The 58881-nt window shown below is 40.8% G+C and overlaps 1 protein-coding gene and 2 pseudogenes across 3 annotated transcripts; 2 read left to right on the top strand and 1 right to left on the bottom strand.

Annotated features, from left to right (window-relative positions):
• The first annotated feature begins 21261 nt into the window (after window positions 1–21261).
• On the top strand, window positions 21262–21551 carry LOC141512060 (ragulator complex protein LAMTOR5 pseudogene; annotated as a pseudogene).
• An 8585-nt stretch (window positions 21552–30136) lies between these two features.
• LOC141511364 (creatine kinase B-type pseudogene) lies at window positions 30137–39816 on the bottom strand (annotated as a pseudogene).
• A 4097-nt stretch (window positions 39817–43913) lies between these two features.
• Window positions 43914–55699, top strand: COPZ2 (COPI coat complex subunit zeta 2). 3 transcript variants are annotated; one of them, XM_074224161.1, is made up of 10 exons: window positions 43915–44033; window positions 45029–45103; window positions 47195–47276; window positions 48341–48432; window positions 48908–48963; window positions 49445–49522; window positions 51812–51863; window positions 53025–53063; window positions 53646–53782; window positions 54983–55699. In XM_074224161.1, the coding sequence occupies exons 1-9, from the start codon at window positions 43941–43943 to the stop codon at window positions 53676–53678; spliced, it is 600 nt and encodes a 199-aa protein (XP_074080262.1). In that variant the 5' UTR covers window positions 43915–43940; the 3' UTR covers window positions 53679–53782; window positions 54983–55699. The 3 variants fall into 3 exon arrangements, with proteins under 3 accessions (XP_074080263.1, XP_074080262.1, XP_074080261.1); XM_074224160.1 differs by lacking the exon at window positions 53646–53782 and having other exon boundaries at window positions 43916–44033; XM_074224162.1 differs by lacking the exons at window positions 53025–53063; window positions 53646–53782 and having other exon boundaries at window positions 43914–44033.
• The last annotated feature ends 3182 nt before the right edge of the window (window positions 55700–58881 follow it).

Below are 58881 nucleotides of genomic sequence, written 5' to 3'. Positions count from 1 at the left end.
TAAAAATCAGTATCGGTATCCAAACAAGTCAAGTTTCCAACCAAGCTGTCAAAAGAGTTGCAAATTCCTCATTCCTTCCACATTCTGAGCTCAGCTTTGTCGGCTTCATTAACCTACAATCCAGGGCATCCTGGCATTGATCTGCTTTAGCTTATAGGGTTAACTGCTAGCAGGTGGGGACTGATAGATTCTTTTCTCTCTCTTAATAAATTGGATGTAACTTTTTTCTTTTTCTTTTTTTTAGCAAGGTAATGGGGTTAAGTGGCTTGCCCAAGGCCACACGGCTAGGTAATTATTAAATGTCTGAGGTAGGATTTGAACTCAGGTACTCCCGACTCCAGGGCTGGTGCTCTATCCACTGTGCCACCTAGCCGCCCCTGGATGTAACTTTGAACAGAATGTATGCTAAGCATGGGGGACAAACCTTTTCTCATAATTTTTGACTCCTTAAATAACATCCCCATCAAGTGCTTTAAAATTTAGGGGCTCCACGTCCAGGGGTCTCCCCAAATGAAAGTTCAATTTAAATCAAGTAAGGGATGGATATTTATTTCAAAATGTAATTTTCTCTTATAGCTACTGTTAGAATCTCTAGGAAGGCTGATATTTAGAACCTTGGCAAAACAAAAAAGTTCATAGACACACTGAATAGATGTTCTGCACTTCACCTTGACTGTCTACTGTCCAAACAATTGCCAGGTTGTGTCTTTTGGAATTGGTCATTTGCTTCAAAGAAGGCCCACTTCTTGCTACCAGTCAGCCGTACTAGATAGACTTAGGGTCTCTTGAACTCCTAAGGCCACCTTTTGCTTTGGCCTTATGTTCAACATTCCAATGATGTTCAGTTATGTACTCCACTGTAATCCCAGAATCAAAACCCATTGGTAGGGGTTATATAGCAAATTAAGCAGAAATAGGAAAATGTAACCATGGACCCAGGCACATATTCACCTAATCCAGTCTAAACCCTTCAATGGAAAATGTGATAGAACTATTTGTCAAAAAGGAGAATTTAAGGAAACAGATGAAGCCAGAAACTTTCTCTCCTTTATAACTGATTTGGTACCCTGTCCTACTGCCCTATAACCACATGGGAAGAGGACCAAAGGATGACCTTGCTGCATCATATTATAAGGTAATGTCTGTTTTAAAGTTGCCTTTTCACTTGGAACAAATCTATTGCAATGCCAAGTCTGCTCAGAACTCTTTAGAGTTACAGTTATTTGACTCAGTTTTGGGACAAATAGTAGATCTTGTAAGTGTTGCTCTTTAGAATGTGAGAAGCAGTATACCAATCAGATATTTGATGGCTAAGAGAAAAATAATTTTTCAGATTAGAGCCAGAATATGAGATTCTTTTACTAACCACAAGGAATTTTAAAAATTAAATTGACTTAGTTTCAGTTCCAAATTCTCTCTTCTTCCATGTATTGGGAAGACAAGAAAAATACAAATATTACAAATATTTATAAACATAATAAATTTCTGTCTTGATCATGTTTCGAAGGAAGGAAGGAGATAAGGGGGAAAGGAAGGAAGGAAAAAAGATGGGGAGCAAAAACAAAAGAAACAAGAAAATGTTTTGATCTGCTCTCTGACTTCACTTATTTCGCTTTCTGGAGGTGAATAACTTGTCTCAAGTTCTTTGGAATTATGGTTAATGTTGATCAGAACTATTATGCCCTTCAAAGTTGATTATCTTTACAATTTACAATTATCTTTACAATTATAAATCACTCTCTTGGTTCTACTCACTTCACTTTGAATTAATTTATACAAGATTTCTCAGGTTTTATTGAAACTGTCCTCTTCTTCATTTCTTATAAGCATAATAGCATTCTATAACATTTCATCTACCATAATTTATTCAACCATTCCTCAATTTATGGGTCTCTTTCAACTTCTAATTCTTTGCTTCTATAAAAAGAGTTGCTAAAATATTTTTGCACATATGGGCCCTTTTCTTCTTTATCTCTTTGGAATATAGACCTAGTAACAGAATTACTGGGTCAAAGATCAAGTACATTTTAATAGGGTTTTTTTCGGGAATAGTTCCAAATTGCTTTCCAAAATGACTGGACTAGTTCATAACTCCAAACAGTGGGATTTTTTTTGCACAAAAGGACTAGAGTCTGAATAAAGAAAGGCAAGAGAGAAAGGTAAAGGATAGATTTCAGAACTCAGCAAGTCTAAAGCTAATAGTGATAGCTATTACTGTTGCTGTTAAGCAATACATTTAGTGTGTAGTGGAATAGCTTGGAAGTAGAGATAAATCACAAAGCAATTTGACTTGAACTGAGATGTTATGCCTTATAAGGTATCAGTCAAACATAATGTAGATCAGTTCAGTTAAGTAATAGAAACATTTGGGCAACATGGAAGCCATGTTCATCAATGAAATGTCATGGACAGTTCCTTAACCGGAAAGAGGACAACAAAATTTATATAGTTCCAGGGATATTACTGTCCTATGCACACAGATTTTCCACATTCTTGTGTTTGCTTGACAGATTTCTGTAAGTATGCTCCCAATTCCCCCCATAAATACTAAGTGTATTTATTGATGAGTAGATGTGTCTAAGGTATGTGTGTATATATATATATATACATATATATATATATGTATATATATATACATTAAAATATCTTTAACTCACATATTTGATTTTTGCTTTATTAATAATGATAATAAAAACACATTGATAATGTGATAGCCATCAGAGCAAAACAGAATTAGGTTAACATACACATTTATTAATATTTCTCTAAGCTTGCTTATTAAACAGACCTGCATGGGGAGGAAGGGATCTGACTAGAGAACCAATCCTCAAAAGTACAGTTTTGAAAAGGATTTTTTTTTATTATCTATTTCACAGTCAGAAAGCAAGATCTGAAAAGCTACTTCTGGCTTGTCCATCAAAAGATGGGAATGATCTTCAGCTTAGAATAGGATTGGATATCAGACACATGTACTAAAAGGTATGTCCTGAATGACAGGCCAGGATTGATGGCTCCTCCCAAAGTAATGACTTCTCCCAAACCCAGGATCTTTGTGCCTTATCTGTTATGCCAAGTCCTTGACAAATGTGAATCTTCCTCTTCAGGGAGTTGGCATACCCAATGACCTTTATGGTGGTCAAAACTAAGTAAAAAGTTATAGTTATGATTTTAAAATGTCATCATTATAAGTGACTAGTTTGTATAAATGAAAATTCATCAGTGGGGCCCAGGGGATAAAGTAGTTACTTGAGGGAGTTATCTCCCCACAAATTCCAAGAGAATTTGAACCATGTAGTAGAGATCTTTTACTGGCAACATAGACATGTCAGTGTGAAAGTAGATTGGAGTGAACCTAAAAATTGAGTAGGTTTTCATATACTCATGTGAGAGGCTACTCATTTGGGGTAGCCACTTCAGTCACCTAGGATATACTAAATTGCCAAGTATTTTCAGCATATATCAATCACATAAACAAAAGCAACCAAAGTGTTCACCACATCATGTAATCAAGAGATTACACATGTGATCAGAAAGCACAAAAGGAAATTGTGCAGGCCTAATTAAACCAAGGTGTGCCAGGTACTTTGTTGGGTTCTGGGACTCTCCTCTCAAAGAGTTTACATTTTTTGTGGGGGGGGGGGGAAACAATGTGTACAATGGAAATTTCAGAGGAGTGCTAACAAGTTCAAAGGGGCCCTGTGTGGGAGGTAGAAATGACAAGATAAAGAGATCATTCCAGGCAAGGAGTTCAGTATATATATAAAGGAACAGATGTGAACAGAGTATGGAGATAGCAAATAGACTGCACTGGAATGGGGAGAGGGTGAGAGGGAAGATAAAATGTCAGCCTCTCCTCTGTTCTTAGATAATAGTGATAGCAATGAAAAGTAGGAGTCAAACATTGTGCTGGAAGAAAGGGGAAGGAGAGAGAAGATAGAAGCTCTTTATTTATCATTCAATGATTATTTGTTAGGTAAGTAGGTAGTAGAACACCAGCCCTGGAGTCAGGAGGACATGAGTTCAAATACAGCCTCAGACACTTGAAACTTACTAGCTGTGTGACTTTAGTCAAGACACTTAATACTGATTGCCTTACATCTGAGGCCACCCTTAATGTTCCAAATTTATATCTGGCCACTGTACCCAGATGGCTCTAGAGGAGAAAGTGAAGTTAAAGTTGGTGATTTAGCACAAACCCCCCTCACTCAAATCCAATTCACTTGCTTGTCCTGGCATCATCTTCCTGATATGGTCTTTGAGAACAAAGGACAAGTATCATTAAGAGCCTACAATGTACAGAACACTAGATGCTGGAAGCATAAAGAACAAACAGGAGTACCTGGGTTCAAATGCAGTCTCAGACACTTAATAATTACCTAGCTGTGTGGCCTTGGGCAAGCCACTTAACCCCATTTGCCTTGCAAAAACCTAAAAAAAAAAAAAAAGAACAAACAGAATAAACTATCCCAGTTCTATACACTTTCAGGAAGACCTCAACCATAGAGGAGAATGGAACATTGATGTCCAACTCAAATTGAAGGATACTTCTGACATCCCAAATTCCCCACCAGCCTTTTCCTACCATGTTGACTTAGAAAACCACAAAATTTGAAAGGTATTACAAAGGTTAAATCCATGGGTCTTGGCAACAAATTAAATATGGAAGATGTGAAATAGTGAGGAGACCAGGATGGTTGCTAACCCAAGGAACTAAGAAGATGGGTGATGTCCTCTACAGTAATAGGAAAGATAGGGGAGTAAGAAGGATTGGGGATTGGATAATGAATTATATTTTGGACAGATTGATTTTAAGATGTCTCTTGTGCATGCAAATCCAGGTGACTAAAAATAAAAAATTGGAGGTCAACAGAGAGATTGGAGCAAGAGAGGTAGATCTGAGAGTCATCAAGTATAGAGATGGTAATTAAATCCATGGGTATTGTGTACTGGCTGGCTAATCTATTACTTGCAACTATTGTAACCTATTGCTTGCGTCAGTCCAGTTGAAGTCAAGTTCTCAGATGAATGTTGAATGAGGCGGGAGTCAAAAGTAGCAAGTTCTCCATTTATTTAGCAGCAAGCAAGAGTTTAAATATATTTTTTAGTTCCTGGTTTCCTCCCATACACATGACATTCTCCAAACAGCCAATCAAATAATACTTCTGTGCTCATGGACAGTAAATGACCAGTGAACTCAGAAAGTATACTTTCTCAGCCTTAGTGCTCTCACACAATGTTCTAGGAGTTGTCAAACAGGAGGAACAGATAAGAAGATGCAGAGAGCCAACCCAGAAAATTAAGTCAAGGGTATACCTGGGCAAGAGGACTGTTAGACCATTCCCAGTCATGCAATGACCTCTCTGTAACTCTCATCAATCCCTTACAATTCCCCCTTTTTGTTTTTGAGGCAAATTTCCTGTATGCCACCCACAAGAGGGTGGATACTGTATGAGAGGCACTATGATATTATTAACGTTATTCTCACTGAGACACCACACACAAGAAGGTTCTAAGTGGTTGTGGGACTTAGGAGTTTATCAAACCAGTCAATAATATCTTGCTCAGCATGATCAGGAAGGAGATCTTGTTTTGTTTAATAACACACAGCAATCAAATTATTTCAGATCTGAACTACACACACACACACACACACACACACAGAGGTCCAAGCACAAAGAAACAACTCTTTTGTGTAAAAATTACCAAGCTGAGATTGATACCCTGGCTGAAACCAGATCTCAGAGTATAGAAACATTTTTGCCACCTCTCCAGGCCAGTAGAGAGATGTAAAATTGTCCCGTTGATATTTAATTACACATATACACATATCTTTTATATTTTGAATGAACCAATTAAGACTGGTCAAGAAAAAACAACTTTTTAAAGACTGACAAATTGCTTTCTGTGGGGGGTGGGGTGGGGAGAGGGAAGTAAGATGGGGGAAAAATTGTAAAACTCAAAATCTTTAATAAAAGAAAAAAAGAAAAGAAAAAAGAAAAAATAACTTATAATCAATCAGAATTTCTTGAGGAATCTCATATAAATTCATTAATATTTTGAAATAGCCAATTAATAATCAAAATTGAATGCATTCTTAAGTAACTATAAAATTCAATTTTAGCTACTCTAATACAGAGATATAGTTATAAGCACAGGCTTCATTAAAAGATGAAATCTAGGGGCGGCTAGGTGGCATAGTGGATAAAGCACTGGCCCTGGAATCAGGAGTACCTGGGTTCAAATCTGGTCTCAGACACTTAATAATTACCTAGCTGTGTGGCCTTGGGCAAGCCACTTAACCCTGTTTGCCTTGCAAAAAACCTAAAAAAGCAAAAAAAGATGAAATCTAATTTTTCTAGTCCCAGAAAAAGTCTTTCCTCTAAGTTGCTACCCTGACCCAAGGGGGATACACAAAATAAGTCTAATATTGAGTCCCATTAGTCCTATTCATCTCTTATCCATAAACAGCTGACAAAAAATTTAGCAATAAAAGCATCAGTTGATCACTTCTAAAAGTCTTTTTATGTCTCCTTCTCCAGTCTCTTCGATGCTGTGGCTTTCTTCCTTCTCATGTTGGTTCCCTCTTTCAATGATAATGCAGACATTCCTTTCAGGAACCCAGATTTTCCCATTTTCTATAGAGATACAAACATACCCTGGCCCTCGGATTATCACCCTGTCAGGTCCTTTCCACTTCCCTTCCCTATCTTTCCACTTAATTTTTTCCTTCATAGGGTATTTATACTGACTCTCTTGAACTACCTGCTTATTTCTATTGTACCATTCAATTCCCCAAAATTTCAGAGCTGGAGTAAGCCAATTGAAATCAAATTTTAAAAAATTTATAGTGTAAATTGCATAATTCAATCTATTAGGGGGCATGTCATATATTCCCCCTTTTTTGTTTTTGAAGCACCATCTTTAGCGTCTGGTTCATTCTTTCAATCACCCCTTGCCCTTGAGGATTGTAAGGAATTCCAGTAATATATGTAATAGCAAATTCCACACAAAAGTTTTTAAATGATTGAGCCAGATAAGCTAGGCCATTATCAGTGTTTAGAGTTCCTGAAAGCCCACTAAGAGAAAAACAGCACAATAAATGAGACCTTCCATGCTTAAAGGCTTCTCTTGTTAGTGGAGTCACCCAGACAAAACCTGAATAGGTATCAACACAGACATGAACATACTTCAGTCTGCCAAACTCAGGTACATGAGTAACATCCATCTGGCAAAGAGAATTCAGACCTATCCCCTTAGGATTCATGGAATCTTTTGATGTTTTGGGGAGAAAAGGTACACAATGAGTTCAATGTAGCATGATCTTTCTAGCCTGTTTTTGGTAATCTCATATAAATCTCTTAATGATTGCACTGATAAATGTAATTTATCGTGAGTCTTAGTAGCTTCAAAAATAGGAAAGGTTAATATAGTATCAGCAATAGCATTTCATTCAACTATAGGGCCTGTAGCATCAGTATGAGACCTAACATGTAAGAAATATAGAGGATAAGTGCACTGTCTCAGTAAGAGTTGTAATTCTCTGAATAATTGAATAATACTCTGGTTATTGGTGTCCTTGATTCGAGAAGTTTCTATATGTTGTAAAACACCCCAAACATATTTACTATCTGTGATGATATTGATGGGTTCCTCAAGTGTCACAGCTTGTATTACTGCATAAATTTCATTTTGTTGTGTGAATTGAAATGGAGTAATAAATAGATCCCTTCTATTTCTATCTGGAATGTAAAGGGAAGCTCTGTTATTCTTTGTTGCATATAAAAACATTTCTGCCATCTACAGGTTCCTTTTTCACTGTCCATTCCACAATCCATAGCCATGAAGAGAAAAATGTACTAATCACCAATGGTGATTTAGATGTTATTGGCATATTCACCAAAGTTTGCCATTCTTCCAGGTGTTTGATACTTTTGTCTATAACCTCCATCCTTAAGGGAACATAAATCTTTGAAGGTTCTTTTCCAAATATCCCTATTACTCTATTTCTAGCCTTTTTTTTTTAGGTTTTTGTAAGGCAAATGGGGTTAAGTGGCTTGCCCAAGGCCACACAGCTACGTAATTATTAAGTGTCTGAGACCGGATTTGAACCCAGGTACTCCTGACTCCAGGGCTGGTGCTTTATCCACTACGCCACCTAGCTGCCCCAATTTCTAGCCTTTTTGATTAAAACTGCAAGCATTTGTAAGGATGTAATGAACAAATTCTTTCCCTGCACATTTAAATATACCCATTTCACAATGCCTTGTCCTTGCTATATAATTCCAGTAGGACACTCTACAGTGTCCACAATAGTTATCTCAAGGCCTTGTACATGTTGTACTTTTATACTGTGTTTGTCATGTATCAATTTCATAAGTCTGAATACTAGACTTGGCCTCTGCAGTCCATTCTCTCTCTCTCTCTCTCTCTCTCTCTCTCTCTCTCTCTCTCTCTCTCCCTCCCTCCCTCCCTCCCTCCCTCTCTCTCTTTCTCTTTAGTTTTCACAAGGCAAATGGAGTTAAGTGGCTTGCCCAAGGTCACACAGCTAGGTAATTATTAAGCATCTGAGGCCGGATTTGAACTCAGGTACTCCTGACTCCAGGGCAGGTATTCTATCCACTGCACCACCTAGCCACCCCTCATTCTCTTTTGATAATAAATTTTTGTCCCTTTTGTAGCATTTTATATGGGGTTTCATAAGATCATTAGAAATCCTGACCCAAGGTCTTATCCACTGTATATCACCTATCAATTTCTGATCATTTTATGTTTGTACCTTTTTTATGTTCAATGCAGGAGGATTGATTTTTATGGTGGTGGAATCTACCTGAAAACCTAAATATTGAAAAGGAGGGTGCTTTTATATTTTGTCTAGAGCTATAACTAATCCATATCCCTCTAGATCAGCTATGGTATCTTGTAGCATTTTTTCCAATACTTTACTTGTTTCATGAGATGCCAAGATGTCATCCATATAGCATAAAAAAAATGCATCTTTATATTTATTCCTAACCCCTTTTAATGCTCCATGAACAAAATACTGACATATAGTCAGACTATTTTTCATTCCCTGTGGTAGCACCTTCCAATGATACCTATCATAAGAACCTCCAAAGTTCATGGTAGGAATGGAAAAAGCAAATTTTTCATAGTCTTGTGGGTGAATGGGAATAGAACAAAAACAATCTTTAATGTCAATTATCCACAATGGTTGCTCTCTGGGAATTATGTTGGGAGAAGTTAATCCTAGTTGTAAAGCACCTATATCTTTGATAGCCTCATTGATCTTTCACAAATCTGTTAGCATTCTCCATGTTCCTGATTTCTTTTTTATTGCCAACACAGGGGAGTTCCATGGGCTGTGACTCTTTTCAACATGCCCTTGTTCTAATTGTTCCTTAACTATATCCTTTAAAGCCAAAATCTTTTCTTCTGTAAGGGCCACTGTTCCATCCATATAGGTTGTGAATTCTTCCATTCTAATTTAACAATTGGTATATTAATCATTTCCAACTCTACAACAGCCCCAATCAAAAATCCATGTTAATTTTTGCCCCTAATTGACACAATATATCTCTTCCCCATAACACTGTAGGGAGTCCTTCAACTGTGAAAGGTGTGACAGTCCCTGCCTTATCTTCTTTCCTCCATTTCAAGAGTTGACAAGAAATTTATGTTTCCTGTTGACCCCCAATGCTTATTAGGCTAGTATAAGCAGCTTGTTTAGGCCAAACTTGTGGCCAGCTCTGTATAGGGAACACAGTCGAATCTGCCCCAGTGTTAATCAAACCCAAAAAAGCAATTCCTTCTATTTGAATAGCACAAAGGGGTTTCTCTGCAGAAATCACAGTAGTAAACGTAATACGTAGTTTCTGCTTTGTTCCTCATTTTTGGTTTTTTTTTTTTTTATCAGTTCCATTTCTTTCTGAGTTACACATCCTGAGAAAATAAGCAACTGAGCTATACATTAGTTCTCATTTATGTAACTATCATCAACATTAGCATTTACTATTGCAATAGAAAAAAATTTCCCCCTCACATGCCTTACTAAAGGTATGATGTGAGTATATTCTAGATTTGGTGGAACCAAGATGATTGCAAACTCCTTATCCATTAATCGTAAAATGTGAATAGGCACCTCAGTATAAGCATATATCCTAAATTTCCCATCACTTTTGACCCTCAATATTTTTGTATGGGTTGGCTTGCTGCCAAAGCTGCATACTGATTTTTTAAAAATTTATTTATTTATTCTCATTTTTGTACAAATAATGTTTTTATACATTAATAAAATATTTTTGTTTAAGAGTAAACAAGACACCCTCCCCCCCCAAAATATAGGCTCATTTGATCGCTAAAGTAAAGGGGAGAGAAAAAAATTAAAATTAAAATTAAAAAAAAAATAATAGTAATAATTGTAGGTATGGTCAGGTGGTGCAGTGGACAAAGCACCAGCCCTTGAGCCAGGAGCACTTGGGTTCAAATCTGGCCTCAGACACCCAATGATCACCCAGCTATGTGGCCCCAGGCAGGCCACCCAGCCACATCTTCCCTACACCCCCCAAAATAATAATAATACCACCCCTTAGGCCCAGCATCCACCTGGCCCTATGGTCCCAGACAGGCCATCCAATCCCAGCCCCTTGCAAGAAGTAAAAAAAGAAAATGTGTTTTAGCTGACCACTCTCCCCCCATGGTCCATCCTCTCCTCCCTACCCCTTCCCCCTTTCCCCCCCCCCTTTCTTACTCCACATGTCTATACCCCATTGAGTATATATGCTGTTTCCTCTCCTAGTCACCTCTGATGAGAGTGAAGATTCCCTCATTCCCCCTTGCCTTCCCCCCCTTCCATATCATTGCAATAGCTCATTGTAATAAGGAAAAATCTTATATGAAATATCTTGGCCTATTCCCCCCTCTCCTTTTTCTTTCTCCCATCACATTTCCCTTTTTTCTATTGACTCCATTTTTACACCACATTTTATCTTCAAATTCAGCTTTCTCCTGTGCTTCATCTATAAAAGCTAATTCTACCTGCTCTATTAAATGAGAAGGTTCATATGAGTATTATCAGTGTTGATCCTTAGTTGCATTCTAAGCTCTTTTGCCTTCTGGTATATTATATTCCAAGCCCTACGAGCTTTTAATGTAGTTGCTGCTAAGTCCTGTGTGATCCTGACTGCAGCTCCACAATATTTGAATTGTGTCCTTCTGGTTGCTTGTAATATTTTCTCTTTGACTTGGGAGTTCTGGAACTTGACTATAATATTCCTGGGGGTTGTTTTGGGGGGATCTCTTTCTTGGGGAGATCATTGGATTCTCTTTATTTCTATTTTGCCCTCTGCTTCTAGAATATCAGGGCAATTTTCCTGCAGTAATTCTTTGAAAATGATGTAAAGGCTCTTTTCCTGATCATGACTTTCAGGTATTCCAATAATTTTTAAATTATCTTTCCTAAATCTGTTTTCCATATCAGTTGTCTTTTCAATGAGATGTTTCACATTTTCTTCTAATTTTTCATTCTTTTGCTTTTGAAGTATTGAGTCCTGATTTCTTGTAAAATCAGCAATCTCTCTGAGTTCTATTCTTTGTCTGAAGGATTTGTTTTCCTCAGAAAGTTTTCTTATCTCTTTTTCCATCTGGCCAGTTCTGCTTTTTAAAGCATTCTTCTCCTCAATAACTTTTTGAACTGTTTTATCCATTTGACCTATGCTGATTTTTTAAAATTTTTTTTAAGGTTTTTTTTTTGCAAGGCAAATGGGGTTAAGTGGCTTGCCCAAGGCCACACAGCTAGGTAATTATTAAGTGTCTGAGACCTGATTTGAACCCAGGTACTCCTGACTCCAGGGCCGGTGCTTTATCCACTGCGCCACCTAGCTTCCCTGACCTATGCTGATTTTTAACTTGTTATTTTCTTCAGCATTTTTTTGGATCTCCTTGACTAACCTGCTGGCTTCATTTTCATGTTTTTCCTGCATCTTTCTCATTTCTTTTCCCAATTTTTCCTCTGTCTCCCTCACTTGATTTTCAAAGTCTTTTTTGAGCTCTGTCATGGCCTGAGCCCAATTTCTGTTTTTCTTGGAGTTAGATGCAGGAGCTTGTACCTCTTCATCTTCAGACTGAGTATTTTTATCCTTCTTGGGGTCACAGGCAAAGTATTTCTCAATGGTGTTCTTTTTTCTCTGCTTACTCATTTTTCCAGCCTGAGCCTGGTTTTGGGGTGCTTCCTGAGCTTTTGGGACACCCCCACAAAGATCTCAGTGTGTGAAGCTCTGTCCTCCCTCCTGGTCTGTGAATGACCATAAGCACCCCACTCTGTCATGGGGCTGAGGTGGGGGAGCCCTGCTGTTCTGGGGGGGCACACCTAGACTGCGATCAGGATCTGAATGTGGTCAGAGCCCCAGAGTCCTGTTCCAGGGGCAGAGAAAACAGCTCTGCAGTCTCTCTCTTTTCACTCCCCTCCTGAGCTCAATGGGCTCATGCCCTAGGGGCTCCTGCTTACTGCCTCAGCCTGCTTCTGTTTCCTGGATCTGGGCTGCTGAGGCCACTCTACTGGCTGTATGCCCTGAGGGCTGGGTTTCATGTGCTCTCTCTTGCAGAGGTCCCCCCAGCTGTTCCCCCAAGTTGTGCCTGCTGCTCCTCAGCGTGTAGTTCAGGAAACTCCCCCACTGCTGTGAGCCCAGCTCCCAGTGCCCTGGGGCTACCTCCGGAAGGCTGAAGTTCCTTCACTCTGGCGGGCCACCACCCCTCCAACCCCAGGGAGTGGAGCCTTTCTGTTCTTTTCCAGGTTACCTTGAGTTGGAGAACTGCTTCACTGGGTCCCTCTGTGGGTTCTGTCTCTCAAAAATTTAGTTAGAGTCCTTAGCTTACAAGTTTTAAGAGAGAGCACCTAAGAGATGATCCTCTCTTGTCTCCATCTTGGCTCCACCCCCGCTGCATGCTGATTTTTCCAGGCCATCCCCTACTGCTCCTGAACTATCACACCCCAGGATTGTTTTTGAGGGGCCCCTGGGATAGGACCCCTTTCCCTGTTTAAATTTCCCTGTTTATGCTCTGATGCCCAGTGTCCTATCCTTTTACACTTTGGGCATGGAGTTTTTGGACAATGTGCTCTGACCATTTTGACACTGACAATCTTTCTCTAAATGTCCAGGTTTTCTACAAGCAAAGCAAATCCATTTCTCTTTATCCCTCACTTGCATATTAGCAAATATCTCTGCCATCAATTCTGCATGACACACCTGAGACCCTACTCTGTCACATCTTTGAATCATTTCTTCAATGGTGGCATCTCTTCTTAAGCCAATCATTGCTTTCTGACAATCAGCATTCACATTAGCCCATGCTAATTGTTTTATTAATACATCTATTCCTGCTACATCTCCTAAAGTTCTTCCTACTGCCTCCTGAAATCAGGCAAAGAAATCTACAAAAGCCTCATCATTTCTTTGTCTGATAAGTGCAAATAGTTCTTTCTTTCTTTTCATTTTGTATTGGAATACATCCCCAAGCATTCTTCACACAGGTAGCAATTCTTTCATATGTTTGAAATCCATAATTTAATTGATCTGTATTGTTGGGAAATTGATCTGTGCCACTTAATTGTTCATAATATGTGGTGGCATTGAGACCTTGTGTGTGTCTCAAAGCCATCTTTCTGCACTGTTCTACAAACTCCATCATCCAAAAGACAGATTGTATGGGTGACAAACGCTCCAATATACTTCCAATCATGGGGTGTTAATATTGGAGTATGTAAGATTATCCAGTTGTAACTGGACAAAAGGTGACTTCATTCCATATTCCCCCACAGCCTTCTTCAAGTCTCTGATTGCCTTTATGCTTACTGGCTCAGGTTTTCACCTAAGGTTTCCTGGATTAACAGGATCCAGTTCCTCAATGACTGAAACTCAGCTTCTGGGTCCCCTAAATTTTTTCACTGTCTCCTGGCCTTTTCAATGGCCTTCTGTAAGGCTGAAATTTCTCTACTACATTGTGCTGTAGGACTGAACCTAAGCCTTTCTTGATAATACTTATTTGTTTCTTTTTCCTCTGTTCATGTAGGAGGAGGATACACCCTCCTTTTACTTTCTGTTCTTCCACACTTCTTTGTTCTAACTTCCTTAGATTAGGATAAATACTCAGTATTTGATACATCCTTGGTGCTGCCCAGACTTCTATCTTTTTTCCTCCCTCTCCAGAGATTCTTTCCTTTTGGGAGTAGTCTGTATTTCTACAGCAAATGCTTTATTTTCCTTTAAAATAAAGGAGTGCTCAAGCCCATTTTTATAAGATTCTACACAGTAAAAACTGTTAGATGAACTTCTTCAGTTTTGTTTCCTTGATATTCTGAAAGTTGTTCCCCCCAAATTTTCCATCAGTCTGGATCCAGACTCCCCTCTTCATGTAACCAAGGGGATACTTTTTCTGCTACTTCTAGGAATTCTCTAATCTGTTTAAGGGTTACTGAGCACCCTTGTCCTTTTATCATTTTATGTATGATTCTGACATAACTATCCCTTTCATATACTCCTAGTTTCTGCCTCATGATAACAGTTACCCTGTTACCTCTCTGAAGTCTTTGCTCCAGGCTGTCACCTGGAAGCTTTGTCCCCTAGCTTGTATGATGGCCCAAAGTCTCGGTCCTTTGGTGTGGGGTTCTGCTTGGTCCAGCCTTCAAGCCCCACGCTTGAGCGCCATTTGTTGTGTGCTGGCTGGCTAATCTCTATTACTTGCAACTATTGTAACCTATTGTTTGACTCAGTCCAACTGAAGTCAAGTTCTCAAATGAACACTGAATGAGGCAGGAGTTGAAAGTAGCAAGTTCTCTGTTTATTTAGCAGCAAGCAAGAGTTTAAATACATTTTTTAGTTCCTGGTTTCCTCCAACATGCATGACATTCTCCAAAAAGCAAATCAAACAATGCTTCCATGCTCATGGACAGTAAATGATCAGTGAACTCAGAAAGTATACTTTCTTAGGCTTAGTGCTCTCACACAATGTTCCAGGAGTTGCCAAACAGGAGGAACAGATAAGAGCCAACCCAAAAAATTAGGCCAAGGGCAAGAGGACCATTAAGCCATTCCCAGTCACACAATGACCTCTCTGTGATCCTCAACAATCCCTTACACATGGGAACATCAGATCAAGAGAATTAGAATAGAGAAGGAATGCTATTGTTTGTCTTTCATTCTTGTTTTGTTTTTTGTTTTTTTAGGTTTTTGCAAGGCAAATGGGGTTAAGTGGCTTGCCCAAGGCCACACAGCTAGGTAATTATTAAGTGTCTGAGGCCGGATTTGAACTCAGGTACTCCTGACTCTCTGGCACTGGTGTTCTATCCACTTCACCACCTAGCCGCCTCCTGTCCTTCATTCTTGAAGATCATGATAGCAGGAAGGTGATGAGACAGAACAGTACAGTATCCTGAGGTGCACCTACTGTTTAAGATTAGGATCTAAAAGAAAAATCAATAAAGGAGAGAAAAGAAACAAGTCAGATTGTCAAATAGGGATAATATTTTATTTCTTTGTTTGTTTGTTTTTCCAACTATGTGTAATGGTAGTTTTCAACAATCATTTTTTTACTTTTTTCTCCTCCCTTCCCTCCTCCCCCTGACAGAAAGCAATATAATATAGGCTCTACATCTATAAACATGCTAAACATAGATTCATCTTAATCATGTTGTAAAAAAAAATCACATCCAAATGGAAGAAAAAAATAAAGAGAAAAAAATAACAATTCATAAGACAACTTTTTTTTTAAATTTGGTCTGCATTTAAACTCCACAGTTTCTTCTCTAGATATGAATGGTATTCTCCATCACAAATCTTTTAGTATTGTCTTTGATTATTGTACCGCTGAAATGATCAAGTCCATCAGAGTTGGCATCACTCTATGTTGGCAATCACATAATGTTTTTTTGCTTCTGCTCACTTCACTCAGTATCAGTTCCTGCAAGCCTTTTCATGCTATTCTAAAGTAGGGAATAATAATAATATTACCACCACCACCACCACCTCCTCAAGTTTCAAATTTGAGACCATGAGTTATGTCTATGCTATGTTTTTTTTTTCTCCAGGATTTAAACATTGCATATAAATGTGTACAGTAGACATTTGTTATATGGGGAAGGAGGGTATCAGAAATTATGCTATTGGCTTGAAAAATATGTGGAGTTAGTAGGGGAAAGTCCCTGGTAATCAGCCCTTGAGAGTTAGGGAGAGACAAAAAAAAAAAGACAGACAGATCTGAGATAGAGAGTAGGAATTAATTTCTATCAAACTGGGAGAGCCAAGAAGAAATGCAAACCTCTTAAAAACAGAAAATTCCAAGCATCCAGGGCATACAACTAGACTGGGCAGGGTATTTATCCCTGGTTTCTGGGTTATTTGATACAGTCCCACTACATAGTGAGGGAATGGATGAACTCAGCTTAGCTTTAAACTTCACTTCTGAAAGACATTGCTCTTGTCTAGGTTTTTCAGATCTAGTCTAAGCAGGTGCAAACCTTTGTTCTTAGAATCCACAGAAAAACCTTATAAAATCTAGGGTATGAGTTTCAGGAGGAGAAAATGACATAAACTCTTTCTCTTGCTCACCCCATACGTCCAATAGCTCTAATCAGGGAACTGAAACAAGAAGCACAAACAGGTCCCAAGACAACAATCACATATTTATGTGTCACCAGTCTAAGCAACTCTACGAAAGTGAGCCAAGAAAATAATTGAGGGTTTTTAAAAAGACAAAATGATCACGGTAACTGCCCCCAGGTGAGAAAAAAATGTAGGTACAGACTTTGTTGGGGTTTTTTTTTGGTAAGGGAAATGGGGTTAAGTGGCTTGCCCAAGGCCACACAGCTAGGTAATTATTAAGTGTCTGAGACTGGATTTGAACCCAGGTGCTCTGGGTACAGACTTTGAAAAGGGGGTTCTATTTCCTTTATTGACCTGAAGTCATGACCCTCTTTTGTGAGGGATGTTCATCTAAAAGGGAAAAAGGAAAGACAGAAGAGATTTAGGGGTTTAGGACAAATGCAAAGTAATTTGAGTTTAATGAAGGAAGACAAAATGTACCATAACATAGCAGAAAGAGGACTGACCTTAAAGTCTAGAGGATCTGGGTTGAGTCTTTACCTTTGTAAATTCTGTCTGAAAGATCATGGAAAAGACACTTAATCTCTCATGTCATAGAGGATTTTCTAATACTGTTGCAAATTTGAGTAGAAAATGAATCAGTGGGGGCAGCTAGGTGGCTCAGTGGATAAAGCACCGGCCCTGGAGTCAGGAGTACCTGGGTTCAAATCCAGTCTCAGACACTTAATAATTACCTAGCTGTGTGGCCTTGGGCAAGCCACTTAACCCCACTGCCTAGCAAAAACTAAACAAAAAAAAAAAAAGAAAGTGAATCAGTGGAGAAAGTCTCCATACTGAGATTTGCATAGAGAAAACTATGAAAGATGTTTTAAAAATCATAAATATCCTTCCATTCCTCTGTATGGGATTTTTTTATCACTGACAAAAAAGAAAGGCCCCGCATGTACAAAAAAGTTTGTAACAGCACTTTTCATGTTAGTAGAAATTTTGAAACTAGATATCTTGAGTTTTGACTTAGGTAAAGAATAAAACTACATATGTTAACCTTCAGAGTTTGCTCTTTTAAGAAACAAACAGTATCAGGTCTCAGAGTTAGATCTTAAGGAAGAGGAATAGAGATTTGATCACCATATATGTTTAATAGTTTTCATAAGCTCTGTGACCCAAACTGAATATGCCTAGGGAGAGGCTTTGGAATTGGGTCCCCAGAGTGAGATTTTAGGACACCTATATTTATAGGAATTAGACAAAGGACCAAAGGATGGATTAGTAGCAGCCAGTGAAATTACAGCAGATATTATAGTTCCCTTCCCTGATTTAGGATGCCTATCTTATGTCACATTTGTCTAAGGTCCCCTACAGGGGCAAGGAATGTCATGTAGTCAAAGGAATGTTTTATCTTAATTCAGGATATCTGAGCCTTAGACTGCACAGATTTTTAATAAGCATGAGATTCTTCTCTCCAGGATGTCTATGCCATCTTGTCACAATAGGGTATTTAAAGCCACTATCAGAAAGATTATTCAGGCAAGTTTCCTGCTTTCCAAGGATGAAGGATTTTGACATTTTTTACACTCAGAATTGAGGGAGAAAATCAGACTTTGGCAAGAAATATGTTTAAAGCTTATTTACTTTTGACAGAACTGATAAAAAATGAAGTAGACAGTCACAGAAACAATATACATAGAGATTACAATAAAGCAAATGCAAAGACCAATCACCACCAGCAAATCAAAATTGAATGCTATGGAATTATACAAAAAAGTTTGTTCCCAAAGAAAGATAGGAGAAGAAACCTATTTTACTACTCTACAGAGATTTTATATATATAATTATATCAATATAGAAATATTTATAATGTCAGACTTTTTCAAATATATTTTATAAGATTCCTTCTCTTATTCCTCTAAAAAATAAAATTTAAAAAATAACTCTTTCTCCAGAAGTAAAAAGGGAAAAATTTTAGGAGAAATATGAGTAATGTTAAACAAATGTGTCAATAATAATTTTTTCTAAGAAAAGGAATTCACAAATATGCTCTCCCCAAAGGTTTCCCTGGTCTTTCAGATTGTTAGGAAAAGGTAAGACTGAGACTTTTCAATTAAACTAGGAAGATGATAGCTTAGGGAAGATGTTCTAGAAGGATCAAAGGATCATAGATTTCGAGCCAGGAAGAACTATAGGTCATGTATGGGCCATCCTTTTATAGAGGAGGAAGCTGAAAACCCTAAGGCTTATATGATTTGATAAATATTACCCAAATAGTAAAAGCAGCAGAGCTGGGATTCAAACCCAGGGCTGTGACTTCAAGTTCAGACTTTCAAGTTGTGTGGGATAAAGTTTTGAGATTTCTTCAGTAAAATATTATAGATTGAATTTGGTTAACTATGTGCCCCTCCTCCCTTGACAAAGCAAACTTCTGGGATATTGCTGAAGAGCCAACTGACCTCACTTTATCTGTTGATGTCTGGAGAATCATTCAATTCCTGGGACTAAAGAGATAATCTGGTTTCAGTTTGAATTTTATGCTCTTTTCCCTAGATTAGTTTGCTTTCTTTGAATTCTATGCCCCTTTCCCTAGGGTAGTTTTCATGTTTAGATTGTAAGACCACATTTCTCCATTAACAAGGGTGGGTCAGTTGGGGGGGGGCGGGGAATCTAGTTAGGATAAATGTGTTTCTCCAGCCTTTTTCTTTTGCCTCAATCTCTCTAATTGATTGTGGCCTGTTTCTTGAGAAACGAATAAAGCCTTCTCTTCATATCTTGAGAGATCTCCGAAATTTATTTAAGTGTCATTTGTCTCACACAAAGTCTAAGCTAAATCATATCTTTTCTTTCTTATATTCTCAGACTTCCAAGACCTTGCTTCAATTTGGGCTTATCTCAAAAACTTTCTTATTCTCAGATATAGCTAGTGGTCACTTTCGGTGTTTTCTTTTTAGTTTCATTAATTTATTCAAAATATGTGACTCATGAACAAAACACTGCATTTCCATCCTTCAGGTCCTCTTTGTTACTACCTAAAGAGACCATTAGTCTGTCTCTGAACTTGAGACATCATCTTTTTAATCCAAGTGTAAAGATACAGACTGAAACTACCCTGGAGCTCTTAGGTTGTTGATTGGTACCTAGCCAGGAGCATTAGATGTTTAGAATGGTCCCTTCTCAGAGGTCTATTTTAAACTTTTAAACTATTTTAAAGTTCTTGAAACTTTGAGTTCTTCATTTGCATATGAAATGTGGTGGGACAAGAGAAAAGAATTTGAAAGGGCCAGGAGCACATTCATGCCTATTCATCTAGGTGGAGTAGTCCAGGAGTGGGTGAGTGGATGGTCCATTGTCCTATGGTGTAGGTAGAGGTTCCTACTGGTAATGTATAGCTTGTACATTTAACCATTATTATTAGCTGAATCCAAAGCTGGAGCCAGTGGAGGCAATGGACAAGCAATGAGGACATGGACTCAATAGCCCAGGAGCAGACCTAGGGAATCCAGTGGAATGAATTATCCCCCAGAAATGCTGCACTCTGCCCCACAAGGAGCAATGCTGGCATAGTAGAACAGTTATTGGACACGGAGTCAGAAAAAACCTGCATTCAAATCCTGCCACAGACATCTACCAAATGTATGGCAAATCATCTCATCTCTATATGCCTCAGTTTGCTTATCTGTAAAATTAGGTGCTTTTACTCAGGAATCTCTAAAATCCTTCCAGTTTCCTTTTTAGGATCTTGTGATCCTTCAATGGCAGGACTATAAATTGCCTTAGGTAGATATGGTCTGCTACACTTGTGAACTCTACAAATGACCTTTCTTCTCAATGACCCTGTGTGTTTTAGTGAGAGACTTGCTCTAGGGGAAATGTTGTATTCTTACTTTGACATTTCAGAAAAAGCTGATTGACTGAGTAATTGTTCCTTCTATTTGATTATGAAAATTAAATACATCATTGGAGACTTGTAAGCTTGGAAATTTGTAGAAGTTTTAGGAATATGGACCAAACATCATCTAGAGCCCCAGGGAAACAAACCTTTTGAAAACTATTAAAATGAGGCCCTACTATACATGCAATCAGACAGGGGATCACTATTTTTCAGAAACCTTCCCTTCCTTGAAAATTTAACTCAGTGCCTTTCTTCTTTGATAACCTTCTCTAATCTCTCCATCCCAACCATTAGCTGAAGATGTTCCCCATTTCCCCACATATTTCTGGACAATTTGTTGTGAGCTATGTGACCTTGGGTAAGTCACTTAAATTCTGTCTGTTTCAGTTGGAAATAACAGCGATAATTCCCGAGTTGTTGTAAGGATCAATGAGACACTTTGAAAACTTTAAAGTACCATATAAATGGCAGCTATTATTATTATTATTATTATTAACTGCAATACATTAACTAAGCAGCATCAAAAGATATACAGTAGAAAATATAGATTGGATTTACCTACTTTGTTTCAAAATATTATCCTTCCCTACTCTGCCACCTTTACCTACCCTGTAATTATATAGCAAGAAAATGCCTTATTGCTCATTCATGCTTTTATTATATAATCATAATTGTCAAATATAGGATGGGTGATGGACTGTATATATATGCCATCTGAGGCTCAACCTAATTACATCCTGGTTGACCATAGGATAATGGATGTTTAGGCAGAGAGGTGATGATAACATGGCTCAAGTCCCTGAGACCCTGAAGCAGCACCTTGAGGACATAATGAAAAGCTTATCAATTGTCAGTTTCCAATGCAAGGATTCACAGCGACTGAACCTGAGCTGCCATGGAACCCTGTCAGATGAACATGCCAGGTAATCTCTGTCCTAGCCCAACAAGCAACTAAACAAACTTCTGGCACAACAGACTTTCCTGTGTTCTCTCTAGAGTCAGACAATAGGAATAAAATGATCCAGAAACAGGAAGACATGTTTCCAACTCTGGCAGTGCCTAAAATGGCATCTTGACATCTCAGACTTAGTTTCCAAAAAAAACTGTAGAACTCAAACCAGTCTTTCCATCTCATTTTTTTAACTTTCTCAATTTTTAAGTTCCAGCACTTAAGCCTACCTTACTTCTTTCCTTAACAAATAAAAATTAAATTTAGGTCACAGAAGTTCTCCAAAATCATCTACTAAAATGCAAGGGAGTTATACTCTATATCAGTGGGAGGTCATTCACACTATCAAAACCCAGGATCCTTGAAGCATTGTAGAATTTTCTAATTACAGACTTGGAAGGTACTTTAATGGTCATTTAATCCAGTGCAAAATGCTGTTTTTTTTTTCTGTACATGCCTGTTATCTGCATAAGTGATTTTGTGTGTGTGTGTGTGTGTGTCACAAGGAATAAATTCATTAAGGTCAGAATCATATAATCCTCTTTTCATGATATCAGGAATAATTGGGTACTTAATAAGCATTCTAGTCCCTGATGTGGTTCTATTTGTGGTTAGCAAAAAATTTGAAACAGAGTCCCCCCCCCGAATGGGGGTTGACTGACCAAATATGACATGTGAATGTATAGCAAAGGCCCATGTGTTGCAAAGACTGTCCTCCACCTGTAGCATTAGGTATCTTTGTGTGACTTGAATAGAGTCGGAATAGACATCCCTAGATTCTTCTCCTCATCCACCATTCTCCACAAGAGATATTCTTCCTGCCAGAAGGGGAAACAAAAACTGGGGCTATAGGCCTCTCCTCTGGAATTTATCTATATGTTCCATTAAATATTATTAGAATCAGGTTCAAGTCAACTTCTGATTGCTGTTCAGTTTTGGGGAGGAGGACCCCAAGCTTTATATTCAAGATTTTCTCCCTTTATCACCAGTTTCACAATGCACACCTACCAAATAGCAAAGAAATCCATTTATCCAATTTGTTAGCCAAACAGAATTCAGAGAAAGTATACAGAGATGATTATATATCACACTATACTGAATGAAGGAACTTTCCCCAATGGGGTTAAGGTGACTCAGATCAATTGAGAGAATTCTAGATCTAACCTAATGGGAAACTCCTTAAAGTCTCTAGAATAACAAGCTGGCTATAGAGACATGTTGGAAGACTATCACCTCCTCACTTTTCCCAAAGTCTTCAAAAACCTGAAGTGAGCTTGGCTCCTCCATCTTCTCTCTCAAAGAAGATAGCCAGAAGTCCCAGACCCAAAAGTGACTATAGGGCCTGAATCAGATGGAAAACCATCTCCAGAAAAGCGGCTCATTTTCTGGTGGCAAAGAATTGGAAATGAAGGGGATGCTCATCAGTTGAGGAATTGCCCACAAGTTGTTGGTTGTATATGGTCGTAATGGGGAAATGACAATCATCCTGCTCTTCATTGCTTCCAAAAAATGACTAACATAGAAATATGTTTTAAATGATTGTACTTTTATCACCTATATCAGATATTTGACTTTCTCAGGGAGAGGAGAGAGGAGGGAGGGAGGGAAATTAGAACTCATAATTTTATTTTATTTTATTTTATTTTATTTTATTTTATTTTTTTAGAACTCATTTTAAAAAGTAATGTTAAAAATTTTTAATATGTTTTCAAAAAGAGGGTGAGAGGAGAGGATGGAACAAAAAAAGAGAAAAAGAGAAGAGAAGAAAGGAAGAAGGAAGAAGAATAAAACTTCTTTTTAAAGATACTGAGTAGAACAGTGGATGTATTGAGATCAAGATAGTTGACTTGACTTCAGCATCCATCAGTCTTCCTCTGTTCCACAAAATCACTGAAATACTCAAGTGGAATAGGAGATATACAAATATTTGTCCCATGGAAAGGTTTCTTTTTAAGGTGGATTAGCCCTACCTGATCTAAAATTATATTATAAAGCATCAGTCATCAAAACTGCTTGGTATTGGCTAAGAAATAGAGTGGTGGAGCAGTGGAATAGACTAGGTGCAAAAGAAGGAGACAATTATAGTAACCTGCTGTTTGATAAAGCTAGAGTCCAGCTATTGGGACAAAAACTCTCTCTTTGATAAAACTGCTGGGAAAATTGGAAGTTAGTATGGAAGAAACTTAGATTAGACCAACACCTAACACCCTTTACTAAGATAAGATCCAAATGGTTACAGGATTTAGACATAAAAAACAATACTATAAGCAAATTAGAAGATTAAGGATTAGTTTACCTGTCAGATCTATGGAAAGGGGAGCAGTTTATGACTAAGGAAGAGATGGAGAACATCACCAAAAACAAATTAGATGATTTCAATTACATTAAATTAAAAAGCTTTTGCACAGATAAGACCACTGTAACCAAGATCAAAAGAAATGTAGTAAATTGGGAAACAATCTTTACAACTAATGATTCTGACAAAGAACTCATTTCTAAAATATACAGAGAACTGAGTCATATTTTTTTAAAAAAGCCGTTTCCCAATTGACAAATGGCAATTTACAGATGAGATCAAAGCAATCCATAGCCATATGAAAAATTGCTCTAAATCATTACTTAGAGAAATGCAAATCAAAGCTTCTCTGAGGTATCACCTCATAACCTCTCAGACTGGCCAATATGACCAGAAAGGATAATGATCATTGTTGGAAGGGTTGTGGGAAATCTGGGACACTATTACACTGTTGGTGGAGCTGTGAATTCATCCAACCTTTCTGGAAAGAAATTTGGAACTATGCCCAAAGGGCAACAAAAATGAACATACCCTTTGATCCAGCAATACAGCTACTGGGTCTATACCCTGAAGAGATGATGAAAAAGGGTAAAATTATCACTGGTACAAAAATATTCATAGCAGCCCTGTTTGTGGTGGCAAAGAATTGGAAATCAAGTAAATGTCCTTCAATTGGGGAATGGCTTAACAAACTATGGTATATGTATGTCATGGAACACTATTGTTCTATTAGAAACCAGGAGGGATGGGATTTCAGGGAAGCCTGGAGGGATTTGCATGAACTGATACTGAGTTTGATGAGCAGAACTAGAAAAACACTGTACACCCTAACAGCAACATGGGGGTGATGATCAACCTTGATGGACTCAATCATTCCATCAGTGCAACAATCAGGGATAATTTGGGGCTGTCTGCAATGGAGAATACCATCTGCATCCAGATAAAGAGCCATGGAGTTTGAACAAATTTCAAGGACTATTCCCTTTAATTTAGAAAAAAAAACAGATATCTTATTGTCTGATCTTGTTATCTCTTAGAGTTTTTGTTTCTTCCTTAAGGATGTGATTTCTCTCTCATCACACTCAATTTGGATCAATGTACAACATGGAAACAAAGTAAAGACTGACAGATTGCTTTCCATGGTGGGGGGGGGGGACTTAAGATTGGGAGAAAAATTGTGAAACTCAAAATTCAAATAAAATCTTTAAAAAAAGGTTTCTTTTTGTTTTTGAGTGTACTATGAAATCAATTCCACCAACTATTTTATTTATTTCTTCAAGGAAAACCTACAAACTAATCTAAGTTTTTTATTTCTTCAGATCTAATTTTCAAATAAGAATGTCAAGATTGAAACAAGTTGATTTCTTCAGTAGCATGTTCATTCCTTCTTAAATCAAGGGACAATAATCCTTATTGGGGATTATCTGTTGGAATACCAACAGATAAATTAAAGTTTATAGATGATCTTGAAATGAGAACACCCTTTCTCTCTCTCTCTCCAACTCACCCAGCTACTGCCATTGTAGAAGCAGATAGGACTCCCATAGTGGATTCAGAGACTTTTTATATTTTATTTTGTGGAGTATCTGAGGCAACTTTCTGTCATACTTGGGAAGGGCTATACCAGGCTCAAGGTATTGAGTGAATCCATATCCCCTCAAAATCACAACTCATAAGCCTCTGCCAATGTGATTACCGTAATAATAGCTAGCATTTCCATAGCACTTTAAGGTTTACAAAGTTCTTTATATGGTCTCATTCTATCCTCAAAACCAACATAATTTGGAAGTTAGGTTCCATTGTCTCCAGTGACATAGATAGAAAGTGTCTGAGGCCAGATGTGAACTCATTTGTTCCTGATTCCAGGCCTTGCATGCTATCCACTGCTCCATCTAGTTGCCTCTTTTTTTAATTTTTTTATTTTTTTTAATTCTTTTTTTTTTTAGGTTTTTGCAAGGCAAGTGGGGTTAAGTGGCTTGCCCAAGGCCACACAACTAGGTAATTACTAAGTGTCTGAGGCCGGATTTGAACCCAGGTACTCCTGACTCCAAGGCGGGTGCTTTATCCACTACGCCATCTAGCCGCCCCATAGTTGCCTCTTAACAATGATAATGATGTTAATATTGATATTGATGATGACGATAATGGTGGTGGTGATAGTGCTGTTGATAATAATATGATACTTAGCATAGTTATCAAATGAAAGACATTATACTAAAGGCTTTATTGTTATTTCATTTGATTCTCACAACAATCCTGAGAGGTAGGTGCTACTATTATCTCCATTTTATAGATGAGGAAACTGAGGCAAACAGAGGTTAAGTGACTTGCTCAGTAACAGCTAGCAAGTGTCTAAGACTGAATTTGGATTCAGATCTTCCTATCTGCAGATCCAGCACTCTATCTGCTGGGCTTACCTAAAGAGTAAAGGCTCTCCACTAACCCAAGCTGAATTCCTGTCTTTATGAATATCTATCAGTTAGCCTAGCCTCACTAAGGCTTTCCTATTACATCTTAGTCATTTAGAAAATTCCAGTTGCCCTCCATTTGTTCCCTGAGTTCCTGAGGTCAAAGAATTCACGATCGTATTCTACTAGTGATGAGCCTGTCTATACTTGAGTGGCTGATCTGCAGGAAATACTTTCTCCAGAACCATACTGGAAGCCTTTCTTGCAGAATATTATCTGGCAGAGGTTATTCTCTGCCAGCATAGCCTACGGTCACTTCTGTGAGGCACTGAGTAGAACTTTGTGACCATAGACATACCCCTTACCCCCAAATCCTGCCTTTGGCCATAAATAAAACTAAATCAAGAGTGTATGGATAGTTAGGTGCAATATATCCAGCTAGACCTGGATATATATATATTTCATAGCCTACCATGGTCAAAAAGTCTCATTTTCCTGGACAGATAACATGTGCACCTTTTGTATTCATGCACATGACAAAATTTGGTTGCCCTGAAAAGTTTATCAGTATTGTAAGTCATTTTCATGATGGCATGCAATGAATGATGCTCTCATGCTTTGTCAGTCACCAATGAAGTAAAGCAGGCTCTGTGTATGCTTTTTAGCATGACATTTTCAGCAATATTGTTGAATACTTTCTTTCTTTTTTTTTCTTTTTTTCTTTTTAGGTTTTTGCAAGGCAAACAGGGTTAAGTGGCTCGCCCAAGGCCACACAGCTAGGTAATTATTAAGTGTCTGAGACTGGATTTGAACCCAGGTACTCCTGACTCCAGCGCCAGTGCTTTATCCACTACACCACCTAGCTGTCACCTGTTGAATACTTTCAACAAGAACAGCATGGGGGCAGCTAAGTGGCGCAGTACATAGAGAACCAGCCCTGGAATCAGGAGGGCCTGAGTTCAACTCCAATCTCAGACACTTAATAATTGCGTAGCTGTGTGACCTTGGGCAAGTCACTCAAACAACATTGCCTTAAATAAATAAAAACAAAAATAAAAAAACCAAGAACAGCATTAAGGTCATCTACTGCACAGACAATAAATTACTTAACTTGAAAAGGTTACAAACCAAGATTAAAGTGGAAGAAGAACTGGTGTGTGACTTTTTGTTTGCAGATGATTGTGCATTCAGTATAGCCTCTGGAGCTGAGATGCAGCAAAATATGGAACAATTCTCTGCTGCTTGTGCTAATTTTGATCCAACAATTAACATTAAGAAAACACAGGTTCTCCACCAGCCAGCTCTGCACCATCAATATGTGGAACTGGTTTCAGAAAATGGAGAAATTGTGAATGCTATGGATAAGTTCACTTATGTTGGCAGTATATTTTCCAGGAATGAATACATAGATGATGAGGCTAACTCAGTGCTTGGGAGACTCTAAAGGAAAGTATGGTTATTTGCCACCTGAAAGTCTACCAAGCCATTGTGCTAACCTTATTGTTGTATGTCTGTAAATCTGGATAGTCTACCAGCATTAGGAAACTGAATCAATTCCATTTGAATTGTCTTAGGAAAATTCTGAAAATGACAGGACAAAATAAGGTACTGACACTAAGATCTTTTCTAAAACTGAGCTGCAAAAGCATTCAAATTCTATTGCAAAGGAGGTAACACTTAGGGCAAGACTAAAAGACTATTTTTACATAGAACTCACACATGGAGAGGTGACACATGGAGAACGGCACTCTCAAAATCCTTCTGAAGACTTTTGGAATCACTTGTGAGACAAAGGAGTTGTTGGCATAGGCATGGTGTGCCTATGTCAAAGAAGGTGATATGTTCTATGATCTTTAACTCAAAAGAAACTTGAGATGCTAAACTTTAGAGCTATACCTATTTCCAGTGTTCATATGGACTATTTGTGACCAATCTGTGGTAGAGACTTTGGAGTTTGTATTGGGCTGATCCACCTTAACTGAACACACTCTACCTTGATTCTGCCATAGTGATGTCATTTTGGTCCTCTTCAAGAACAAAGGACAATGGCCTTTATTATAGAAAGAATAGCGAATCTGTTATCTGAGAAAGGTATTTCTTCTCCTCATAAAAAATAGGAGCTCAAATCCCAGCCTACCAGAGTGATAGTTAGAAGGAAGAGTCATAATTGTGTTACCAACCAGACACAAAAATGATAACTGGTCACTAGGAATTCTAACATCTGGATTTTCCAGGTTGAAGGATGAATGGAGGAGGCAATAAGTATGAAATAACTATGCAAAATGAGATAGCCTGAGAAAAAGATAATGGGAGCTGAGGGGGGTTGAGCAACTGGTAGAGTTGCTCATGTTGTATTATCCTTCTTTCTCAAAGAGGACCATGACATCAGGAAAGTGATACTATGACATGCAAGGGAATTGGATTTGTGAGAGAGATCTGTGTAAAGTCACCAGTCTCACTTTCTCCTCCAGAAGCATTTGAGTCCAATGGTCAGATACAGATGAGAATGAATGGAAATGACCCTGGATGCAGTGGGAGATCTTGGCTTTTTAAGCTAGGATCTTTAACTACTCTCAGTTTTGACTGAGGCAACACACATTCAGTGACTAAACCTGGATCAGGAAGAAAATGAGGCAGAGAATGGCCTTTTTTTAACCAAGACGCCTGTCCCAAAAAAAAATCAGTTTGAGAGGGAAGACTCTCAGGCTTTCCAATTCAAAATAGCTTTCTGGTAGGTTAAACAAAAAGCTATAAACTGTGGAGAAGAGAGAAGGTGACCTAAAGGGGCATAAATGACAGCTAAAAGATCAGAACAGGAGACAATGAACTTTAAAGGAGAAGTAGCTTCTGTAAGATGACTTCAGAGGAGGGTGTAAAAGTAGAAATGGGTAGCAAAGAATATACCAATTCTTCCTCCTGGCCTCATGACTTAATTTTTCTCTAGCATATTTTGTTGGTACAATTGATATGAAGTGTTGGACTTAGAGGAAGACTTGGGTTCAAATCCTGCCTCTGAGGCTTACCATATGACCCTGGGAAAGCCTCAGAGCCTAAGTATCCCAATTATAAAGTGACAAAATTTGCATCTTGATATATGCAACTAGGCCCATAATACTCAGAAGCCACTGCCAAGATGCCTACACAATTCCCAAAAAAGTGGGGCACATCTCTTTGTAAAATTGAATTTAGAATCTACTAACTTGCTCAAGTTATATGACTTAATTTTTTTTTTTAATATCAAGTTTTTCATCATTTTCCTTCTTCCATCCTCAGAACTCATACCTGCTTTCTCATCTCTTCCCTGGTGGATTCTTTCCACTGTATCTGTAGGTAGGTTCCCAGACATGTCTGATCCTTATCCAGGAGTATGCTAATAAATGTTTATCAACCAGCTCTCTTAAGGGAGGGGTAATGAACTTATAACACACTTTTAAGTTTCATCTGCACTATTAACATCTTCTCCATCACTTTCTTAAGTCTAGACAATCAACAAAGCATTAAACCAATTCCTGTTTTGTAGCATTTGCTGATTTCTGAGATGTAATTGCTCACACCAAAAATTTAACAGTCCTGACTCTAGAAAACCCCTCTTTATCCCCACCTTTTCCCCATTATTTTTCTTACTCCTTTTCACAGGAAATAACCATCCTACACATGGATATCATTTAAGGAAAGTATTATGATGTAGATAGTAGAAGAAAAGAATAAGCTTCATTTATACCAGCCTGAAAACAGCAAAATAAAAACTGACTAGCCTGGGCAGCTAGATAGCATAATGAATTGTGTTGGATCTAGATTCTGGAAGAACTAAGTTTGAATCCTGTCTTAAACACTTAACTGTCAAATGTGAAGTGCTTTACAAATCTGAAAGTGGCATGTAAAAGCTAGCTGCATTATTGTATTTAGTTAAGTCAATCAAAACAAATTCATAACATTCTAAAATCGAATTTATTTAGACTCCAAACAATCAGAATGCTTATAGAACATATTTTTCTCTATAGTTTGGATAGCAATGCTTCATGTTCAAGGAAAAATTCCAAGATCCCTAGTGCCTTCTGAAATCAGGTAAAGATTAAATTATGTTCCCCAAAATTTTGGTTAACAAACTTCTTTTATTCAAATTCTTTGGAAATTGATCATCTCTAAGTAGTGAAGGACTTTGAGGAATCACAGTGGATAGAGCACCTGGTCTGGAATTAGTAGGACCTGAGTTTAAATCTGACCTTAGATGCTTACTAACTGTGTGACCTTGGATAAGTCACTTCACCTCAATTTGCCTCAATTTTCTCATCTGAAAAATGAACTGGAGAAGAAAATGGTAAACCTCTTCAGTATCTTTGCAAAGAAAACTCCAAATGGGATCATGAAGAATCAAACATGAATATGACTCAATAACAATAAAAAGTGGTGTAGAAGGCTAGTCTTTGTTGGATAGGAAATTCAAGTAATAATATCTTAGGGCCTTTATTTCATCTATAATGTGAGAGAATGTAGTAAATGACCTTCAAGGGGAATTTAAAAATCTAAATCTTATGTACAGTCTCATTCCCCAGTCATCCTAGTATTGAGCTCTCTCTGGTGCTGCCCTTGTAAACTAAATTCAAAGATTGGGTCCCATATCTCACACCTCTCAAATTGGCCTCTATAACTAAAAAGGATAATGATCAGTGTTGGAGGGGATTTGGGAAATCTGGGATACTAATTCATTATTGGTGGAGTTGTGAACTGATCCAAGCTTTCTGAGAGCAATTTGGAATTATGCCCAAAGAGCAATAAAACTATGCATGCCCTCCGACACAGCAATACTACTACTGGGTCTGTATCCTAAAGAGATTATGAAAAAGCTCTTTTTGGAAATTGAGAGGATGACCAACAATTGGGGAATGGCTGAACAAATTGTGGTATACATATGTTATGGAACACTATTGTTCTATAAGAATTCATGAGGCATGGGATTTCAGAAAAGCCTGGAAAGATTTGGCATGAACTGATGCTGAGTGAAATGAGCAGAACCAGAACATTATACACATTAACAATAACAACATGAAGTGATGATCAACCATGTTGAACTTGTTCATTTCAGCAGTACATAATCAAAAACAATTTCAAAGAACTTTTGATGGAAAATACTATCCATCAGGATAGTATGCAAAGGAATTGGATTTATGAAAGAGATCTGTGCAAAGTTTTTAAGCTAGGATCTTTAACTACTCTCAGTTTTGACTGAGGCAACACCCATTCAGTGATTAAACCTGGATCAGGAAGAAAATGAGTCAGAGAATGGCCTTTTTAAACCAAGACCCCTGTCTTTTTATTTTGTTTAGGCCAAAACAATAGTTTATTATTTCTGCATTCAGCAACATCTCAGCCATCAAAAATAAAACTCTAACACCAAAGGATGGAAGGAAGACTTCTCTACAGCATGATTAGGTGGGCTGCATCCAGAGCCCCCCAGGGTGCCACGGGGGGAAAGGATGGTTATTCATTCATCCAATAAATTAGGAAGTTCAGAATTGAGGGGGAAGGGCACAACTGCTCATTTCTGGGCTGGCATAAGGTCATCAATGGACTGCTCCTGCTCCAAATGCTTCTCCATCTCAATGAGCAACTTCACAACATCCACCACCATCTGTACCAGCTCTACCTCAGAGAAGCCCAGTCGGTCAGCATTGGAGACATCAAAGACACCACCCACAGCTGCTGTGTCCACACCCCCTGTCCCCCTCTTCTGCAGCCTCAGCTTCTTCAACACCTCACCAAACTTCTCATGCTTGCTCAGGTGAGGAAGTTTGATATGCACACCTGCTCGTAGGCCTGTACCCAGGTTGGAGGGGCATGTCAGGATATAACCCAGATGAGGATTCCACATGAACTCGTAGTTCTTGGTCTTAAAAAGGGTTTCAATCTGGGTGAGTCCATTGCAGAAGCATGTGAACACCTCCTTCATGTTCCCCCCCCCTTCTGCATAGAGATGACCCTCAGGTGATCTTCCTCATTGATCCAAACCAAAAAGGTCTTGTTGTCATTGTGCCAAATGCCCCTGCCATCAGGCCAGTCTCAGGCCATGCCAGAGGCCAAAAGGAGTGGGGAGACAGGCTTGTCGAAAAGGAAGTGGTCATCAATCAGCTGCTGCTGTTCCTGCTCAGTCATATTCTTCAAAGCATAGTACTTCCCATTCAGGTCACCTTCCAGGCTAGCCAGGGCTTCCACAGAGAGCTTCTCTATGGCCTGGCGCTGGCCCCGGCTACAATGTGGGGGCAGGCAGAATCCTCGGATGCTCCGGCCAGTTCAAACACGAGAGCTCAGCACATAGTTGGGATCCAGGTCATCACCACCCTGCAGATTGTCAGGGTTAAGATCAGTCTTATGCTCATCGGAAGGCTTGTAGCCTCCATGTCGGTCCTCAATGATAGGATCAAACAGTTCCTTGAACACTTCATAGGACTCTTCATCTCCAGTTACAGAGCCCACAGTCATGATGAATGGGTGTCCTGGGTTGTCCATGCCGGTCTGGATGACATCATCCAGAGTGAAGCCGCTGGACGTGGCCTTGTCCCGGAGCTTTTTGTAGAGCTCGAGCATCAGCACCTTGGCCATGTAGTTGTTGTGCGAGGACAGGTCGGGGTATTCCTCCTCGGCCGGGAAGCGCGACTTGAGCATGTTGTGATGTTGTGGCTGTTGGAGAAGGGCATGGCAGCGGGCGGGGACTGCGGAATGCTGCTGCGGCCACTGCGGGCCGGGCCAGCTCAGCTCCGGCGCAGTCACCCGACCCCTGTCTTTTTGAAAAGAACACATTGTTGTTTTTGTCATTCATTCTCCAAGAAGAGAAGGTTGATAACATGGAGGTGGATGCCATGACAAGTGCATGAATTGGATTTGAGTGAGGGGGTGCTGTGCCAAGTCACCAGCCTCAGTTCTCTTCCAGAGCCTTCCAGGTGCAGTGACCAGATATGAATCAGGACAATTGGAGATGACCCTAGATGTGAGAAAAATCAGGGTTAAATGACTTGCCCAAGATTACAGAGCTAGTGTTAAGTGTTTGAAGTCACATTTGAACTTGGGTCCTCTCGACTTCAGGGTTCTATCCACTGTGCCACCTAACTGCCCTTCAGCACACATAGAACCTGAGGGAAAGATGGTAGCCAAGCCTCTGGGGTTGAGAGGGAACTGTGGAGTTTAAATGAAGACTAAAGTTTATGAACTTCAATTTTTAAAAATTGTTTTATGTATTATGTAATTTTATCTCTAATGTTTTCTTTCTGAATCTGATTCTTTTCTCACAACATGTTTGGTTTCATTCTCTGTTTAGCATGGTTACAAATGTAGAGACTATATCGGATTGCTTTCTATGGCGGGGGCGGGGAAGGGAAGGGAAAGGGGGGAGAAAACCTTTCAAAACTTTGCCCAAAAATGATTAGGGGAGGCTAGGTGGAGCAGTGGATAGAAAACTGGTCCTGGAGTCAGGAGGACCTGATTTCAATTCTGCCCTCAGACACTTAATAATTCCATAGCTGTGTGACTTTGGGCATGTCACTTAACCCCATTGCCTTAAATAAATGAAAAAGAAGGAAGGGCAAAAAAAAATGATTGGTTAAAAAATAACATTGTATGCATTTGAGAAAAAAATAAAATACTTATATTTTAAAAAGAAGAAATAACAAATTGATATTTAATTTAATTAAAAAAAAAAAGATTGGGTCCCAGAGGAATGGCTGCTACCTAGGATTCTATAAAGTACCTTACAGAACCTTCTGACACTAAAGGTCATGAGTCCTAGAAATGTGTTACATATTAACAATCAAACAGCAGACTAAATTAGCTCTTAGCAAAGGCATTTAACCAAATGGTATAGTAAGAACAGTAGGAAGGAAAAAAGGAAGGAAGAAAATTTGCTTTAGTCAGGGACAGGAATCTGGTGGAAATTCAATAAATCCAGAAACATTTTTTTGGGGGGGATTAATTAAATGTTTGACCAAACACAGCAGGCAAATGATGTTATAACTATTCAAATGGACCTTGGCAGAATAAAGGCTCCCCACACCAGCTCTAGGTCAGAAGAATGGGGAGCATAGGGAAAGGATAGAATGAGGGAGGAAAGGGTTTTGCTGGATACAATCTGGATCAAAGGATCATAGAGTTTGCAAGGACCCTAGAGGTCATCTAATAAAACTAGCACCTTTACAAATAAGAGAATTGAGATGTAGTTGGAGGATGTGACTTGCCCTACATTACATTGGAAGTAAATGGAAGAGCTTAAATATGAGAAACCAAACCCTGACTTCAAATCCAGTATTCTTTCCACTATACCACAATATAATAGCAACAACAACATAGCATTTAATAAACATTATGTTTATGAATCACTTAAAGGTTGACAAGGAATGTAACTGGAGTCAAGGAAGACATATTCCAGAGTTCAAATCTAATTTCAGACACTTACAAGCTGTGGGACCCTGGGCAGGTCCCATAAGTGTTTGCTTCAGGTTCCTCATTTGTAAAATAAACTGGAGAAGGAAATGGCAAACAACTCTAGTATCTTTGTCCAGAAAAACCCCCAAGGGTTACCAAGAGTCAAACAAGATTGAAAGGCATGAACAACAAACAACAAAAATGTTTACAAAGTATTTTACATGTTACCTTGACCCTCACAAAAACTATTGAGAGGGTCATCTAGGTTATGCAGCGGATAGAATACTGGCTCTGGAGTCAGGAGGACTTGAATTCAAATCTAACATCAGACATTTAATAATTACTTAGCTATGTAAACTTGGGCAAGTCACCTAACCCCATTGCCTTCCAAAAAATAAACTGTTGAGAATGGTGCTATTATTCCTCCTATTTTACAGATGAGGTGAAGAGAAATGTAACAACTTTCTCAGTGTCACACAGAAAGTGTCTGAGGCAGGATTCAAATTTAGGTCTTCCTGAATCCAGATTCAATACTCTTATCTTCTATGCCACCTAGCTATGTCAATTATACATTAGTCAGCAATTAGATTCACCTCTATTATTCTTCTGTGAATTATCTGGCCCAATTTTTTTTCAGTTCTGGGCTTGATTCAAGTTTATTTCTGTTTTTTTTTAAATCTTTTAAAATTTTCCCATAGTAATTAAGAAAATGTTGCATTAAAGGTTGTGTCCTAAAAAATTTTTCCATGGTAATTAAAAAAATTATAAAGAACTTGCACATCAATATATATTTATATATTTTGTGTATGTGTGTATATATGCATAATACAGGTATATAGTACACATAGTAATTACAATTGGGAAGAAAATAAGCATTCATTAAATACCTACTCTTAGCATAGCCAGGCACTATACTAAGTATTTTTACAAATATTATATCATTTGATCACAACTGGAAAATGAGTTGAGCCAAGAATTAAACAGGAATAAGCAAGTTGGTTGGATTGTCTTCAGAAACTTGTAAAATTCCTTTAATGATATCAAACTTCTCCCAGGAACAAAGTCTTTTTAATATCAATAGTCTATAGCTGGAAGTATTGGCACATTTTAAAATTATTTTAATTAAAAATGAGAATCACACAGAGAACTGAGGAGAGATGCATGATAGGTCTAAGTCAGCAATAACATTTAATTAATTAGGGACTTTGAAGAAGAATTCAACTAAAGCATTGCATCAAAAATATGTATGAATAAAACTAAAGCTGGACTGGTGACCTAGCAACCCTCTAGGGATAACAAGTAAGTAATCTGAGTGCTCTATTGGCATCTTTTTGATATAAGAAGAAATTGAGGCAGGTTCCCTTAAGTACTCTGGACAGACCCTTCAGTATGAATTGCAGTATGTGAGTAGACATGGAGGGGTTTGAAGTAAATACATAAATTTGACCACAGACCTATTTAAGTGGCTTTAATTTAACATAAGATAGAAAGTACTGTGGGTCCTAGTGAACTGGATGGTTTGAACATCTAGATGTTTTGCAGATAGCTTAAAGTCAACCTGAAAGAAATTGAAGTCGTTATCTTCCCCCCCCCCCCAAAACCTTCCCCTTTTTCAAATTTCCCTATTATTGTTAGGACATCACCATACCTCTAATCATCTAGGCTTGCCACCCAAGCAAGCATCTTCCTCTATGCCTCATTTACATATCCAATCCCACAGGTCCAATCTGTTGCCAAGCCCTCTTGTTTCTACCTTTGAAATACCTCTTTAATAAGTCCTCTTTCCTTCACTCAGTCTCTCCCTAGTGTGGGCCCTCATGACCTTACTTTGGAATATTGCAATGGCATTTCTAAGTGGGTCTCTCTTCCTCAAATCTTTTCTCAGTTTAGTTCAACTTCCATTCAGTTGCCAAAATTAACCATTTAAAGCCCAGATTTAACCATATAACTTCCTACTCAATAAACTTCAGTAAGCCCCTATTACCTCCAGGTTCAAAAATATGTGGGAGACCCATGTGTTGTAAGGAACATAGGTGCATCATTTTATGGGCTGAAGGGAGCCAAAGCAGATAGCTTTAGCTTCTCATCCCCCTTATCCTTCAAGAGAGATTTTAATTCCTGTCAGGAGGGGAAGCAGAGGGTTTAGGTCAGAAGCTTGGCTATTATCCTCAGATAAAGAGGGTATAGGGCTAAAATTGATAGCTAGATAGAGATTTATATTTATTATATATATTATATGATAATTCATAGTGTCATAAAAATATATCATATTATTATAAATATATACACTCTAAAATATATTGTGAGTGTAGGGGATGAGTTTTGGGGTTCTAACTTCTATTTTTTTAAATTTTTAAAAATTTTTTTATTTATCTTTTCTTTATTCTCATTTTGTACAAATGTTTTTTTACATTAATAAAATATTCTTGTTTACAAGTAAACAAAATACCCCTCCTCCCCTATGAATATAGATAGACTTGCTTGGGCGAAAAAAGTAAAGGGGAGAGAAAAAAAATTAAAATTTAAAAAAATAATAGTAATAATTGTAGGTATGGCCAGGTGGCGCCATGGACGAAGCACCAGCCCTGGAGCCATGAGCACCCGAGCCCATATCCAGTCTCGTAAACCCAACAATCACCCAGCCATGTGACATGCAAACCACCCGATCCCCATTACCCTGCAAAAACCAAAAAGAAGAAAAAAAACCCCAAAATAAAATAAAATAGTAATAATAGTAGGGGTGGCTGGGTGGCAGACAGAGCATTGGCCCTTGAGCCAGGAGCATCTGGGTCCAAATCCAGCCCCAGACACCCAAAGATCACCCTGCTATGTGGCCCCAGGCAGGCCATCCAGCCCCACTTGCCCTGCACCTTCCCCCAAATAATAACAACAAAAAACGTGCTTGAGTCTTTGTTCCAACACCAACAACTCTGTCATGGGTGGATCTCATTCTTTATGATAAGTCCATCACAAAAGTTACTTCCATATTTTTCCAACATTGCCATTGCTGATCGCAACTCCCTCCTTTCTTATTTCTCCACTACCATGTACTCTGTTTTCTCTCTCCTTTCACTCCGACTCTGCTGTAGGGTCGTTGACTGGCTCAGCAGACAGATTCCTGGTCCTGGGGCCAAGAAGCCCTGAGCCCCCATACCACCCCTTAGGCCCAGAATCCACCTGGCCCTATGGTCCTGGGCAGGCCTTCCAATCCCAGACCCTTGCAAGAAGTAAGAAAGAAAATGTGTTACATCTGACCACTCTCCCCCCATGGTCCATCCTCTCCTCCTTTATTCACATCCCCCCTGTCCCCCTTCTCTCCTTCTTACTTCAGATGTCTATACCCCATTGAGTATATATGCTGTTTCCTCTCCTAGTCACCTCTGATGAGATCAAAGGTTCCCTCATTTCCCCTTGCCTCCCCCTTCCATATCATTGCAATAGCTCATTGTAATAAAAAAAATCTTATGTGAAATATCTTGGACTATTCCCTCTCTCCTTTTTCTTTCTCCCATTCCATTTCCCTTTTTTTCTATTGACTCCATTTTTACACCATATTTTATCTTCGAATTCAGCTTTCTCCTGTGCTTCAACTATAAAAGCTCTCTCTACCTGCTCTATTACTGAGAAGGTTCATATGAGTATTATCAGTGTCATTTTTCTATGCAGGAATACATGCAGTTCATCCTCATTAAGTCTCTCATATTTCCCCCCTCTCCTCCAATCTCCATGCTTCACCTGAGTCCTTTATCTGAAGATCAAACCTTCTGTTTAGCTCTGGCCATTCCAAAAGGAACATTTGAAATTCCCCTCTAACTTCTGATTACTGTTTCAATATTAGAGTAAAAGGAAGACTCCCAAGCACTATATCTGAATCTTGACCCCTTTCCCACCAAATCTCAGTTCTACAATGAACACTCATTGCAATTATAAAGAAAACTCATTTATCCAAATGGGTAGAAAACAAAAATCAGAGAAAATATACATAGGAGAATATATAAAGGCAATACTGAATAAAAGGGCTTTCCCATTGGAATCAAGCTAACTCAGATCAAATAAGAAAGAGTCCTAGATCTTAGTGAAGGGGAAACTTCCCAAAGTTTTTAGAGTAGCTGGGTAAATGTGATATTCAAAGAGGGTTGCCACTTCTGATATGAAGGCTTGCTGAGCCCTTTTCAAGGCTGCTCATTCACCTTTGGTATTCACCTACACTCACCTGTAGTTTCAAGAAGCTGTAGTATGTACAGCAACCTCACCCCAGAGTGAAAACCAGATTGAGGGAAACCAAGGGGTCTCAAACCCATTAGGAAGCTAGGGGGGTATCTACACCAAGCATGTGAAGATATCCCCCCCAAAAAATGGACATATGAGAACAATTTGTTCCAATGACTCAGAAGCCCCCCAAATAGTTGCTGTGGAGAACTTAGAACTTGGTCAGGCATCTAAGAGAAATAAGGTCATCTGTTGTATCCTGGACCACTGGCAGTCATCTTGAGTTTTGTCCTGCCACTGGACTTTGATGACTTAGAAAGAGAAAATAAAGTTGACAACTGTACAACTCTACCTCACTTAAATTCAATTCACCTGCAAGTCAAGATATTCGTTTCCTTCAGCAACTTGAAGTGGTTTTGACCTTTTTCATATTCCTTTTCAAAGATGGAAGCCAGAAGCACCCTCTTTCATTCTGCCCAACTGGGTCCCCAACTTCCCTTCCCCCCCCTCCCCGCCCCTTCCATCTCCCCACTCCTTCACAGAGGCAAAGGACATTGATTTCCATCTACACCAATGGGCTTTGGGGCTGCTGCTGTTTAGCTTTTAAAATTCTTCTCAATCTTGCCTCTTCTTATCTTTTCAGTTTCTTTTACTTTTATTCCTCTCTAAGGACACTGTGACCCAGTCACACTGGCTTTCTTGTCCCTCAACACTACCCTCAGTTAATAAAATTCTATCTTTTTCCTGGCTGTCTTCCATGCTGAGAATGACCTCCCTCCTTGTCTCAGTTTCCTGGCTTTCCTGGTTATATTCAGGACTCAGATTAAATTCCAGTTTTCTGGAAGAGGCTTTTCAGTGTCTTCTCCCCATTCCCAACCCTTCCGGCCCTCCCTCTGATATTACCTTAAATTTTTTCTCTCTCCTTCTTTCTCTTCCTTTTTCTTCCTTTCCCCTCCTTTCTTTTCTATCAAACAGTGATGTCTATATATCTTGTTGTTTACATAATATCTCCTTCATTCAAATATTAATTCCCTAAGGACAGGTATTGCTTTTACAAAAAGAAAAATTATTAACTCCCTTACTTGTTTATTTGGTTGGTTGTTGTCCTTTGTTCTCAAAGAAAACCAAGATGACATTACTATGTTGAGGTCAAGGTACAGTGTGTCTGATCATGGCTGATTAGACCAATTTAAGTTCAGAAGGCTCTACCACGGATCAGTAATAGCTTAACAAATGATTTTTGACTTGACAATTTGAGGAAAACCTCAGCTACAAGATTATGGCCAAGTCATTTAACCTCTTGGTGTCCTAGGCACAAAGTTGCATGATCAGTACATTGAATAATTATCATGATCAATTATGGACCTGAAGAGAAAATGAGGAAAAGTATCACCCTTTTTTACTGAGTAGATAGAGTGGAAGAGTGAAATCATATTCCTGAGCTCAATTCCAGCCTCAGATACTTACTAGCTCTGTGTGACCCTGAGCAAGTCACTTAATCCTGTTTGCTTTAGTTTCCTTTTCTGTGAAATGAACTAGAGAAGGAAATGGAAAACCACTCCAGTATCTTTGCAAAGAAAACCCCAAATGGGCTCATGAAGAGTAAGACTGAGGAGGATGATTGAACAGAAATAACAATCACCATTCTTTTGTAAAAGAAGTGAAAGACTATGAGTGTGAGAAGTTGTACATATAGTCACACTACATTATAGTATTGATTGATTTTGCTTAACATTTTCTTTTTGTTAGTAGCAAAGGCTCCCACGAGTTAAGGGGTAGAATTAGAGTATAACTGCAAATGATTATAACATAAACTATATATAAATATATGTGTGAAAGAATATATATACACACACACATATGTGGTATGTATGCATGCATACACAAAAGAATTTATTCTTAATAAATAATAAATTATTATTTTGCAAATAAATTGTAGATATTCCCTAATGCCAGCATTGCATACTGAGTTCCTTAATAATTAAATTATTGATCTAGATGAAAAAGAAATCCATACTACTGTAAATTTCCATTATTTCAAAAAATTAAAATATTTCTATTCTTGATTTGAAGGCCATTGTTTCTCTCTACTGCTACACATAGTATAAACAGTTGAGCTATGTAAGAGGGCTGGACTAGATAAGATTGAGGGTCCCTTTGATTTCTGTGATTCTAGATCTGAATCTGTGATGGAAAATGTCTACAAGGCTATCAAAAAGTTGTTCCCTATTTCATTTTTTTTACTTCAAAGTTTTTTTTATGACTATCAGTCTCTTCCCAACTCTATAAATAAGATATTCTTAATATGTGAAGAGATCATTTACATTACTGGACCCTTGTTAGTAGACCAAAAACATGGGCCTTGCCCACAACTTTCTGTAAGTCCCCTGAGGAAATCAGAAATCTAGAAGAATGAATACTATGTGTGAGTGAGATAAAATAATGGATATTTACTGAGAGTTTTCTCTTCTTTCCTCTTCACATCTCCCATGAGTCAGATGCTTTTACTATCATTTTTTTCTTTACCTGTTTCACATGATGAAGTGACCTTACTCTTTACCAAGGTCAATACCTCAACTTCAAATGATTCCATTTCCATCCCATCTCCTCCAACAGATTGTCCCCTCTGTCATCCCAGATTCTGTCACTTATTTTGAATCTCTGTGCTGACGTTCTTTAAACCTATTCTGCCCTAAACTCTGCTGACCTCCAATCTCACATCTCCTACTGCCATTCAGAAAGCTAGAACTGGACACTCAGTGGGTCTAAAACTGAGCTCATTATCTTTCTCCCTAAATGTCCACCCTACTCCTTCCCTGTTACTGCAGAAGGAAATGCCATCCTCCTAACTCTTCAGGCTGGCATCCTAGGAATCATTCTGTATCTCTCACTCTCCATATTCAAGACCTGTGGGTCTCTTCACTTATCCTTCCTTCTCTCCTCTAACATTGCCATCTCTCTAGAATAGGCCCTTATCACACAGAACGTCTGGATTATTGCAATATCGTGATGGTGGGTCTGCTTGCTTCAAGACTTTCGCCACCAATTTATCCTCCATTCGACTACTGAAATAACTTTACCAAACATGTTACACCCCTAATCAATTAATTTCAGTGACTTCCTATAGCCTCCAGAAGCAAATACAAATTATTCGTCATTCAAAGCCCTTTGTAATTTAGCCTCCTCCTACTTTTGCAGTCTTCTACCTTAATCTACAATGAGTACTCTTTTATCTAGTGACACTGGTCCCTCCTTGTCTGTTCCATGAACCACACACTCCATTTCTCAGCTCTGGGCATTTTCTCTGTCAGTTCCCCAAAACTGGAATACCCCCCTCCTCTGCTCCAACTTTTTGGTCTACTGACTTCCTTTAAGTCCCAACTAAAATCTTATTTTTTACTGGAGCTTTTCCAACTCTTCAATTCTAATGTTTTTCCTAGTTTTGTTTCCTATTTATACTGTATAAAGCTTGATTTATTATATATACGCATATATGTGTGTGTGTCTTTGCATATGATCCCCCCATTAGATTGGAAGAAGATGGGAACACTCTTTTGTGATTTTTTTTGTATCCTCCAAGGGCTTAGCACAATGAGGGACACTTAGTGGGAGCTAAATAAATGCTTTCTGATTGATTGTGTGTATAGAGTGGAGATTAGTGAAATGGGAATGAGAAAACTTTGAGGGAGAAGAGGAGGTACAGGTAAGGGTGAAGGAGATGAAAATCCCCAGATGAGTAAGGTAGAAGAGAGGTAGTAGGATAGAGGGAAGATATAGGGAACTTAAAGGAATTTGAAAAGGTAAGATAAGGGGGGGGGGGAGCAGAAATGAGAAAAGAAATACAGAAAAGGAGAAGAAAAGCGGAAGAGTGACTTAAGAGGACAAAGGAAAGAAGGAAAAAGGTGAGGAGAGGAAAGAGAAAGAAGGGAAGAATGAAAGGAAGGAAACATTTAAGTGCCTTAAATGTTGCTAGGTACATCTTGCTATTTTGGAAGGGCTTTCCAAAAATCTCATTTGACTCTCACAACGATCTTGGGAAGTTGGCTATGTTATTAAACTCATTTTGCAGTTGAGAAAACTGAAGCAGACAGAGGTTAACTAATTTTCCTAGACTCACAAGTAGTTAAGTGTTGAACTCAGCTCTGACTCAGAATCCAGCAAGTGGGGGGGGGGGGGGAGAAGGGAGGAGAAGAGAAAAGAAAAAGTAGAAGAAAAGGGAGGGAAGAAAAAATATAAAAGAAGTATGAAGGGAAGGGGGAGGGGCAAAGAGAAAGGACGGAAGTGAGAGGGGGAGGGAGACAGAAAGGGGAGAAAAAGAGTGAGAGAAAAGGAGGAGAAAGAGAAAGGAGAGAGAGAGAGAGAGAGAGAAGAGAGAAAGTGAGAGTGAAAGTGTGAGAGAGTGAGAGTGAGAGTGAGAGAGAAAGTGCGAGAGAGTGTGAGAGTAAGAGTGAAAGAGAAAGTTGTGAGAGAAAGTGAGAGTGAGAGGGAAAGTGTGAGACAGAAAGTGTAGAGAGTGAGAGTGAGAAAGTGCGAGAGAGAGTGTGAGCGAGAGAGAAAGTGTGAGAGTGAGAGTGAAGAGAGAAAGTGTGAGAGTGAGAGGGAGAGGGAGAAAGTGCGAGAGTGAGAGAGTGTGAGAGGAGAGAGAGAAAGTGTGAGAGTGAACGAGAGAGAGTGAGAGAGAGAGAGACAGAGACAGAGAGACAGAGAGAGACAGAGAGAGAGAGAGAGAGGGGAGAGGGGTAGAAGGCAGAAGAGCAGAGCAGAGGCGGCTGGAGGCTGCCCCGGCCTCCGCCCCTCGCCCCCCCCCGGCCCCCCTCCTCGCCCCCCCCCCGGCCTCCGCCCCTCGCCCCCTGGCCCCCCCTCCTCGCCCCCCCCCGGCCCCCCCTCCTCGCCCCCCCCGGCCTCCGCCCCTCGCCCCCCCGGCCCCCCTCCTCGCCCCCCCCGGCCTCCGCCCCTCGCCCCCCCGGCCCCCCTCCTCGCCCCCCCGGCCTCCGCCCCTCGCCCCCCCCGGCCCCCCTCCTCGCCCCCCCCGGCCCCCCTCCTCGCCCCCCCGGCCCCCCTCCTCGCCCCCCCCAGGCTCGGCCTCCTGCGCCGGCCGCTCGGCGGGACGGGACGCGCCAGGCCGGCCCCGCGGGGGAGGGCGGCGGGGGGCGGGGCCGGGCCGGGCGGTGCTGTCAGTGCGGAGCCGAGCGGAATGCAGCGGCCCGAGGCCTGGCCACGTCCGCACCCGGGGGAGGGGGCCGGCCCGGCGCCGGGCGCGGGGGCCGCGGAGCCCCCGGGGCTGCGGGTACGCTGCGCGCTCGGGACCCCTCGGAGCCGCGGCCCGCTCCCAACTCCCCCAGCTCGGGGGCGGCGCGGCCGGGGCGCAGCTCCGGCAACTTTCGGCCGCGGCCCTGGTCCGGGCCGAGCGCGGGGGGCAGGAAGGGGCCGGGCGCGCGGGAGGCGCGGGAGGCGCGGGGCGCCCGGGGCCCGGGAAGGAGGAGGACTGTGCGGACGAGAGGGGAAAGTTAGAGCGCGCGGTCCAGAGTCGGGGAAGGGGCTGGGCTGGGCTGGCTGGGCTGGCTGGGCTGGGCTGGGACTCCTCTAGATCGAGTTGGGGTTGGGATGGGGGTGCGGGGGGCGCAGCCGGGCACATCTGTTGCGAAGCCTCGGGCGCCCACTTGCTTCCGGGGGCCCCGCCGGGCATGCCAAGTCTAGGACGCTGGAGGAGAGGAGCCGGGCTGCCCGAGCCGGAGGGTGGGGGCGGGGAGAGGGGGAGCCGCCTCTCCTTCTGGCCAAGTTGGAGAGCCAGCCCCGTGGATGTGTCGGATTCTGCATCTGACTGACATTCCCAAGTTCCCTGGGAATGTGGGTCCCGGCCCTGGATCAAATCCCGAAGCTCTGGAATCATTAGGGACAAGGTTCTGCTGGGGGGCTCAGACAAGGACCCCCGTCAGTCTCCCCAGCCCAGGTTCTGTGATACACTCCGACTTAGACTCTGGAGCAGTCAGTGCATGACAGAACTTGGGTTTGGGTGGACCTTCTGCGCGGAAGCGGGGCGTCCAGCAGCAGGCCTTGACCTCCGAGGCGGGGTGTAGAAGCTGCCTGGAAACTCGGCAGCTGCAGAACAGAGGAGTCAGTGCAGATTTCACTGTGGGCCAGTGAGAAGAGTCAGACCCTCTGACTCTCCATGGAAGGGATCCCTAGAAGTCTGAGGAATCCCTTTCTTCTGTCAATGGGAAGAATAAATCTGAGAGTCACTTCCCTCCTCAGCTAGCTTACTCTACCTTTCCTTGGGGTCAGTTGCAGGAACCATCTCTCTACACTATCAAAGCAGTTTTCATCCTGGATAATGATGGACATCGGCTTCTGGCCAAGGTAACTCCCTACCTCTCCTCTTCCCTATAGTCTCCCCTGCCCAAGATCATCAAAGAAATCCCTGGAAATATCACAACCCAGAGACCCAAAGATGAGCGCCCCCTGAACTCAAGGCCAGTGTAAGACACTAGATCTCCTCCATGGTATCTCAACCTAGATTCTATTTAGAAGTCTACCTCCCCTACTCCCCATCCCCACCACTTTCAGATTATCAGTTTGGGTTGCATGTTTGGGAAAGAAATTGTCTTTATCTACAGCATCTTCTTGAGGAGAGGTCATTTCCACTGACCAGATGCATTCCAAGAAAATGAAGGGATATCATATTCATCCTTCTAGGAATTTAAAAGTAACAACATAATAAATGGAATGCTGGCATTCTGGTTGCCCCAAATCTGGCAGTTAAGCTATTTTCACTGTCTATGATTTAGCAGTCATAATATCACAGGATGTCAGAATTAGAAGACAGTTTAGAAATTATGTGGTCAATTCCTCTGCATATGACAGACAAGGGACCAAAGGCTCTTGGGCAAGGGGAGGTAACTTGCCCATATTTATACAACTAATTAGTGGCAAAAGCAGAATTAGAACCCATATCTCCTCATTATTAACCTGCTTTATCCCTATCACTCTTAAGTTGTTCACTCTAGAGTTTATGTGAAACTTTGGATTTTTAAAAAAAGTTATGCTTTCCTTTTCATAATATTCAAATGGACTATGTCCCCAAGGCATTCTTGGAGGGGGGGGAGGGAGTAAAGCAGCTGGTCCATTGGTCCAGTACTGCATTTGTAGAAAACCCTCAAGTCAGATGCACATGAAGTTGAGACTCAATTGTAATTAGTCCTTTATAGTTGAGAACAAATCATAGGGTCATAGAATTTAGAGACAAAAGGATCCAGCCTCATCATTTTAAAAAGGGGAAACTGAAACCCAGAGGAGGGGAAATAAATAACTTGTCCATCACATATAGGGAGTAGATATCAGAGACTGGATTTATAACCAGGTCCTCTGGAGTGTCCTAGGATTTAAAGTTCAATCCAGATATACTCCATATTTCTATAGTCCCTTTCTGGGAAACGTACTTTTCACCAATGTAATTTCATATATCATCTGACTACACAAATTCCCATGTTAAAAAAAGTGAACCTAAGGCCTAGTTCAGACATTGTAAGTTCATTCAATATAGCATGCTGGGAAATCTCAAATCTACAGGTCTCTTGTTAAGGTTCTTTCATCTCAGCATACGGGATCCCAAAGCACTCTAGGCAACTTGTTTTCCCAGACATATCATATTAAGCTATCAGATAGTGATCCAGAGCTCATACCACATCTTCTGCATGCCACCAAGAAAAAAAGCAGAAGGGGAAGTTGTATGAAGCCCCCAGGCTTAGAATAGCTAAAGAAGCTTACTGTCACCAAATATCAGATTTGGAAGAGACCTTTGAGATCAGCTGGTCTAACCCCTTCATTCTATAGATAAGGATACTAAATGGGGAGGTGATTTGACTAAGATTATGAAGCTAGTAAAGTGTCGGAGGCAGGAGTCCCAAATACAAGTCTAGAGGCTTTAGGTTCTAGAGCTGGCATGTTCTATTTTTTAATTCTATCAAAGGCCTCAATAATTACCATAGGCCCTGAAAACTTGGGTAACATTTGCCTCTGAAAATATTTTCTGTAGAAAGAAGTTGATTTCCTTAAAGAAAGCAGGACTATGGCTAAACCAGTGAGGAGACCCAAGAAGAGGTGATTCAAATTCAGCTTGTCAAATTAAGGTCTCAAAGCAAACATGGAAGACATTTAAGAAAAAAACAGAGAGCTGTGACTGACATATAGCTATATTTAAAAGAAGTCAGCAGGCTTGAAAAACAAATACTTTTATGTTTATAATCTTTTTATTTGGAATTGGTGTTGGTAGAGTGGGGCAATGCTGAAAGTGTTTTCTCTAGGCAGACTCTAAGTACCTGTGGAGAGAGGGGACTCTGGTGGGAGGCAGCTCTGAGAATCCAGCCTGCTGTTATTACTGCTCAGCACATTCATCTAATGTCTAGACTCCAGCATCCCACAATGTTGTTATCTCTTCTCCCTTTTTCCTAGTACTATGATGATACATTCCCCTCCATAAAGGAGCAGAAGGCTTTTGAGAAAAATGTCTTCATCAAGACTAATAGGACTGACAGTAAGTGATTGTGTTTCTGTTGGTACTTCCAACTTAACTCACTTTTTCCTCATTTTCCACCCTCAAACTGCCTTTCAACCAAGCAAAATTTGACCCTGTCCTCTCTACACTTCCTTTCTTGCCCCTGAGCCTTCATACAGATTATTTCTTTTCCTTGGAGTGATTGATCCCTAACTCTGACCCTCCCTTCCTTCCTTATGCCTTTCTTCCCACATCTCTCTTCCTGACTGACTCCATGCCCATGCTCTTATTACTTCAAGACTAATAGACTCTAGAGGTCTGGTCTTGTCCCTCTAAATGAGTTCCATTTTCTCTTCCCTATTTGCTTCCACTGACTTCCCACTGAGGGCAGAAATTATGTTTAACCGAGCTCTCTATGGACCCTATCTCCTTTTTCTGAAAACTTTCCATAAGTAGATTACCTCACCCATGCTAGGCTTGTAATTCTGCCTTCATGAAAACCTCCCTGACCCAGCTTGGGTAAAATATGTTTCAGTCCCATAGAGGAGAATGAAAGGAATTGTGGGAAATGTAGAGTCAGTCAATGAATAAATATTTATTAAATAACTACTACAGTTATCCATTCCACATTTCCCTATATTCCATGGGATAGCATAAGAATTTTGGGGGAGTTTTGTGGAACCACAGGTAACACTCAAAGACCAGCAGACAACCCAGAAAAAGGTAGAAACTCAGAAAGGCATAAAATTTATGTATACTATATAATAGCAATCCAAATTTTATAAAAGTATTATAGACACCTTGAAAAACAAAAAGAAAAAATTCTGACTTCTTCTCTGGCACGAATGATGAGTCAAAAAATTTTACTCAAATTTTCTAAGTCTTCTTTAATGCCTGCAGTATGGAAAGGATAACTATTTAAACCAGACCCTATGCCAAGCACTGAGGTTCAAAGAAAGACAAGGATGGTCCCTGATTTCAAGGAGCTAGATGGGGAAGAGTAAGACAGGATTGGGTCAACTGGATTAGAAGGCAGGAGGAGCATGAGACCACTGGGAGGGAGCCTGAATGTCCTCCCTTTCTTCCTCCTCACATTCTTTTAGGTGAGATTGCCTTTTTTGGGGGCATGACCATCGTCTACAAGAGCAGCATTGACCTTTTCCTGTATGTGGTGGGCTCATCTCAGGAGAATGAGGTGAACACAAGGGCCTGGGGGAAATAATGGAGACCTGTGAAAAGTATAGGAAGGGTTGGGATGAACTGGGACCAGGGAACCTTTGAGGTCTTGGTGGGTTGAGTATTGGTTATCTTCATGGGGCATAGTAATCTAACCCTATCACCTAAGGAAAATCCTTGAGTCAAAAGAGATCTTGAAAACTCATCTCATCCATGTTACAGCCTCCAGGTTAAATGAGACTCAACTTATCCTTGTTAGCAATTCATCCTTTTCTTGTCTCAGTAAAAGGAGATTCCATGAATTCTCATCATGCTATCATCCAGCTTTACCCAGATTTGGAGCCATTCACATCCCAAAACCTCTTGAAAATGGAAAAGCCATTTATCCTCAAGTATCTAGTATGGTTTTTGAAACTCTTCTTGGCCTTACTGGATCCAGTCTCTTTTTCTTTTCTCCTCCTTTTCTCTTCTCTCCTTCTTTTCTCCTCACCCAGCTGATGCTCATGTCAGTCCTCACTTGCCTGTTTGATTCCCTGAACCATGTGCTACGGTAAGTGACACTTGGGACCCCAGAGGTAAGAGCCATTCCCCTGAGCCCTGAAAACTCTCATCCTCCAGACAGACCCCTTCTGCACCAAGGAGGTGCCTTCCTCTAATACTGCCTCAGCCTCCTCAGAATTGGGAAGGAACCCTCCCTCTTCCCCCTCTAGTTCTAGTTTCTAGCCCTCTTACCCCATGATTAGTCACTCTAGTAGAAGGCTGAGAGTGTTTGGCCATCGTGAACTTTGACCCAGGTTAGCTCCTTCAATGGATGTGATGTTTCGTCCTTAAGTGAAGGCTTGGGTCAGTGAGGGAAAGGGTAGATAACAGGATCAGGAATATCTAGACATGTTCCTCACTCTCCCTTCCATCATATGCCCTCCCCAATCCCTAAGCACTTCTATGTTTTCTGGGAGAGGGTAATTGTTGGGGGACCCCATAATCCCCCTCCAGAAGCAGTAAGTGACTCATACGGCTGGCTATACCTTTAGGAGGAACATAGAGAAACGCTCATTGGTGGAGAACATGGATGGAGCCTTCCTGGTGGTGGATGAGATCGTGGATGGCGGGTGAGAAGGGTATGGGTGGGAAAAAGCCACCTGGACATTCCACAGGAATTGCACAAACATTTATATAATGACATCCAGTTAAGTTTCTGATCTATAACTTTCACAGATGGTGTGAATGTGAAGAAAATTCTTTGTAGAACTAAAATTTTATGTGAGAGGCAGCTTGTGAATAGAGGGCCAGTCTTGGAGTCAGAAAGATCTGCTTCAATTCCTACTTCTAACACATACTAACTAGATGACCATGAGCCAGTGACAACTTCTCAGGGTTTCAAGCAATTCTAAAATTATAAATTATTGATAAGTTGTTGATCTATTTTAATAGAAGAAATTTCCCCACCATGAGTTTCTTATATGAGGAAAATCATTTATCTTCTCCCTCTTCCAGATCTACATATGAGTTAATATGATTTTAAAACACAACTAGACTAATATGGATCACTGTCAGCTATCCTCAGAGTGTGTGTGTGTGTGTGTGTGTTTGTGTGTGTGTATATGTATATGTATATATATATATATATATATATATATATATATAGTAAATCCTGAGTCAACTTCTTCCTAATGTGCTGCATGGGTTCTATTTACTTTCCCACACTACTTAGTCAGAGTTCAGAAAATTCAGTCTTATTTTAATATTAGCCAAGTCCAGATTTCAGAAGTTAGATATGATGAAAAAACACGACTATTGAATAAAAATGACTTTTGGATTACCTACTATTTGAGGATTATCCAAATTGTGGTCACCCATGATTGATGCAAGTAATCAGAAAAATGACCATAAATGTCCTTGGCCTTTTAAAAGCATTAGAAAATACCCTATTCACATATTTTTTCCACTCCCTAGGAAAAATCTCATTGTCTGTAGGAAGAACATTAGACACTTAGGCAATGCAGAGTAGAGCTAATATCTTCTTGAAACCCCAGCTTTTCTTGGAAAAATGGGATTCAAGAGAATGGATTTCTATAAGAGAATGGCTAGGAAAGAATAAACTTCTTTGGCATTACGAAAAGCCTTGCTTTTGCCAAGTGGGACTATGAAATCAGGATGAAGTTATCAAAGAAACTTATCTGAACTCCCTGAAAGTCAGGGCTCTGGGTGTCAGACTGAACCCTGCCATACAGAGCTCAGGGCTGGGCATTACAGGAGGAACCATATGTACTCCCAGCTTTCAAAGAGTCCTCAGATGGGGAAAAACAGTATCATACAAACTGCATGGAAAGATGAGATACAAGGCACACAAACCCTTATATAAATTATTTAAGAGCACATAAAGCAAAGGAAAAATAAATAGCAATAACTTACATTTATATAAAGTAAATAGCATATTACTACCATGTCTTAAAGTTACAAAGCACTTACCTTACCAGTGAGGTAATCTTACTTGAGATCTGTGAGATCATAAGGATTCTAAGAGCATAGATTTAAAGCTGGAAGAAATTTTATAAACCATCAAGTCTAATATTTTCATTTTAGAGATGAAGAAACTGAGGCACAGAGAAGTTAACTGATTTGCTTAGGGTCACAACAGCTGGTGTCTAAGGTGAGACTTGAACTGAGGTCTTCCTGACTCCATGTGTAGTATACCACAGGCAGCATGGTGTAGCATAAGATGCTAAATTTGAAGTCAGGAAGACCTGGATTCAAGTTCTACCCTGGATATTTCCCTGGAACCATGAGCCTTAAACTCTCTGAATCTGTTTCCTCCTCTGTAAGATGAAACTGAATATAAATAATAATACCAGTGCTATCTGCCTGCCATTGTGCTTCTCCTATTCAGCTAATGTGTATAAAACTCTTGGCCAGATTAACAGTTGGCTATCATTCATGACTCCATGGCTATCAGTGTGAATTGTTAGTGTCAGTTCTGAATTCATAGGTTCCAAATCAGTGAAGTTTTACCATGGTGCAGAGATCTAAATGTTTGGCTAGGATGGGTCTAGAAGGATTAGGGCAAACCAATTCAAATAAGTCAGGGAAGGCTTCCAGGAAGAGGTGGGTGTAAACTAAGGTTTTGAGAAAGAAGGAAGGAAGGGAAAGAGGAAAGGAGGGAAAAAAAGGGGGGAGAGAGAGAAGGAAGGAGAAAGGAAAGAATGGAATGGAGAAAAGAGAGGAAGGGAGGAAGAGAAGGAAGGATGAGTAGGCAAAGCTTATATGCAAAACTCTATGTTAAGGACTGAGTACAAACAAAAAAGCAAGTCAGTGTCTGGTCTCCAAGGGATGCTTAGTGGAGACCATTTGGGAAGATAACTAGTCTTGTTCCATTTTCGTCCTGTTGTTTTTATTTTTAGCGTAATTCTGGAGAATGATCCTCAGCAGGTGATCCAGAAAGTGAACTTCCGGGTAAGGATCTCTACTCCCCATTCCTTGTCCTGGTCTGAGGTATAGGGTAGCAAAGAGGTTGGCTAGAGGCCTGCCTTCCATCTTCCCCTCTCTTTTTCTCTCCTAAGTCCTGGAGTACCTAGTACCTGGAAGGCTGGAGCATTTCAGAGACATTCTGTTCCTTGACTTGACCCTCAAGGGTTGGTTGGATTCAGGGCTGCCAGGGACTGAATGGAGAGGACAGGTTTCTTAGAAAAGTGGGGGAGATGTAATAAGCAAAAGATCATTTCATTAGATCTTTTTTCTCCTCTTCCCCCCAACTACATCTACTTACCCTGCCCCTTTAGATCTCTAAGTACTTGGGCCTCATTACTGTGAGGAAGCACTCTTTGACAAAGAGGTAAAAACCATGTCTTCTAAGAAAAGCAGCAAGATGTAACAGGAAATTCACTGGATTTGGGTCCAGAGCAGAGATATCAAAATATGTGGCAGGTCATATTAGTCATGACTGGGAATCAGACTAAAGTATAATTGGAAAATATTTAACAAAATAAATAAAAAATACAAGAAAACATAAATAATATTACATTTTGAAATTAATATAGTTGATATATTGTCTACAGGGATCCTCATGCACAAAGATTAGTGACCCTCTTTTTTCTGGGGGGTGGGGAGCAAGGCAATCAGGGTTAAGTGACATGCCCAGAATTACACAGCTAGTAAGTATATGAAGCTAGATTTGAACTCTGGAAGATGTCTTCCCACCTCCAGTCCAGATGCTCTATCCACAGTTCCACCTAGCTGCCCTAGGACTCTATGGGTACTTATTATTTTTATTCATAATGTGAGGGACTTGGCCTAGATGGTCTCTGAGTTCCATGAGGTTAAAATCACCTGGTTGCCTTGGCCCTGAAAGTCATTTGTCCTAGTCTTGTTTCCCCCACAGTTGATAGAGATTTTCTCCTTCACTCCTTCCCTTAAACTTCAGAAGAAATCTAGGGGTTCCAGCTGCCAAAGTACCATCTTAGAATCTATCTTGGGGGTGGGATAGGTACTCCTGGATCCCCTAACAGTGCCCACTGTTCCACCATGCCCCCTTTCCTGTGCCTCTCTGGCTCTGCTCTTGTTTTCTACCCCACTCTTTCTAACACTCCCTCCACCACTGGCTTTGCTTCTCCACAGGTGGATGACAGTGGCCTGTCCGAGCAGAGTGTGGCTCAGGTAGGCACTTTGGAATCTGGAATTCAAGACAGGAGGAATATTTCAAGGGATAGCTTGAGGAAGGGGAAGGCAGAGAGGGCAGGCCTGAAAACTTGAAGGAGGGAGGGGGCAAAGATAAACAGTCTTGGGAAGAAAGAATGTCACAAAAGGCTCCTGGGAAATCACCAGAAGGATAAGAGGAACTTGCCCTCATCAGCTAACCTCATCCTGCCAGAGCCTCCAACAAGAGGCCTTTACTCCTTTCTCTCCTTTTGACTGAAGAGGATAAAGAACCTTCTTACCACCCTCTTCTCCACTCCCCCTTGGAGTTCATGATTATGGCCAGGGACTTTTGGACCCTGTGGTAGGATTTATATTGCTCCCATTCCTCCCCCCCCAACTCCTTATTCTTGCTCACCTTTAAACTTTGAACCACCAGGCTCTTCAAGGACTCAGTCAGTAGCAGAAGCCAAACTTGCCACATCCTCTGCCAGACCATGCCTGGGTGGGAGGTGGGGGTCCCAGTTGTGGTCCCAACTAGTTTTCAGCTACACAAACTTCCTGCTTATCAGACTATCTTTCTTCTACCTATCCACCCCACAGGTCCTTCTGTTCAGACTAATCCTGCCTGCATGAAGCTCCCTGATCCAAGCATTCACTAACTACCTCCTTCCCCTGTGACAATAGCTGTGGCCAGAGGACTTGCTCGGGCTCATTCTATCTCTTGCACTGAGCCCCAGGTTTGATACCCACATTCCCAATTGCAGCTTGTGACACAGTTGACCCTAACTCTGGCTTATCTGGGCTCCTTCCTCAGTCCTAGGCTCACTCCTCATCTTGCCTCTTCACACTCCAGTTAGGCAGAGCCAGTGCATGGATAGATTGGGGGTGAACAGAGGCTAGAAGGTGGCTCCTGGGTCCAGCTCCCAAATGCTCAGATCACTCGTTGTCACCAGGAGGAGAGGACCTAGCTCTTTCAGTAAGATGAATCCCTGGGGAAAGGATAGATAGGAGACTAAGAAGACAAAAATGAGGGAGTTGGGTTCCCTGTTGGGGACTTGCTGGAAAACCTATATTTCAACCTCTGATTCAGTGAATGTTTCTGAAGAAGGGTGAGGGAGAGGCTTCATCTGCAAGGATTAATGCCCCTGGGAGCTGATGTTGGGGGGGGGGGGCAGGGATGATTCCAGAGCCCTGACCTGAGTGAACACAGCTTTGTTCAGTAGGGAGAGGTAAATCACTCTGCTGGTGGGTAGTCAAGGGTGTATGTCTGTATGTGGGGAATGGAAAGAGAGCCTGTTTTCACAAGTCCCCCATCCCACCCCCCTGCCATGTTGAGTTCTGTATATTTAGGTGTTTGTCTTTGGGCATACTGTGGGATGAAGGGAGGGGGATGGGCCAGGTTATAGCAGAGAATAAAGTCAGACTGGCTGGGCAGAGTGTCAGGAGCCTAGGGTTGCTGAGTGGGCGAGAGAGACCTGGGTGGGGCCAATACTGGAGCTCCTCTCTAGCTTTGCCTCTGGGCTTGGACGTGGCACTGGCACCAGCGTGGGCGGGACCTGGCTCCCTTGGCCTAGCTACGCCAGTGGAGGGGGCTGGGGAGACATGAGTGCCACTCCCTTTGCCCACGTGTCCACAGATGGCAGGGAACCTTGAGCTGTCAGTCAGGATCAGGGATGGATATGTTAGTTTTTGGGTCCTGACCAAGACTTAAAAAAACAGTCTTGAGGTCTGCAAATGAGCCCTTCTCCTGGCCAGGTAGAGAAATACTATTGCCACCTAGTGGCTGAATGCCAGCCCTGTGGCAGCTAGAAGATTAAGCAGAGTCCTTTCACCTAGTACGAGGGAGCATTGGGACTCAGGGTTTACTGGGTGACTGACTTTCCTTCTCTCTCCTTCTGTTCTCTCTCTTCCCTCCTCCCTCTCCCTAATCAAATTAGGTTCTACAGTCTGCCAAGGAGCAAATTAAGTGGTCTTTACTAAAGTGAAAACTATAGAAGCCAAACCTGCCTGCCTGCTCCATGGACCATTTCCTCAGTTCTGTAATATGCTGAGGACTCAAAGAGACAAGAGAGTCCCTACCTTTTACCTTTCCCAAGCCTCCTCTTAATACTAAAGCAAAATCCTGAGTTCTTAGCCTCTGATGTGTTGATCATAGGGGAACCTATGATTTAAATGATAAAAACCTCAGAGCTAAAAGGAACTTTGGTCATCTTCAATATCCAGGCATACAAATATGCATTCCTCTGCAGTATTCTGAAGTGGACAACCAACTACCACTTGTGACTTCCAGTGATAGGGAATTCATTACTTCCCAGAAGCTCATTTCATTTTTACACAATGCTCATGGTAGTATTCAGTCATCCCTTCCCCTGTCTGTTCCCCAAGACAACCAACTGAGCTGCCTCCTTAATGGTGGACTCTTGTCTTCCTGCCTGGGACCTGACACCAGGTCACTGAGGACTACAATAAAATAACTTTTGTCTCCTGTCTTGGATTTCCTGTTTCTCCTGACCCAGGAGGTTGTGCATCTGTATGAAACTGCCCCTGTAATGTCCTGTCGGGGTATGTGACTTGTATGATGTGTTTGTGTGTGACTGTGAGGATTAATCATGTGAAACATCTTAGAAGAGAATAAAGGGAAGGAATGAAGCTGATATCATGTTGTATTTACCAACACATGGTGGGTGGCTTTACTAAAGATCCTTGGCCATTTATTCACTTTTTCCTGCTTTTCCCCAACCCTCCAGGGATTCCTCTAACCTTTGGACCAACATCATCATTTGTTGTTTCTTACCATATCTGGTCCTCACCAATCCTTTCATGCTCTAATCTGAACCCTAGACATCAACTTTAGGAGAGCCATATAATATGCACAGATAGCCTGTGTTTATGTGAATAGGTGGCACAGTGATAGAATACTGACCTTGAAGTCAGCAATACTTAGTTCCTGAGTTCAAATCCAGTCTCAGATACTTCCTAGCTGTGTGACCCTGAGAGAATCACTTCACTTTGCTCAGTTTCCTCATCTGAAAAGTGAATTGGAGAAGGAAATGACAAATCACTCCAGTATTTTTGGCAGGAAAACTCCAAATGGGATCATGAAAGAGTCAAACTCAACTGAAAAGACCAAACAACAATATTGTGTTTATATGCTGGAAAGGGGAGATTTTCAGTTTCAAAAAGGAGTTGGGAGGATGCAGGGAGGACTATCTACCACAAATATGTGACCAAATGCTTACCCAAACAGATTTTGAGAACTCACCTGTTTTCAGATTGGGCAAGTATACAGAGAAAAAGTAAAAGATCCCAGGAGAATTCGGGAAAGAGAGGAGAAAGATGGAACCTTCTTCCATTCCAGGGTCTTTCTCAAAGTCATCTGCTCTTCAGAGCTGGAAGGGACCCCACCATCTAGCCTCATGAACAAGGTTCTCTTATTCTGAAATAAGGTAATAGTTCCTCTGAAATATGGTAATAACATTTACAGGGCACTTAAAGTCCTTTGCATATTTGATTTTCATAACAACCCTGTGTGATACTACTATTATCTCATCTTGTTGTTTGTCCTTTATTCTTGAAGAAGACTGATGAGGAGACAGGATTAGAGGGCAAGTGACAGAGTAAATATCTGAGACAGAATTCAAACCCAGGTTCAGGGTTCTAATATTCTCCCTCTTCTACCATACTATCAGCAAAAAGGCCAGTGGACTTGGAGTTTAGGTTCTGGATTCAGATTCTTACTGCCTGTATGATCAATTTGAGATTCTAGTCACCTCTGTGGGTTTTAGTTTTCCCTTTTTTTTTGTTTTTTGTTTTTTTGTTTTTTTGTTTTTGTTTTTGCAAGGCAGAGGGGTTGTGGACTTGCCCAGGGGCACACAGCTAGATAATGATTGTCTGAGGTGAGACTGACTCCAAGGCTGGAGTTCTACCCACTGTACCAACCTTACTGCCCCAAACTTTCCCCTCTTTAAGATGAAGTTGGACCAGGTATTTAGTGATAGTCTATTACATACCAGGCATTGTGTCAAATGCTGGTGAAATAAAGGTAGAAAATAATCCTTGACCTAGAGAAGTTCCCAATCTAATAGAGAAGATTTTTTTTGCAACAACTATATTTAAATTAGAAGTGATTTGTATGCCTATAGACATGTTTCTAGATCCTAGAGATCTGCTTTTCTATTTTCTTCCAGGACAGGAAACTGCATTTAAGCAGAGAAAGAACTTTCCTGAGGATGCCTGGCGGCCAGGCCCCAATTGGCTTATTTCCTTAAAAGAGCCGAGTTCTCCCTCTCCAGCCCCACCCCTTTCCAGGGCTAGACCAGGTCTAGGCCTTCAGTTCCAGGTTTAGCTCCGCCCCAGGGAGATATCTGCAATCCTGTAGCACCACCTGGAGGGGAACTTGGAGTATAGCAAAGCAGCTAAAAATTTGCAGGCTCTGCCCCTCCTTTCTTCTCTAATTTGCTTTTCAGTCCCCACCCTCCTTCGCACTCCTCCAGGTCCACTAGGTACGACTTGGGTACCTTCCTAGCCCCCCTGGAGCAACCAGGCAACCCGACCCGTCCTTGCAGCTCCTAGCAACCAGGCAATAATACTATGCCAATGCTGACAGCTGAGAGTCTATCCCCACCCCATTCCCACCAGTCTCCTGCTTAAGGGTTGCCTAATCCGACCTGGCTAACCGGTCTTAACAATAATAGAACCAAAGTGTGCCCAGCTGTGGAAGGGGGAAGACTAATGCAATTAATTTAGAGTTCACTTCTACTAAGAGCACAGTGCAGCCATGGAGAATGAGGAATTTTGCAAAAATGATTTGGGCGGCTCGTCCTGCCCCAGCCGGCACTGGCTCGCCCCGAATTTCCCTCCTCATTCCTTCCTATTCCAGACTGCTGGAGGCAGGCAGGGCTTGGAGTTCCTCCCTGGAGAGAAGGACCAGTTTACACTGACTGACCTAAAGTGGGTGGGGTGGGGGAGAGGCTAGGAGTGGCGACTGTAAGGAGGATCAGTAAGGGAATGAGCCAGGGGCCGCAGTTCCTTCCTGGCATGCGGTGCCAACACCTTAGAATTCAGTTAATTGAGTTAGCAGAACAGGAATGAATGGGGGAGGGGGGCAATAAAGAGGGGGAGGGGATGGAAGGGGTCGAGAGCCAACTAGAGGTGAAGCGAACTGTGAAGGTTCAAGAAAGCCCCTGCCCAAGGGGCGGCTAGGTGGCGCAGTGGATAAAGCACCGGCCCTGGACTCAGGAGTACCCGGGGTCAAATCCCGTCTCAGGCACTTAATAATTACCTAGCTGTGTGACCTTGGGCAATCCACTTAACCCCTATTGCCTTGCAAAAAAAAAAAAGAAATCCCCTGGCCAGGGCAAAACGGGTGATGGCCTTGGTGGGTTGCAAGGGGCTTGGGGGTATGGGCTTCAGGGAAAGCTCTTGCGCCCACCCTAGGCAGATGGAAAGGGTAGTGAGACCACCCAGTGGGAGGGTGGGAGGGGAGGAGAGAAGAGAGGACCTGCGGGATGCACTGGGGAGCTCAAGCGACTATTCCTGGGAGTTGAAAAAAAAGTGCAAATTTTTGAAGTCAGAAATTCCCCTGGAGAGAAAGGAAGGGCTGCATCTCTACTTTAATATCCCTCTTTCCTGGCGCCCAGAGCCCAGCGGGGCTGGCTGGCCGCCCAGAGCTCTACCGGCTGGCAACAGTCCTTAGACGACCTCATTAATGGGTGACTTGGGGCCGAAAGAAGGAGAGTGAGGACTGAGTGGATGTAAAGGGCAGGCGGGTGAACTAGCAGAAGACAGACTTTCGGGAAAGGCAAATTAGCTAATTCCTGGTTGCTGCCCTGGCCTT

This window comes from Macrotis lagotis, chromosome 2, assembly GCF_037893015.1.
Source record: "Macrotis lagotis isolate mMagLag1 chromosome 2, bilby.v1.9.chrom.fasta, whole genome shotgun sequence".
NCBI classification, from domain to species: domain Eukaryota; kingdom Metazoa; phylum Chordata; class Mammalia; order Peramelemorphia; family Peramelidae; genus Macrotis; species Macrotis lagotis.
Note: the sequence above shows the minus strand (reverse complement) of the source record. Positions and strands in the feature narration are given on the sequence as shown.

Excerpts from the sequence above, each read along its gene's own strand:
- COPZ2 (XM_074224160.1), top strand. The coding sequence starts at position 43,941 with ATGCAGCGGCCCGAGGCCTGGCCACGTCCGCACCCGGGGGAGGGGGCC. Across the intron at positions 45,104-47,194 it reads GACATCGGCTTCTGGCCAAG|TACTATGATGATACATTCCC; the intron begins GTAACTCCCTAC and ends CCTTTTTCCTAG. Across the intron at positions 48,964-49,444 it reads TCCCTGAACCATGTGCTACG|GAGGAACATAGAGAAACGCT; the intron begins GTAAGTGACACT and ends CTATACCTTTAG.